This window comes from Erinaceus europaeus, chromosome 8 (assembly GCF_950295315.1).
Source record: "Erinaceus europaeus chromosome 8, mEriEur2.1, whole genome shotgun sequence".
NCBI lineage: Eukaryota > Metazoa > Chordata > Mammalia > Eulipotyphla > Erinaceidae > Erinaceus > Erinaceus europaeus.
The window spans coordinates 74561074-74633162 of NC_080169.1; the positions used below are offsets into that span (position 1 = coordinate 74561074).

The 72089-nt window shown below is 38.7% G+C and overlaps 1 protein-coding gene across 1 annotated transcript; it reads right to left on the bottom strand.

The window, feature by feature from the left end:
* Nucleotides 1-2088: 2088 nt before the first annotated feature.
* Nucleotides 2089-39126, bottom strand: NAMPT (nicotinamide phosphoribosyltransferase). The gene is made up of 11 exons (XM_007526968.3): nt 38758-39126; nt 29412-29568; nt 27907-28010; nt 25689-25817; nt 20063-20221; nt 18616-18752; nt 12602-12827; nt 10878-10997; nt 9573-9713; nt 6929-7063; nt 2089-4987 (listed from the first exon to the last, which is right to left on the bottom strand). Exons 1-11 carry the CDS (start codon nt 38812-38814, stop codon nt 4877-4879), a joined length of 1476 nt encoding a protein of 491 aa, XP_007527030.1. The 5' UTR covers nt 38815-39126; the 3' UTR covers nt 2089-4876.
* Nucleotides 39127-72089: the final 32963 nt, after the last annotated feature.

Consider the following 72089-nt stretch of genomic DNA (forward strand, 5'->3'; position numbering starts at 1 on the left):
ATAAAGATGGGTCACAATAATAGATTCCCCAGCCCCCATATTTTTTAGAAAGGGGAGGAAGAGAAGGAAGACCAAATCACTGTTCCACCCTTCATGGTGTTGTCTGGTGCCAGACTGAACCCAGGGCTGTTTACATTAGAAGGCCTACATTTTATAGCTTCGGTACCTTCTAGGACAGAATAACTGGTTTAAAAAGTCCATTTACAAAATTTCAGGTGTATTGTTTCATTCGTAGTGTGTGTGTGTTATGTATGTATGTATATAACTGACCATAACCACCACCAAAGTTCAAGTTCACAAGTCTCCAGCCTATTCTGATAACTACCATAGTATGCACAAGTATAAAAGAGTTGACTATTTTTTTTTGAAAGTTCATTTTCTTTGTAAGATAACTATTTTCAATTGAATTTTGAGGTCAACCAAAGAAAAGTGCTCCTCTTTTCTGGGATAAATATTAAGCCAATGTTAACCAAAATTGTGCTTATTGCTTGAGAGGCTACTGACCTTTGCAATACATGCAATCATTAGTACATTTGTACTCGTCCATGCATGCTTTGGATTCTTCCAAGAGACTGAAGACCATCTTTTTAGGTGTCCTTGGGTTTAGTGCTGCTGCCTAATCACTTTGAAGTGCACTCTCCTTGTTGACTTTTTTGTTCCTCCCTTAATTCACTGAACACTTTGGCGTCTGATTTAGGGTCTCCTCACTGTTATAACTTGTACTATCTTCCTGGATGACTTTAATGTCTCTTTACTCATTTAGCTAGTACAAGATCATGTCTTGAACCATCCTACATCACAACTTGCTCCTTTCAGAGTGGATCACTAATTCAAGCATTCTGGTTTCAAACTAATGTTTATGCCCTTCTAAACCTGCCCGTCTTCTCAAGTGTTGCCTTCACCTTTACTTACCTAGTTTAGATACTGTGGAACCATTATTTCAACAACTTGCTTATCTTTTAACAACTATTACATTATTTCGTTTCTTTGTAGTATCAACTTTTTCTAACAAACTCCGAAGTTTTCTGTGTCTAGAACTAAGGTACAGGATGTTATGGGGTGTATGTGTATGTGTGGAGGTGGGAATCACAACAGGTAATTTTTCACTTTAAGTTCTCACCAAATAGTTGAGTCCTCTGGACTGCTCTATACCCTCACTACATTCTGGTCACTCCCTACTAAACAATCTTTAAATCTCCATTTTCAAAACTCCAACCACCCTTTCCCTTGAAGGTGAGATCTGGTCTCTGACTTCACAGAGAAAACTACCTATACCTTTTTACTTCTTGAATAGAAAGCCCTCTGCCTCTTTTCAAGCAACAGCACCATTGATCCCTTTTGGCTGTTACTTCAGTGTCTCCATCTTTATTGGATGCTTTTGAGAATGATGCAGCTTTTAAAGAAAGTAATACACACTACTGTCTCATTCCTTTTTACTTCTAAAAATTCAGAGTTGATAAGGTACTTTCTGACATCTTTCTACTACATGTGGAAAGGAATGCTTTTAAACCACTATTTTCAGATTAGAGCTGATGGATGCTTTTTAATTCTGCACTCTATTTTAGCAGCATTCAACACCTGTGCAGAAAAAAAAAAATCCCTTCCTTTGGCTTCCATTACCACTTCTCAGGTCTTTTTGCTTGCCCATTTGTCTTTTGTCATTTTTAAGAGTTTCAATAGTTTTGCTCTAGGTAGGTCTTCTTTTCTCAGTACACAATAGCAGAGACTGACATTTTATTACTACTGCCTTCAACTGACTTTTTAACATAAAGACAGAGATTAACATCTCTGTTAAAATACTCAGCTGTTATAACATAGCAGTCTTAGATAAAAAATTATTTTAGTGGGCATGACTGTTTCAGTAAAAATTCACTTATAGAAATAGATGGTGGGTTGAATTTGGCCTGTGGCTTTCCAATCATATTCTCTACTCTCCCTGGAAAGTATTCTTTCCTTTGTTTTCTCAATGACCAGCTAAGCTAGACACTATCACAGATTGAGAGACCTTTCTGTCTCTAAATCTAAATACTTAAATAAATACCTTAGTTTCTACTAAGTATCGAGATAGCATTACTTGAAGCACACAAATTTAACATTTCACTAACAGAGCTAAACTTTATTTTCATATTTATTACATGTTTATCTTTGATGCTGAATACATGTTAGAACTGATTTAACATACAGCTTTGGAGAAAAGTTGGAATTCTCCACTGAATGGATTAAAAGGGATGTAAAACTACAAAAATACTTGTTTAAATGTTGAATTTTAAGTATGGCAAACAAAATAATAAATACCTTGCCATCTTCCTATTTCTAATTTTTCAAGATGGACTTCATTATGAAAAATGTTTCCATAACAACTTATTTCAAGAAAGGAGATAAGGGATAATCATTAAAACCATTTTACTTTAAGCTGAAGGTACAAATAAATTAAAAACCTTAACATACAACTCCAATCTCTTATTAAAAATACAAATACTTTGTGATATTATGAATTGACAAGGGCTATTGCTGTTATCTACAAATCTATTGATTTAAAACAAACCCATATACACCATTTGCTTTAGTCTAGAAAAGTTAAGCTGATTTAAGGGTGATGACAAGCAGAGTTTATTTGGTAACTTTATGAAACATTACTACTCAGAATAAGGATGGCCAAGTACTAAGTGCTTAGTAGTGGAAAAGTCAGGATTAATTATTTCCAAGTGGCTAAGAGCTAAGAGAACTATCATTCCACCTCACTCCCCCACCAATGGTCTACCTAAAAACTCATCTAGGTCAAACTTATCTAGGTACTCCGAAGTTCCTAAAATTCATGGAGTACTAAAAATATGTTAAATAAATAAAACAAACAAACAAAAACAGTACCTGTAACCTAATTCTTATTTCTAAGCAAAATAAAAATTATGGGGGGGGTTTTACCACTTATTATGGATGATATATACCATAGTCATCTTTATGCCCCTAATGTATTCTGGTTAATATTACTGGTTAGTCTTCATGTGCATATACTGAAAATCCAGCTTAAAAGTATTTTCTATCAGGGATTACAGGACAATATTCTAATTAAATGTGATTAATATTATTTCTCATTAAACAAATGTTTAGAATAATCTACAAACACCTATCTTAAATGGTGCTTTTAAAAGACATTCAATAAAGATAATTCACCCATATACTTTCTCATATAACTATTTAGAATGAATGACTTATGGCTTCTTCATTTTTAAAATTTCATTCATCTGTTATTAAAATTTTTCTAAATTAGTTTTCCAACATAGGCTTCTCCAATGAGAAAAGACAGATTTTGTTTAAATCTACCTAGCCTCTTCCCATCCTTAGAAATCACCTTTGCTCTTAAAATTGAAGGCACACACTTTTTTTTTTTGCAGAACAGAAGTTGACAAACTTTTCCTACTAACATTTTAGACTCTGTGGGCTACATGGTCACTATAGCAACTACTCAATTTTTACTGTTGTCATAAGAAAGCTATCATAAACAGTATGTATTTTACAATAAAAGAGCAGTCTGATTTCAGGCTGACTCTACATCTTAAAAGACTAGACCTAAAGGTAAAAGAATCATAAACATAAATCTGGTCTGTAAATATGATAACTCAGAAGCTAACAGAGACACAACACACTAGAACATTTTGATGTTGATCACTTTTGGTTAAAAGTTATTCTGTTGAAATTCATGTCATCAGGCTTTTAGGGCATACTCCATCTTCATGTAAGAACTTGGTTGAGTATCACTTGGTGAGTTCAATTTAAAATTAATAAATGATGTCCATACAATTTAATATCCAATTTAATTTTTAAAAAACTTAATGAAAAATATAACAGAACCAAAACATTTAAAATAAGTACACTCGCTATCAATTCCAGTAATTCCTTTAAGTCATATCAACTATAGAATAGGAAAAATAAATTCAGAACTGTAATTACTTTAAAATACACTACTTCCACTTTTGTCAATATTTTACATTTACGTATATACTCTGTAGTGGAAGCAGAATTCTCTCTAAAACATTTCCTTAAAATCTTGAGGTGCATAATAGAGCCACAGGCAATATCTGACATATAAAACTGAAGTACAGGCCTTTCAAATTTGGCATTTCACTGGTACATACAATGACCAAAGTATATAATCACTGTACAGTGCCTAGACATTCCAGTAAGAACCATTATTTCTTTAATGTAGAATGATTAATACATATTCTACAAGGGGCAGTGAGGTTAGTAATTCTACTGGGTATATCCTGACATAATTTTCAAATTGTACAATAACACAAACAACTTGGTTAAGGCCATGTTTTATTTGCTGATTAATGGACAAAAGGCAATGTAATTTATTTTCAAGTATTTTCTTGAAAGTCTGTGCTCATAAAAATCATGAAAAGTTGGAAAGATTGTTAAATCACTGAAACTTTAAATATATCTTACACAATCTTGTTTGTACAAAAATACAAGTTAAATATAAACATAAAGAAATCATGATAATTTTATGTAAATCTGTTTTATGTGATCTTCAGTTATAATATAAAATTCTCTTGGTTCTGTTGTTTGTGAAAAGATCCATACCAGATTGAATTACTATCTATTGGCAAAGGGCCCTAAAAAGCTTACTTTAGCAATAATCTTTTACATTGTTAAGTGCATTTCCTAATTTGAGATCACTTAAACACTGGAAAAAAAAAAGGGCAGTATGTCCATAAACCAACAAATAGTTTGGCTGTAATGTGTCATAAGCACAAGAAATCCCATACATCTGTACAACTGACATAATGTATCATACACACACAGGTGTATACGTGTATGCATGCATGCACGTAAACACATACACACACACACAAACCCATTCATAAAACAAAGTTTAATGAGGTGTTGCTTCCAGTTCAATATTCAGCTTTGCATTTTTTCTTACTTCATCAAATGAATAGCTTTTTGTCACCTTTCCATTCTTAAAGACAGTATGGAGAAGATCCTGCACAAATAATGGTAAAAGTTAATGATTATAGTGAGACCAGTACATATAGTATGTATATCATGACTCTGAATTAGACTGGTTCATCAAATATACTGAGGTATTATGTTTAAAATGTGAAATAGTTTTATACATAAAGAAGACTGGTGTGGTAGATAGAGAGTATGTTACTGCATAAAACATTTAACTTTTGAAAAAAACATGATCTAAAACCATGGCCTTAAAGAAATTTTCCTTAAAACTTAGTTGACTTCTTTCTCTTATTTTCTTAACAGGCAGAGAGGGGATGCTTACTGCTTGGTTTCCCAAACTGTCCTAATAGTCCTGACTGACAGCACAACACAAGTGTCTACCAGGTCTGTCCTTGTTTCTGGACAACACAGTCAGCAAATTTAATTTACCAAATCTGAAACTTAATCAATTTGCTAATCACTAAATTTTGGACTTAAACAGCAAAAACCTCTGATAACAAATCTAAAACTGAAACAAAAGTACCAATTTCTTGACTAACAAATAAACAGGGACTGTCAAGCTAAAGACTTTATATTACAAAAGCCACTGATAAATCTAATCCATTCTATTCATTCAGGGTGACAAAGATAAATTAATAGAATTAAAACTAAATTCTACTTTGGGTCTTGTAAACTCACTCTTATCTCACTGAGGAATTATCTATTTCTAATTTCTCTTTGAAAGATCCTGAGTAATTTATTGTGCTTTAGTTTTGCACCTAATCTAAGCACTGAGGTACACATAACATTATTTAATATTTTTGTAATTGTGTTTGTTCAAATCACATTATTCCAGCAATAGTATTTTCTTTTAGACAGTTAAATGTAATCTATTGAGTAATACTTATCCTTTTTTTCTTTGCCAGCAGGGTTATTGCTAACTAAGGCATGGTGCCTATATGACTCCATCTCTCCTGGTGGTCACTTCCCCTCACACCATTTTTTCTCTATTAATGGTAGAGACAAAAAGAAATAGACATGGGGAGAAAAAAGCCTTGCTCCATCAGAGGCTTGAACCTGAGTCTTTGCGTATGGTATGTGTGTTCTACTGGGGCTGCACTATTCCTGGACCTATGATGGCCTGTTCTTAATTCAAAACACCTAGATTGTAAACTGATTGTTTCACATTTCTAAAACACCTCTCACACACACAGCAATAACCCTGGAGGCAAAAAGGAAAAAAATAAATTTTAAAAAAAAGTCATACTTTGTCCTTAACTAAAATGACTGTAATCCTACTATAGTAAACTGATTCAGCACTGACTCTGTCTTGGTAACATGAGTTAAGTAAGTGAAAAAATGTTTTATAGTTATTTTGGATACAGACAGAGAGAAGCTGAGGGAAAGGAGAGGAGGGAAAAGCAAGAGAGAATGGGGAAAAGAGGGAGGGAGGTAGGGAATGTGTGCTAGCTATAGTACTACTTCACCACTTGTGAAGGTTTCCCTTTGCTGGTGGGGACTGGGAGCTTAAACCCCAGGTTCTTATGCACTGTTACGTGTGTGCTCAACCAGGTGTACCATCACCTGGCTGTTTAAGTGAAAGTTTTTCAAGGAAATGTGCATCAGGCTATATAACAGAATCTAAAAGTATCAATTAGAAACATGAATTTCTTACTAGCTAATAAAAGCAAAATTATTTTAAGCAGTAAATTTGATGAGCACAATCAAAATAATTTATGAAAACTTTCTATGAGAATATGAATACTAATTAATAGTATCCCTCTAAAAGAGAGTACCTTTTTATCCAACCCAATAGTTTTAAATCCAAACATTTTACAAGTTTTTTACACTTGTATAATAAACTCACTTTGCTTTTTAAGAAAAAGAATGTTCTGGGAAACAACTTACAAATACAATATAAAGTCTTTTCTCAACCTGGAAAATTAACTTACTACTATTAAAAAAAACAAAAAACAGCATAGTTACATACATGACCATACTCCTCAAGGTCTCCTTTTCCTTCCTCAAGTGTAACAAAATTCCCTGTTGGTGTTCGATGTAAAGATAATCGGCCCTTTTTGGATCTTTTGTTGGGGTCTGCAACTGGGTCCTTGAAGACATTAATCTGGAATCCAAATTTAGAAAGTAAGCAAAACAGTCAGAAATGCTCATTTAAGTTCCATTTAGAAAGCTATTCATATTTATATAGTTTTAAGGTTATATATAGGTATAAATAAATCTAAACCAATATACATCTAGCTTTTAGAAACATTAGCCTATTTTGTAGCCTCTTATAAAAAAAGAACAAAATCCAAATATAGAAAATCTTTTTCGTAACACTTTGTAACACATAATAATCCATCTGAAGGAAGATTTTAAAGTTAACAGGTTAGGAATCTTGTATATCAGAAACTGCCTTTAAATTGAAATTATATATATATATGATTGTCAGATAAGATATATTTATATATGTGTGTGTGTGTGTGTATGGTTGGATGTTAAAATATCATAACATATTTTTCTACATAACAATACATCATGACTTTTCCAACAACCCAATATATAACACATATATACTATTTAAAAAAGTCTATGCGGGAGTCGGGCGGTAGTGCCGTGGGTTAAGCACATGTGGTGCAAAGTGCAAGGACTGGTGGAAGGATCCCAGTTCGAGCCCCCGGCTCCCCACCTGCAGGGGAGTGGCTTCACAGGTGGTGAAGCAGGTCTGCAGGTGTCTGTCTTTCTCTCCCCGTCTTCCCCTCCTCTCTCCATTTCTTTCTGTCCTATCCAACAATGACAACAATAACTACAATAATAATAATAATACAACAACAAGGGCAACAAAAGGGAAAATAAATAAAATATTAACAAAAAAAAGGTCTGTGTTATAACGGCCCCCTTTGTGGGCTCCTATAGGACCTTGCCCTCAGTGTGGATCAACAATGGTAGAGAATGTTCCATTCTCTGAGGGGAGGTTGGACAACATACTCTACCTACTACCTGAGGTCCTGAAATTAGTGCAGCCTGAATGTTCTTAGCCGTGACCACAGAATGTGAGCTCAGACCTACTGGGATGCAGAGGTTGTGTAGGCTTCCGGGCAGAATATGGGCCCTAGATCATATCGATGGGGTTTACAGTCAACAATATTTATACACTTTCCTCACATTTGGAGCTACACTCTTCTGTGATCCAACTTTCTAGTCCTTTTTCCAACTATGAGACCATTTCCCCAGACAATAACCTGGGTCCACCTGCATATTAGATATTAGATATCAGGTGCAGGCAAAAACTAATAAAGTCACAGGCCCTTTGGAATACACCTAAAATAGACCAACTAGCTATCTCTAAAATATACCCCAAGTCTTCATCTGAAATATTCTTGCCTTTAGGTTCATGATTAGTCAACAATTTGTTCTGTTTTGTATCTTAACTCTTTTTCAGCTACCAGGTTCCAGGTGCTACCATGATGCTAACCTGACTTCCCTGGGCAAAGGACCCCACCAATGTGTCCTGGAGCTCCACCTCCCCAGAACCCTGTCCAACTAGGGAAACAGAGAGACAGGCTGGGTTCATGGATCAACCTGCCAACACTCATGTTCAGCAGAAAAGCAATTACAGAAGCCAAACCTTCCACCTTCTGTACCCCCAATGATCCTGGGTCCATACTCCCAGAGGGAAAAAGAATAGGAAAGCTATCAAGGGAGGGGACTGGATATGAAGCTGCATATGAAGGGGACTGGGAATGGGCACTGTGTGGAAATATACCCCTCTTATGCTATAGTTTTGTCAGTATTTCCATTTTATAAATAAATTTTAAAAACATATATATTAACTATTACTTCATCTGTGATAAGGGAACTAGGGACCTTACTAAATGTAAACTAGGGACCTTTACTAAATGTAAAACTTCATTAACTCATTGCTGCATAAGGAAAAAAGAGAGAAAGAGAGAGAGAGAAGCTAACGATAGCAGAGTTTCAGGACCAAACAAAGGACTCTGGGGATGTGGTGGTGATGGATTTTGATGAAATTGAACCCATGTGTTATCATATATACTATAAACCATTAACCTCCCCCAATAAAATGTAAAAACAAGAACATAAAACATAAAAGAAGAAACTAGTGATGGCTAGCAGGTAAAATGGAATCCAACAGTGATGGGCAAAACCTGACTCAGGTATCCTAAGTACACCCCACTCCACCCTTTGTACCAAAGTATCTCAAGAGCTTAAGAAGAGCCATGGATTTTGCTCTTCAGCTGCCTAGCAGCTTAAGTCTACTAAAATGTTTCTGGTAACAGATCAATTCCAACCTCATACTCCACCTTCCTAAAAACACTGTTCATATACTCATCTTTAATGACATTCACATTACAATACAGTCAAGTTTTAACTCAAAGACATGTACAAAGCAAAGACTGAGCTGCATTATTAACTCTCATTTTCCCAAACACCAATTTCTCTGTAGTCATGTTTTTACCTAGCATTTCTTTTTCTTTGTTTCTGAGTCAAGGTGAATGGTACCTGACAACCAGAACCACACTATCCTTTAACAATTGTGAAGAATAACTACATTCTATCTACATACATAAAGAATATACTCAACATCAACAACAAAAGTCTGAAGAACATACCCCAAGGCCATTAGTTACAACATAACTACATTTGAAGGAACAATTCAAGAGATCTCTTGTTAACTTCTGTAGTAAAGCTCCACCAGAACCGAAGGAAATATTTTCAATGCTCCATTTCTTTTGCTTCATGCCTTCTACAATCTAAAAGATGAAAGAACAAAATCAAACAAAAACAAAATAATCAGAAAGAAGACAGGTGATTTTCTATGTGCGATATTGATGAACAAACTAAGTTAGAGTGGTTTGCAACATAATAAATAGCAAGATTATTGTTTTAGACATGTTTAAATGTGAGTTTGTCAAAAGACAAAGGTCCTTAGAGGATATATGTATACATATAGTAATCTTGAGAATAACAGATTAAAATGTCAATTTGAGACTTGTTAATATTTGGGAGAATTTTAACAACTCAAAGAAAACGAATAAGGCCTAGACAAAATTATAGCCTTCATGTTCTCTCTTAAGACACCCAGCCAAAGAAAGTTCAAGGATAAATGTGAATGTAAGGGGATTTTATTCAAAGTTGTGGTTTGGCTAGTAAGTACTTCTGTATTTTAAATTACTATTATACATAAATTTTTATTTATTTTAAAATATTTATCCCCTTTTGTTGCCCCTGTTGTTTATTGTTGTTATAGTTATTATTGTTGTTACTGATGTTGTCATTGTTAGGAGAGAGAGAAATGGAGACAAGAGGGGAAGACAGAGACGGGGAGAGAAAAGTAGACACCTGAAGACCTGCTTCACCACCTGTGAAGCGATTCCCTTGCAAGTGGGGATCCTGGGGCTGGAACCGGGATCCTTACGCTGGCCCTTGAGCTTTGCGCCACATGCGCTTAGCCCACTGCACTACCACCTGACTCCCTATATATAAATTTTAAACATTAGAAAGACCATCATAAACACAGAATCAATGACATTTTGCACTATTAATGTGTTGGTCATCAAAATAAAAAAGGCGACTATAGTAACATTTACAGTAAGAATTACAAGATCTGTCACAGAATTTTAGGAAATGAAGGTGATTATGCTTAGCAAAATAAGTAAAGACATAGAAAGACAACTATTGGATGGTTTCACTCATATGTGGAATCTCGAGAACTAATATATATAAACTTGAAAAACAGAAATAGAAGCAAATTTCTTCTAAGACTTGTGAAAACTATCATGGCTATCTTGGGGAAGTGGCATGATAAAGACATAGACCCTTGGGGTGGGTGTGGTGTGGAACAATATACCCTGTAATTCTACAATTTTGTAGCCTACTATAATCACAAATTTAAAAGTTTTATATAAAATACATACCTCTTGTAAAGTATTAATATCTACTCCATCCCCTTGAATAACTCTAAGATAGGGTGGCAGCAATTTGTATCCCTTTGAGTTCTCTGTAATGGGAAACTTCTTACCTAAAATATCCAAAACCTATATGGAAAAATACATATTCAATATGGTAGAATTAAAATTGAAAGAAATTGTAGACATTTTCAAAAATTAATGTTTTAATAAATCTTTTGCCTTTTACCAAAATTAATGTTTTGGGGGAAAAAAAACTGACCTTGCTTTTGCTAGACAACCTCAAGAATATAAAATTCAAGTAAAATTTTATATTTAAAAATGTTATATCACAATTGCAGAAGCCTAAAATTTACTCTAAGCTCCTTTCAGTCATGTTACAAGTAGGCTATTTTTATCAAATAAAATTATACCATAAAATAATTCTAAACAAATGTTTCTCCCTTATGCTTTTCAAATTGTAAAGATAAAGAAAAAATTAACGAGATTAAAAAAACAGTAACTATATTCTTTAAAATAAAGCATTATTTAAAAAACTCTGATATTACATGTTTTCATTTGATCTGCTTATGCTTAATAGTTCAGTTTAATGTATTCTGATATAAATGTAAATCCATTTGTTTTGAAAATCATATGTAAAAAAAAAACTTGGGGTGAAGGACTTGTAATCAGTTTCTCTAAAGTTCTGATGCTCAATTAAAGATTATACCCTTTTTAAAAAGTTTAATTGTATAATATGTAAATTATTCAACTCATTAGCTATTGAAAGATTTGCAACAGTTGAAATACCTAAACACAGATATGAATTTCTCTAAAAACTTGGTCAGTCATACAAAAAACTCACCAAACATATTTTTCCCCTAACAATGACTTGTTTCCTAAATACACTAATTTTAAAACTCAGCAAATGAGAAAATGCCATACTTATTGATAAGTCAGTTCTTATAACTAGATGTGTACATTTTTCTTAGATAACAGAAAACATAAAACTTAAGTTTGCAAAAACTGCCGCTGCTAATATTTCAGGTTAATATAAGCCCTCCAGATAGGCCAATTATTTATGAGGATAGAAAAAGAGCTCCTTGGTTATACATCCTCCTTTAGTAATATGTAAATAATTTATACTTTAATTATTAGTCAGTAATGTGGAAAGGAACAGAAAGATCTATACTGAATACTGGCTTGTTTTGCAAGCTATGTGACCTTGAACAAGTTGGCTTAACAGTGCTAGATCTCTTGCTTTAACTACAAGTAATTTTCTACAAGTAAATGACATCACTTAATGTGCCTAAGAGTCATGATGTTATTTTTCCATGCATAAATGTGTCATGACTTTTCTGACAAACCAGTATCTTAAAATTATTTCTATTCTAGACCATCAATTTGCATGTTTCTTCTGAATTAAAAACTTCAACAGGTATAACAATGAATTGTGAAAAAGAAAAAAAGAGATCACAAATTAGGAGACCAAATCATAGGACTGATTTAGAAGTTAAGTATCTATACAATAGTACTTTAACTGTTATTTAACAGTATATAAATAATCATGACTCTGGGTATCCTTTTTCACTAATGTGTGACTTTGGGCAAGTCTATTAACCTCATTTAGTTGCATCTCTAAACTAAGAGAACTGGTTCAGATAACTCTTAATGGTGCACACATATGAAGTTAAAAGTAGGGTTGATGTTGGTGTATAGGCATTTTAATAGTCAAGCTACATATTGAAATTTACCTTTAATACAGTGTCAAGAGGATTCCCAGAATCAGGTCTGATTATCAGTGGTGCTTCTTTACTTCTTGATACTATTAAGTGTCTTAGATCTTCACCCCATATTTTCTCACATGCATTATAAATATCATAGCTATCGCTGACCACAGATACAGGCACCGATGAAAACTGTGTTACTATATGTTCAAAAGCATCTTTTTCATGGTCTTTCCCCCAAGCAGTTATGGTACTAGAAAACAAAATGAAAATACAGATTTGCTCAGACACATCACCTGCTCCTGAATTATATCCTACCCCCATTCACATAGTAGAGGAGGAAAGTTAGTTTAATGAATGTACATCACATGGCTAATTAAGGTTTTGGTCAAATCCCCTTTTCTTCCTTCACCCCCAAAATGTGTAAATAAATGTCACCAAAGCACCCCACATGCACAATATTGCAGAACTACTCCCTCATACCAAAAGAGGGAGAGATAATACAGCACTGTTCCTCCATCCATGGAACTCTCTCCCCTGGTGTTGTCTATGATGCTCTCATATGGTGTTGAGGCTTGAACCCAAGGCCTCACACAAGTGCTAACCAGGTAAATGGCCTCTAGTCCCTTAGTCAATTTTTTTTTATAGGCAGGGAGGGGGGGATGAGGGGGAGAGAGGGGCAAAGAGAAAGAGAAGAGAGGAAAAGGAAGGAGAGAGACCATAGCACTGAAGCTTCCTAGGTTATGAACATGGCAAAGCAGTGTACTGTCCAAGTGAGCTATTTTGACAGCCTCCATTAGACAATTAAGATGTTATTCCTCTCTAATACAGCTCAAAAGTCATACTCAACCACTTATAAACTACTTTTTTGTATTCCTGAGCCTCCATACTTAAAATCAGTGAGCTAAAAAGCACTTAATAACATCTTATATGTTATGCCAAGATACTAGAAATAATGAATACATATTATTATTTAGTAGATGAGGCACGCAGCTGGCTTCCTTTTGTGACCTTTCAAAATGATATGCCAATAATAGGGGCATACATTTTACCTTTTTTCCCTTTCAAACCCTGCACTTAGAAGCAATTACTTGGATCATTATTTATACTGTATCAGTCAATTAGTTTTGAACCTGATTGCATCTTAAAATGGCCACTAACAGGTTGTTTTTTATAGATTATCCACTGTTAATATAGGCCCACAGGAATGAAAATTTTAGCATTTAAGCAAAACATAATTAAGGTGATGAAAAAAAATTCATTAGCATTTCTGTTAGATAAGAGTGGATACAGTAATTTTTGCTATCTTCAGTAATGGCTCTTCTTATTGAATAGGCTAATAATACATGCCTTAAGTACTTGTTGGTTAAATAATATAGAAAAAATATACATTTAAAATGCATATGCTATTTTCCATAGTCAAATAAAATGACAACCCATTTCTTCAGTTTTGTTTCATTTTTTAAAACCTTCTCATATTGATTAGTGATTTATAAGACTATAAGTTTATGAGTATATATTAACACCATTCCCGCCACCAAAAGTCCGTATCTCTACCCCCACCTCCCTGTAGTGAAGCTGAAAAAAAAAAAATCTACCCTCACTGCTTCCCCCCCCCCCCTTTTTTTACTTTGGTGCAATACTCCAAACTCAGTCAAATTCTGCTTTGCATTTTGTTTCATTTTAATCCTCAAGAAACTGAGTAAATAGTTTTTCCCATCCCGTCAACGGTAAGCTGGGAAGAACAAAATAATACTTTAAAGTCATAAACACCCAGAAGTCTCTCAAGCTGAGAGACAAGAATACATCTATATACACTGCATAGTAAACACTCAACAACAACATATCAGTAACTATAATTCCAACTTCTATTTCATGCAAGCAGCTGTAGGATAAGGGAAAATTAACAGTTCCTACAGTTACAGATCATCACTAATTCAGTTATATTTTAACTAGTGTAAAAACTCAATTGTCTTTGTCAATAGTCATCTAATCTTTTATTCGTGTGTATCCTGGCTAGGAAACTTAATTGTTAATCTTTATCTTACTTGCTTTCTTTACTACAAACATTCTTGAAGCTTTCTTTACAATAACAGCAATGGCAAAGCTTATGATTCTTTTCTATTTACAGTTCCCTCTTTAATCTTCCCCATATTCTGTATTCCTCTTCAATTTATTCAAAGGCTCTGTACTTCCCTCTATACATTTACAAACACTAGAAACTTTTCAAAAATATTCTTGCAGTAACTGTTTCTAAATATCGACCATACCCCTATACACCTTATCTACCTTGTTAGGTATGAAGATGAGTATCTTCACCTTACCTACCCACTGTCATGTCCTATAGCATTTCCATATATATATATATATATATATATATATTCAATATATGGAGATAAATATTTGTTCAATGAATTCTATTTGTGCTATCACTTCAAATTCCAGCAACAAAGTAAATATAATACCTTTTCAAGTTTGTGGAGAAAGTTATGTAATTTATTATTATTATATTTGGGGGCCAGGTGGTGGTACACTTGGGTGAGTGGACATATTACAATGAGCAAGGATCTGGGTTCAAGCCCCTGGTCCCCACCTGCAGGGGGGAAGCTACACAAATGATGAAACAGTACTGCAGGTGTCGCTCTCCCTCTTTAGCTTCACCTCATCACTCAATTTCTGTTTCTCTAACCAAAATAAATAAATAAATAACACACACACACAGATATATACATATCTGGAACGAACTGTAACATTAATGACATGGCTTTAAATAATAGCTCCTACTTAATTTATTTACAATTATCTTTATTTAATAGAGACAACTAGAAATCAAGAGGGTAGAGGGAGATAGAAAGAGACACCTGCAGCACTGCTTCACAGCTTGCAAAACTTTCCCCCTGCAGGTTGGGGCTAGGGGCTCGAACCCAGGCCCATTTGCACCGTAATATGAGTGGCACCACCACCTGTATAATTCCTCTTTTAAAGTCATTATAGATATGAGCTCATTTATCCTCAATGGCTTCCTGAGGCTAGAAATTTAAAATTTTAGCTCCTCCATTTGTTTGAATGAAGGAACTACAGAACTGAGAGACAAGTTGCCTTAAAGTCACTGATAGCTAGAACCACAGCAGATGCAGCCTAGATTATGGTTTTCTAGTTTAACTTGAGATGTTTCCCCAATTTTCAGTCCAAAGTTCTTTTCAGTATATTATGCTGTTATTTATAGTATCATACTAATGCTGTTACTGCTTTGGAACAAACTTATCAAGGAAGAGTTTAATATATAGATACTATATTAAAATTGTAAAATATATATGGCATATATGTGCAAAATAAAAAAGTACTCTTAACCTTAATAAATTGGGTGTTAATGAGACCCAATTTGTGTGTATAAAGGTATTCAACAAAACTCTAGCACTGCTCACTAACTTGAGTTGAATTCACTTTGCTAAGAGCCAACTCAAATCAATTTCTAGGACTTTCATGTCAAATCACTGCTAATGTTTATCTTTCTTTCTACTCATTTACTCAGTTCTAGACATTATCATCTCCATAAACTATTCAACATTCCCTTAAAAGCCTGCTAACTTCTTCTCATTTTTGAAATTTTAGGTTATTCTGCTATAGAATTTTACCTGTGTCCTGAAAAAAATATACTGATGCCATTCCTTCTTTGTTCAAAAACGACTGTTCACTTTCATTTGAAAATGAACTCTGCATAAATTGTATGACGTGCATAGTTAACCTTCAATATCAAACTGAGCCTGAGGGATTTTACTGGCCTTTGTTTTCAGTTCAAATTCTGTGTTCTCCATAGAATTTATGTTCCTCAAAAAAAAAAAAAAAAAAAAAAGAATTTATGTTCCTCATCACCGAATGATTCCCTTATACATGTAAGCATATTTTCCTTCTTGCTCTCTCTCAGCACAATGCTTGACATGGTAGGTATGGAATAAAATACTTACTCAGGAGTCGGGGAGTAGCGCCATGGTTAAGCGCAAGGACCAATAAGGATCCCGGTTCTAGCCCCCAGCTCCCCACCTGCAGGGGAGTCGCCTCACAGGCAGTGAAGCAGGTTTGCAGGTGTCTATCTTTCTCTCCCCGTCTTCCCCTCCTCTCTCCATTTCTCTCTGTCCTAACAATGGCAACATCAATAATAACTACAACAACAATAAAAAACAAGGGCAACAAAAGGGAAAATATAAAAAAAAGAAAAAAAAACTTACTCAGAAAATGAATGATCCCTGTGTGTATCATTAAATCCTACCAGTTCTTCTAAGAGTCAACATTTTACCATCTCTTTTTAAAACCTGTCTTGATCCTGCCAGTGGAATATAACCTTTCCTGTATTTCCCTTGCAGCATGGTCACACTTTAAGTTGTCTCTCTTTAAAATACATTGTCAATACAGCAGAATTCTGCTAATATATTATTTTAATTCTAAAGATGGGTCAGGTTTTTTTTTTAATCTTTTTATCTCATGTAGATTACCTTGTATAAATGCTCAGCTTTATTTTAAACTCACTTCTGATTTTACAACTCTGCAAAATTCAGAGTAGAACTTAACATTCCCCTAACAAACCTAATTACAATTACAGTGAATACTTTTAATAGACATAAAGTTTGGCATACACTTTGAAACTTCACTGATGTTCAATAAAATTAACTTTAAGAAAGCTGAGGAGAAAGAATCTTGGCTATGGAAAAAGACTTTCACGTCTAAGGCCCTGAAGGATGAAGTTCAATTCCCAGCACCACTGTAAGACAGAGCTTATCAGTGCCCTAGTCTTGTGTGCTATTTCTTTCTGTCTCTCTCATTAAAATAAAACACACAAAAATGCTAAGATCAGAGCAGCTGCAGCCTAGATTACATTTTTCTAGTTTAACTTGAGATGGTTTAGTAAAAACAGATAAGTAAAAAATTTGGACACTTTATTTCATTCAATGAACTTATTTGCTCATCTACAATTGAGTCTAGATGACATTATCTAGGACAAAAGCAGACTTTGTGGAGGAGTGCAGAAGGACAAAAATTATTAGGTCTTACAGGGACTACTTCCAAACTTAACTGTGGCATGGTTACAAAAGGTCCTTACAGGGGGTTGGGCAGTAGCGCAGCGGATTAAGCACACATTTCACAAAGCGCAAGGACCGGTGGAAGGATCCGGGTTCCAGCCCCTTGCTCCCCACCTGCAGGGGAGTCGCTTCACAGCTGGCAAAGCAGGTCTGCAGGTGTCTATCTTTCTCTCCCCCTCTGTCTTGCCCATCTTTTTCCATTTCTCTCTGTCCTATCCACCAACAAACGACATCAACAATAACAGTAACAACCACAAGGCTACAACAATAAGGGCAATAAAAGGGGGGAAATGGCCTCCAGGGGCAGTGGATTCATGGTGCAGGCACTGGCCCCAGCAATAACCCTGGAGGCAAAAAAAAAAAAAAAAAGCCCTTAAAAGCTACATGGTCAGAACTTGAAGGCATCATGTTGAGTGAGACAAGTCAGAAAGAGAAAGATTAATACCAAATAATCTCACTTATAGGTGAAACTTGAGAATAAAGGCCAGTAAGGAAGGATATAACGTGAAACTTGGACTGGATGTGTTGTATTATGCTAAAGCAAATGACCCTGGGGAAGAAGGGAGGGAAAGGATGAAGGGACACTGGGGTCCTGGTGTGTGTGTCTTCTAGACACCAGTCAAGGGGAGATAAGATGCTGTGTCTATGTGTAAAGACCATACTGTAAACCACTAGCCCCCCACAATATTATATATGTGGATAAAAAAAATTATACAGCAATACAAAACTGAAGAAACATTCTCAAATTATTCTTACTAAAAATGCTTAAAATCCTCTATACTTGTAAGACTAGTCCTTATACAAATAAGTACTGAGTTTATATGGCCTACACTTTTGAAGACTTACTATATAGTACTTGGCACTATGGTTAAGCAAAACATCTCTGGATTACAGATGTAAGAGTAAAAACCCTTAGTAGTTTTTAGAATACACTTAATTAATAGAATGAAAATCATAGAATTTTACCTGTGTTCTGCAGCTGGCACAGAATAGCCTGGAACAGGATCTTTTGTTCCATAGTATTTTTTAATTAAAGCAATTCCAGCTACTGTATCTGTTCCTTTGAAGTTAACCAAATGAGCAGAAGCTCCTATGCCAGCAGTCTGAAAAATAAACCATAAACCAAAGTCTAAAAAGAAAAAAAATAAACCCATATTTGAGGCAGAGTACACCTTCCAAAGGAAAGATTATCTTTAGCCAGTCATAGAAAGACCTATTACTAGAAGTAGATGTTCCTTATGGCAAAGATCTAGTCTTCAGGTAAGCCTCGTTAAGGCTTGTGACTGCCTCAGAGAGATCTATTTTAACAGTGACCCATCTCCATTTTCCCCTCTAGTTTCTGCCCTGTGCTTCTCCATAGTGTAAGCTAACATCTGCTATATTTATTATGTCTGTCTGTCCATTTATCTACCTAGTATATGAAGGATGGAGACATTTGCTAAAGGCTATATTCCATGTACTTTTGAGCCAAGACCGACATACTGAAGGTGTTTAATGTATCTGTTGACTGCATCTCCAGAATTTTAAAATGTGGCCTTCTCAGAACCAGTAGTAGAGACCAGGCAATGGCACACCAGTAAGCACGTTACAGTGCACCAGGACCCTGATTCAAGCTCCCAGCCCCCATCTATATATAGTGTGGGAAACTTATATAGCAGTGAAGCAGTACTGCAAGTTATCTGTCTCTCTCTTTCTCTCTCCCTCTTTATCTCCCCATTCCTTATCAACTTATCTATCAAATAAATAAATTATAAAATATTAAGCAAGTCTCTAATGGGTCTTCAGAGGCTACCTATCACCTATTATTTTAATATATTTTAAAAGATTTATTTATTGCATGTGAGGGACAAAGTTTTATTGGGGGGATATGAGAGAGAAAGAGACTGAGAGGGAGAGAAGCCAGGCACTGCTCTGGTACACATAGTGCTGGGGCCTGAACTGAACCTCAGGCATGCAAATATGATGCTCTACCAGTTAAGCTATTTCACCAGCCATAAAAGTTATCATTTTAGAACAGGTTAAGACTGTTCACTTGAAAGTGTACCTGTTTTGTCATCACTTCTTGAGTGTTTTATCTACAATCCAAAACTGACTCTTAGAAGGAAATTCTCAACACCTGGACAATAAGTATTTGCTAATAACTAAATCAGCAAATATATGACTGATAAATTAAGGAACAAATGAATAAAAATATCATATTCTATTAATAATAGATAAATGTAATCCAAAAATAAAAATCAGGGGTAAGATTTTATACTCTAAATAAAATCAAGAAATTTTTTAAAAATGTGTATAAACTTGTAAAGTGAATATGTCTCATCCAAAAAAAATGTTTTTAAGAACCAGTAGCAACCAGTAACATCACAGAAATCTAACAACTACATTTTATTAAATGAAGTTCATTTCAGCTTACCTCTTGTGAAGAGACTCCTCTATAACCGAAATCATGTAACTTGTATTCCAGACCATCTAAGTTACCAGATGTTTCTAACAAATATTTGGCCAATATTTTCTTCTGTTCTCTCGAATTTGTGGCCACTGTGATTGGGTACCATGACTGAACAAGAATAGTCTGTAAGAACAAAATCAACCACAAATATTGATACATAAAATACTGGTTTTTCTGAGGAGGAAAAATGCTAGCTTTCCCTGAAGGCTGTTATCTTGGACTTTCTGCTATACATCAAAATATTAATCATTAAAAAAAGTACCAATTATATATTTGAATTGCAGACAGGATGCCTACCATATGTGTTCCAAGTATAGTATGTAGTTAAGGTCTCAAATGTTAATATCAGGAATAAGCACAGTAAGTCCTTAAATAGTAGATAACCTCAAATTACCTTGTTTATATACAAAACCTCAAAGAAGCAAACAATAACTTGAAAGACTAGTGGTAATAAAGGAACAATTAAATTTTTTGTTTTCAATCTGTCAAAATAATTTTATAAAATTATAAAAACCTACTAGAGACAGCCAGAAATTGAGAGGGGAAGGAGAGGTTGAGAGGGAGACAGACAGACAGACACTTGCAGTACAAATAAGCTTTCAAGGCTAAGGAGCTAGCACACTAGTTACACAATAGACTTTATGTCTAAGTTTCAAAGATCTCACTTAGGTTCAATCCCTGACACCACCGCCATAAATCAAAGCTGGATAATGCTCTGGTATAAGAGGAAAAAAAAAAGTTGAAATAAGCTTTTACTGAATACCAGCTAAGTGATCAATAAGTAAATAAATGAGTAAAAAGATTATTTAACCTTGAACTTCTCAAGTAAGTTATCAAAATAGAATGAAAAAAAATTACCATACACAAGGACCTGGAGTCAAGGTGCCCTCTCCCATCTCTACCTACAGGGAGGAAGCTTCATGAGCAGTACTGCAGGTCCCTCCCTCCCTCTCTACTCTCTCAATTTCTGTTTCTATCAACAAGAGGAGAAAAAAGAAAAAAATGGTTGTAGGGAGAAGTAGATTCATAGTGCAGACACCCACCCCCAGTGATAAACAAAACCAAACCTCTAGCATTATATTACTATTGATTAAGTATAGCTGAATCATTGCTAACTCCTAATTGCTCTTCAGCAAGAGATGGAATCTATTTTTGTTTGTTTCTTGACTCTGGGCTGTTCCTATCATATGTTTTTATTTAACTAATGAAATATGGCAGAAGTCTTAATGCTTGACTTTCAAGCTTCTCTTATAAAAAGTTCTGTGCTTTACCTCTCATTCTCTTAGAATTCTTAGATAACCATGCTGTGAATAAGCCCAAGTTATGAAGAAAGCCCTCACCTACCCTCAGATTTACACAATGGGAATGAGGCCTTGTTATAGACTGCACACACTAAATTTAAGCAAGATCAGGACACTATTCAGTCAACCACAGAATCAAAAGAAGTAGTTTTTTTTTGTTAACAGTTTAACAATAAAAAACTGACTAACTCCTAAGCTCTATATTCAATCATCTTTAATCTGTAACTATTCTGCTTTTTAAATGACTTGATTCTATTGCTTAATACCTATCATTATCCTACTTACTGCTACCAGTTATCATTCTAATACTAGAGTTTTAGTCAAGTCATTTAAGCCCTTCAAACACTACAGTAGGGTTCAACAGGGGAAATCACTATAAAGTGAGGTCTCCAATAACCCTGCCTTGCTAGATCAAAAGGTTTATAGTCTGACTGTACCATCCACTTCCATGTTGCAGTCCCCACACAATCCTGTGCCATCACCTCAGCTCTTTTTTTCCCTTATTAAAAGCTAATTTTCTTGCCATTTCATTTCCTAAGCCTGCTACTGATGCAGAATTAATTCTTATTTATTAGTGGTTAACAATGAACTTTTGCTTCCCCAAAGGTACTTTGGTAAGACACATATTACTCTAAATTTCTGTGTCCAGCATTGGGGGTGGGGTGAGGTAAGGGGAGCTATATAGCTGATAATCAATTTTTACTTAATTAAATAAACTACCATATTTTAATTTAGATTGACGTTATATAGTAACCTGAGAAAGATATAGAACATAGTATGAAGAAATGCGGGGGCCAGGTGGTGGTGCACCTGGTTAAGTGCTTACACAACAGTGCACAAGGACCCAGGTTCAAGTCCCTGGTCTTCACCTGCAGGGGGAAAGGGCCACAAGTGGTGAAGCAGGGCTGCAGGTATCGCCCTGTTTCTCTCTCTCTCTCTCTCTCCCCTTCCCCTTTCAATTTCTCTATCCAATAATAAAGAACATTTAAGAAAAAAATCTTTGATTATTAAAAAAAAGTAAAGAAAAATGCTAGTGAAGTTATAAAGGTTGAAGATTGGCCTTACCCCTCAATAAATAGCAGGGAAGGAAAGAAGTAACTATCAGACACAGTGACCCTTCACATCACCATTTCCTTCCCATTGTCTAACAAAATCAGCTTACATTATACTTTAATAATAAAATCACTCCCTTTAACAAAGATCACTTTATCAACAAGAAAAAAAAGAGAGAAAAGAATTGGTTGCAGGGAACAGTGTGTGGATTCATAGTGCAGACACCAACCCCCAGTGATTAGTCTGGTGGCAAACAAAACCAAACCTCTAGCATTCACTGTCGGTGTATATAAGGAAAACAGGCAGTTGGTTTGGGTTAAACTGAAGTTTAGTAAAATAAGCTTTGTTGGAAATTTCAAGAACCGCCTAGTCACCCAAATAAAAAGACTAAAAAAAATTAGATGAAAACTAAGACTAAAGTAAAGAAATCTACCAATTTTATTTAAGTGTTTATATTTCTGTATAAGATAAGGAATAACAGTAAAGGGTGTGGCACAGTAGGAAGGGGATTGGATCTACTACTCTGTTAAGTAGTTCCCTTGCATCTCAAGGTTTAATTTCTCTAAGGACATTTGATTAATATAATTGCTTTTTAAACCATCCCCCCAAATTGTATATTTTTTGGTGTCTTGTAAAGGCCTGGGTGGTGGAGGTGTGTGGAAGCTTTCAGGCTCTGGTGCATGTTTATGGAGGAAGACCAGGAGAGGGTCAGGGGAAGGGAAGCAGTTTGTTTTACAGAAAACTGAGAAATTTTACACATATAGCAGCAACTGTATTTATTGTTTACTGGGGATAAAACTGACTGCTGGGAAATTGTGCTGATGCAGTCACATCTGCCATGTCCCCTCAGGCTACTACTAGTTCCCGCGAGAGTTGGGACATTTTTGAGTTGGGACATTCTCGGAGTGCCTGTTCAGCCATGTTGTGCCCTCAGGGCATTGTCTATATGTGATATTTGGAGTGCTTTGGTTATTCCTCCCCCTTCCCATTCTTGCGAAAGATAATCCTTCTTCCGCACCTCTGTTCTCTTGCCAGCGCTTCACTCCCGTGTTCAGACGCAGGAAAGGTTACTGCATGAGGCGGCCATTTTTGCTACCTCCACGTGGCCCAACCTGCCTCTCTAGCACCCAACTCTGAGGTACCAGCGCAAATAAAGATTTGTGTTTCCTCTTCGCTCCGGAACCCCTCTCTCTCTTCTCCGCAGCCCACACACAACAACAACTGACTCTGCAAATCCCACCTTCTACCAGTTGAGTCATTTTCCTGGTAACCCAAATTTTTCTTTTATTAGCAGCAAATAATATTTCATTTTTGTTGGCTAAATCTAGCCCAATATACACATTGCTTACGCCCCTTATAAATCTGAGACCCCTTTGCAAAATCCCTGGGCTTTCATGTGTTTTACAGTCTGATCTGAGGGTTAGGGAGACAGCATAATGGTAATGCCAAAGACTTGCATGCCTGAGGTTCCACAATCCCAGGTTCAATCTCCAACACCAAATAAGTCAGAGCTGAGCAGTGCTCTGCTGTATCTTTTCTCACTAAAATAAATATTAAAAAAAATCTAATTTGAGGACTAAGATTCAGTACCACTAATGAAACTGATAAAGTGATTCAATAGTTTTAGTGGGCTTCAAAATTCAGTTTATGGTGAATAACAGTACACAGTAAATAATGGTATTAGTAACTCTGAATATATATTTTCTTAGTATATAATTCCCTAACCACCTGTCTTTTACTTTGAAAAAGTCTTAACAGATCTTTTTGAAGTAAAAGGATAGATAATATGGTTAGGCACTCTTATGATTTTATACTATCCTCTTAAAATAAAGTCTTTGCCAGCTCAATAAAATTTACTGTACAAACATGAGTAATAAGACATACTTTATCATTTTTAGTTGACAGTCAATTTAAAGTTTAAAACATAGCAGTAAACTATTTAAAATTTTAATTTTAGTAAAACTCATCTAGTTTAAAATTCCCTGCCAACTTAGTAATTTTCCCCATAATTATAAATTAATCTCAAATTTATAAATTAGTTTAACCAATAAACTGGCCAGATTCAAACCTGGATCGTAAATATGGCAAAGAAGCACACTATCCAACAGAGCTATTTTGCTGGCCCTTAAAGATAAACTTAAATGAAGCTGTTAGGATATCATTTGTGTCAAAGCTCTGAGTATATAAAATCATGATTAACTGGGCATAGATACAAAGAAAGGGATGGAAAATGTGTGCAAGAGAAACAGCACATATTGGGGGCCAGGTGGTAGCACACTTGCTTAAGTGCATACACACACTACAGTACACAAGGACTTGGTGGGTTCAAGTACCTGGTCTCCATCTGCAGGGAGAAAGCTTCATGAATGGTGAAGCTGGGCTGCAGACGTCTGTCTCTCTGTCTCTCTCCCTCTTCATCTCCCCCTCTCAATTTCTCTGTATTCAATAATAAATAAATGAAAAGATTTAAAAGATAATAAAAAATAAAAAAAGAAACAACACATATTATACTCTCCTTTTGGGTGAGAAATCAAATGATTAATAAATCTTGAATATATGATGAAAAGTGTAAAATCCAAGTTCTAAACTAATAAAAATGAAAAAAAAATCATAAAATATGAAATTCATTGAAACTAACTGGAACAGAATATCCACATAATGAAGTTACTAAAAACGTACTGGTGGGGGGCCGGGTGGTGGTGCACCTAGTTGAGCATACATGTTACAATGTGCAAGGACCAAGGAAGGTTCAAGACCCCATTCCTGGCCTGCATAGGGAAAGCTTCACAAGTGATAAAGCAGTGGTGCACGTGTGTGTCTCTCTCCCTCACTATTTTCCCCTTCATTTCACTTCTCTCTGTCATTATTCAATAAATAGGTAGCATTAAAAAAAAGTATCAATGTTGTTTGTCCAACTTCTTTCCAATGGTAGTAAACATTGGATATTGTATATATTGATACAAAACAAGATGAAAGCCATATTAACTTTAGCAGTAAGAACTGTTAATTTCATTTAGATCATCTCAGAACATTAAAGTTAACTGCAAAGAATCATCAAAGATTATTTAGCTGAACTCTGACTAAATAAGTATGGAGACTGAGTCCTGGAAAGATTAACTTGTAGGAAGTTACACAGCTTAGTAACATCATTTTTTCAAGCTAAAGTCTCAGATGAATGGCTTTTACATCTTCAGTTAATGTTAATGAAGGACTACAAACAAAACAAAACAATTCACCTCAATCCAATTTGTAAGCCAGTAACACTCTGGATCCGTGTTTTCCACTGTGAAGAGAACATTTCCTCTGGGAATGACAGAGCCCTCAGGAACAGCTTTTACTTCTATTGGAAGATGTCCATCATATTTCTAGTATGAGACAATAATGAAGTTACTCACTCAACATATGATTTACAGCTGTCAGTTTTAATAAGATTCTTAATATATTACAAAAGCTAAATTGATCATCATAGAAATTGCAATTGTAGACATTATGTTATGATTTAATCAAAATATCTTATTTTCCCTAAAATAAAATTAGTTAAAATGATTAACAATTGAAGTATAGATACCAATTACAAAACTTTTTATTATCAAATTGCTTCTGCTAAGAACATTTATCAGTAGAAGATATATATAATTTCAAAATGATTCCAACTAAAATGTTTTCCCTTACATATGTAGACATATTCCAAAACAATTCCAAGAATACTATTCTTTTCTATGGAGTAAATTTTTATTTACTAAAAGGTAAATAAAGACTTCTAGTAGGTAAATAGACCTAAAAAGGACACCATAAAGTACTTAATCAAGTATTCTCTATTTAGACCTAAATACCCTGACCTATTTCCTATTTCACTTCTTTCAATCACTCTAAGTCTAACCCTTTCAGATAAAGTAGGACTGCAAAAGCTGGATATGGGCAAGAGACTGGCACACTCTAATGATGACCCTTTTGGTCACCACCCCATCATCTGGGGCCCTAGTCAGTGAAATCCTGGGATTCCCAGATAGATAAGATGGGCCTAGACCTCCAACAGATCCCTTTCTCCACCATCACTGGTCATGTCCAACAGGAACAACACCATAAACCCTCCTGTTACCCGCCCGTGAAGCCAGCCTGGATAAAACAACACCCAGTCTAAATCTTTAATAAAAGAAAAGCATTAAAAAATGGTCAACTCTCATAATTTATTTTGTGCCTCTGGATGCCCAAAACTAAGGAGTAGATTAAAACATGCTAGACATGTATAATAAGGAGTAAAATCAACTTCACATATCTGTATCAAATTATTTTAAATATTTAGCAAAGAAAATTTCCCATAGTTACTATGTAGTGATAGACTCATATTATCTACTTAAATAGACCTAAAATTGAAATTTCAGAAAGTAACTATGCCTTTTTTTTTTAAGATTTATTCATTCATTTACTTAGTTGGGAGGAGTAGGGTTGAGAAAGAGAAAACCAGAGCTTCATTCTGGCATATGTGTGCATAAGAATACAACACTTAATCCACTGCACCACCTCCTAGGCTACAATGTGACAGCTTCCTTTTCTCTCCTGGCAGTAAATTCATCCCAGCTCAGAGGAACCATAGACTCTTAAAAGTTATACTGGCATAGCTGGCTTTAGGCTGCTTTGGCTGAGCAGACTTGGTCCCTACTCCCACACCTGCCCCAGAAAGTTTTGTTTGCTTCCCATTGGTTCAGAAATAAATGTAGGTTTATCATAGGTAACCCCATCCTTTACCTCTTAAATTGGTGCTTTCCTGGAATAGGAATCAAATTTACTTTATTTTTATTTTATTTGTTATTTTTTAACTTTATGATCTGTTTATTGTCTTTATATTTTAAGAAATAGGCAACTATGGTAAACTGATTTTGGATTAACTATACCCTTTCTTAAAAGAGTATATTTTCTCTTGTGTATATGCATGCTTGGAACTCAGGAATGAACCCAGGGCCTTGGGTACATGCAATACTAATGCTACACACTCTCCCTGGCCCAACTCTTTCATTCTTTACTTTAGAGAAGAGGCAGGAGAAACACCACAACACTGTTTCACCATCCATGGAGCTCTCCCAGTGATGTCTGTGGTACCCCCAGGATTTGAAACTAGGTTCTCACTCATGAAAGGAATATTCTCTTTCAGTTATCTCCCAACTCCTGGAGTATATTTTCAAAGGATTAAATCACTTTTCTGTTTTAAAAAAAAAAAAAGCAAGTAACTTAAATTATAATTCACTTAAAGCAAAATTCTTACCTACAGATTCTAGATGCTAATGATGTACCAATGAGGAAAAATTCATTGATAACCTTAATTTTTAACAAGAATGTCTAAAATCACTATATTTTGTCGTAGACATGAAATAATTTAATCTCCTATTCAAATTCCTTTGCAAAACATTTTCAAGAGGAAAACCAATCAATCAAAATATAAACATTTTTTTATTTTACCTCAAGAATGTAGTTCCATCCCTTTTCATTGAAGACATCATCTTGGAAGTGCTCTTTGTACACCTCTTTGGCTTCCTGGATCTTTTCTTTGGTTACTACTTTACCTAAAATGATAATGTCTCCTATTTAGGTTTCTAAAGGCACTCCTTTACTAAACTGACATAAAAGTAAATTAATAAGAATTGAAAGGTGAAGTGCTTTATCCAGAATTACCAATACAAATATGAAAGAATGTGCATTTTAAACCACATATTCTAAGCACAAATACCTTTTAAGTATTTAATTAAATGATTTACTTGTTTTTTTTTTTTTGAGAGAGACAAGAAGATATAGAGACCAGATCCCAGTTCTTGTGGTAATGCTGAGGACTGAGCCTGGGACCTCATGCTAATATGCAGATATGCAGAACCAGAGACACTCACTGGGGACAGTGTGTGTGCACCTTGGTGTGCATGCAGCCCAGGTTCAAGCCCCAGCTCCCAGCACCACACAGGTGATACTATAACACCAGAAGATCCAGTGCTGTGATGTTTGTCCCTCTCTATCTGAATGAAGCATTCCACAGCAGTGAACACACATGAGTGAAGTCTCAGCCCTCCAGGAAAAGAGAAAGAAAAGCGGAGGTATAGTAGGAAAAAATTACAGCCATTGTAAAAATTAATTTCTAAGAAGAATCACATTTCTATAACAGAAGTCCCTTGAATAATTACTTTAGCTGTAGAATTGAAGACACAGCCTTTGGTAATTTTGTCTACATAAAGTCACTAGTAAGTACCTTTGCTCCAAGTATTTATGATACTAAGGTTTTCAATAGGACAAATCCAAACTATCTGATCTTAAAACTGTCAAGATTATAGGGAAAGGTTAGTGTGCAGATAAAATAAATTATGAGATTTTTGAGAAATTTAGAGATAAAAATTTCTGAAGTATATAAAAATCCTATAAACTATAATCCTATAAATTATGGAAAATATTCCATAATTACAAAACAGAATATGAACAGACTTTCATGTAAGAAATCACAGTGATTATTTTGGGGGCTATTTTTCATTTGAGATTAATTTGAGAGGACTGTTGTTACAAGTAGTAGTGAAATATAGGCTTCTAAAGTCAAACAGACTGACTAGTGTAAAAATGATCTAATCATAATTCCTATAATTCAAATTGAACTATCCTATTAGCAGCACATCCTTTATTTTGAATAACTAAAGTCTATTAAACAAATCAGATTAGACTAAAATAACTGACATTTCTAAATTGATGCTAAAAAGTAGTGGTTTCAGAAAATCTTTCTCGTATTTAGAACACCAAGTACTCACACCAAATTTTAAAATCTAATACATTCAAATGAAGACTTTATAAACTCTCAAAAGAAACCTCATAGTAGTTACTTTATCAAAAATTACTTCAAATAGCAGAATTTAATGATGCAGGAGAAAGGTAAGTAAGAATTTTATAAAAGCAGTGTTTTAAATATACTACCAAAAAAAAAAAGAGGTGGGTACCTTTTAAGTATTTATTAAGAATGTACTGCAACCCATAAAATACTGTTTCCTCATATTTCACCTTCCTGATTTTGGAGTTCTCTATCTTCTTTTCCCGGCATTCAAAATAGGAATAAACTTTGCTAGTGTTGGGTGGATACTGTTTGTAGTGAGTAACCTATATGAAAACAACAACAACAAAACTGAGTCAGAAACAACAGAAGAGTAGAATATGAACCCCAACAAGAAGCATTTGAAATACTTTATTTATCTGCAAAGTCAGGATCCTGCCAATGTTCAACTACACCATTTGAGAGTTGATTTCTTTTTCTCGTCTTTTTTATTTCTGATAGGTAAAGACTGGAATACTGGAGCTTCTCAACCTCAACAGGGCCACTGACAAAGCACAAGTTCTACCTGGTGAGCTATCTTTTGGCTCTTGAAATAATTTAAAGCCACAGAAACTAAGCTCCTAATTTACAACTAATCAGCTTTTTCCTGGCTATAAAGAATAAAAAATAAAAAATGATAAAACAAGTATCATATACATCAAAACAATTTTAGTACTGTTGTACCTTAGATTCAAAACCAAAGAACAAGGTTGGAGAAATGGATTAGTAGTTGTGCAAAAGGACTTTTTAGTATCCGAGCCTCCAAAGTCCCAGGTTCAGTCTCCTGCATCATCAAGATAAGCCAGAGCTATGCAGATACTCTAGTAAAATAAGTAATTTTTTAAAAGGACAGTATGTATTTATAAAACATATTTTAATTCTACTTCTTCATCTCTACAATGAAGTGCTGAGAATTATCCATCTTAACTGTCACAGTGATACTATGAAAACCTGGATGAAAAACAAAGGGGTGTGTGGGTGGGGGACCCAGGACCTGGGTTCTTGTTTGGGTCCTTGTGCTTAGTACTTTGTGTGCACCACTACCCAACCCACTAAAAACAACATTCTCTACACAAAGTAATCTAGGAGGTGAATCTTTATATTAGTATGTAATCTGATAGTTTAAATCAGAGTTGTAACTCTAATTTAGGCACAGTTTGTATCTACTACAATAAGTGGGAAGGTCCCATCAAAATCTAGAAGTACATATCAGTTGTTTTTTGTTTGTTTAGGTTAGGTTAGAACTTAGTGACCCACTGTAAGCTCAAGACTTAAGTAGCTTCTAAGTAAAAAAGCTAACAGAGTTCAGCACAATAAAATCTGTTAAGTCAATTCACTAACATGCACAAAGAATATATATATGTGTGTATATACATATATATATATATGAATTATACAAATGATTACTATTTCTTTTCTTTTTAAATTGTCACTAGCGTGGTTGCTGGGGCTCAGTGCTAGCAGTACCAATCCACAACTCCCACTTTTTCTTCTTTTCCTTTCTATTTTATCTGATAGGACAGAGAGAAATTGAGAGAGGGGAAATAGAGAGAAAGACAGACACCTGCATATCTGTTTAACCACTTATTAAGTGTCACCCCCTGCAGGGAGCAGGGGTACTTGCACACGGTAATATATGCACTCGACTGGGCACACCAATGCCCAGCTCCCAGTGACTACTATTTCAACTACTTAAACTACCACTACCTAAAAATATACCCAATATGTATGTAAAACTAAGAATGTCATTTACAAAGAAATGGATTTCAACTCAATTAATTCAGAATATCTAGTTGGGTAGGAAAAGGTTATCCACAATGAAGTAAAATTTGAATAAAGTTTTGGATTATACTGTACAAGTTTATAAAAGTCATATTCATAGCTATGACTCTAACAAGCTAATAGAAACATCTTTAGAGTTCAGATACTTAATGATATATCTTTAAGAATTTACTTAAATCAGATTTAAAAATAACAAAATCAAACTGGTTATTTTTATCTTCTGAGCAGAACAACACCCATAAGTCAAATGGAAATGTGTCTAAAAGACTTACTCCTATCTTGGTCCAAAAGTATGCTAAAGACTTTCTACCATATAAATTAAGTTCTAGTTTTCTATGATAATCAAGTATGTTGGTAGCCTGAAAGCTTTATTTTGACTTTATACAATATAACAGTTGTAAGAATCCAGAATACCTTACTGAACATAAATGCCAATAAAAACATAAAAATTGTCAGGGTTGCTTAATTAGAAACTATGAAGAATGGCTTCTAGGACCTTTGGGAGAGGGCAGATGATGGCACAACTGGTTGAACACATGTTACTATGCTTAAGACCCCAACTCAAATCCCCAGTTCCCACTTACAGGGGGTGGGGAGCTTCGAGTGGTGAAGCAGTGCTGCAGGTGTCATACTCTCTCCCTTTCGATCTTTTCTCAACTTATTTCTATCCAAAAAAACCCAATAATAATAAATAACTACATTAAAAACACATATGTGGGAAAGAACATAGCATATGGGAATATGTAGCTTTATAAAATAAAACTCAATTTCACAGATATGTGACTGACTTAATGTAAAGATAAGTTTGGTACAAAGTTAGCTAAGTACAACAGCTAAGAGGTATGAGAAAGTAAGTTTGGATCACTAAATGAATCTTTAATTTTCATTGTTGCTGTAGGAGAGTGTTCACTGCTCTGGACTGACTTTCACACACACACACACACACACACACACACACACACGCACGCACGCACGCACGCACGCACGCCCCACTGAAGCTTCCCTTCGATGCATTTGGAGGTGGGCATGAACCTGGGCTGTGTTCATTACAGGCAAGTACACCACTTGAGCTATTTAACCGGCTCTATACATTCAATAAATCCTTTATAAGAACAAAATCTATTTTTCTGAGTTTCCCTAATTTTTTCCTAAGGCTGATCTTTTCTCTTGCTATGGAATTACATGACCAAATTGCAACACTACTAGTTTAATTTTCTAGTTATGTTTATGAAATAATAATGGGTCTACTAAGTAGCTCACTAGAGTAGTGTACTGCCTTGCCACATGTGTGACCCAGGTTCAGGTCAGACCCTCACAGCACTGAAGGAAGTTTAGGTGCTGTGGTCTCTTTCTCTCTGCCTTTTAACCTCTGTCTCTAAAGAAAGAAAAGAAATGGGCCAAGAGTAGATAGCATAATGGTTATGCAAACAGACTCTCATGCCTGAGGCTCCAAAGTCCCAGGTTCAATCCCCCACACCAACATAAGCCAGAGCTGAACAGTGCTCTGGTTAAAAAAAAGAAGAAGAAATAAAGTTAAAAAAAAAAAAAAAAAAGAAAAGAAAGAAAGACAAATCCATGTGCATATAAGATGTCATATCCAAGGTCAGGAAAAGTTGTGATTCTACATAACATCTAAATGCAATTAACTGGTACAGCTGCTCCCTTGGAAGACTGTATGGACAATCCTTAAATAACAATGGAATTACCTCATGACCCAGAAACACCACCTTTAGGCATTTATGCAGTAGATGCTCAAGCACTAATTAGAAGGGACACAGGCACTGCTCTCTTCACAGCTGCATTATTTACAACAGCCAAAGAATGAAAGCAGCCTAAATCCCCATCATCAGATGAGTGACATATATTCTATGTGCTACTACTCTGCAATAAAAAAAAAAATAATATTGGGTCCTTTGGGACAAAATGGATGGAACTGAAGGTAATGATGCTTAGTAAAATAAGTAAAGAGATGAAAGACATCTAACAGATAGTTTCACTCATATGTGGATCTAGAAATCTGATATACATGAACTTGCCCCCCCACCACCAAAAAAAAAAAAAATCCAAACAAAATACAAGAAAGCAAACTGTAAGACTTCTGAGAACTATGGTGGTGATCTTTGGAAGGTGAGAGGGTGGGGATACAGAACTTTGTTGCTGCATGTGGTGTGGTATGTAATTTTACAATCTTGTAACCAACTATTATAACAAATATATATATATTTTAAATAATGCAATTAAAAGATCTTCTCAGCTTTCCATTGACTCAGACTCTCTCTTCAAATCAGATGTACTTTGAAACCACAAAAAATTATAACTGATACTCTTTTCAATTTTTTTTTTTAAAGATTCTCAAGCCCTGGAAGTATTTACACTGCCCTAGAAAATACTTTACTGATATCTGCCTTTTGAAGCAACAGCTTTAAACATGCAGCTTCTGGGTATGTTATTTTGGAGAGAGAAGAAATTGTACATTGAGCTACATTCATAATATTGCTCCTTCCTCTAAACTTTATTCCTGACAACTTTTTGAGCCACATCTTCAAAAGTGATTTCAACTCAGAAAAACCAGTTTTTAGTATTTTTATCTTGTAAGATATTATACAATTACTACTGACCTCAACTAATCTTCCTATGAAATATACACGACTTGTATATAAGTTCTTAAAAATGCTGCCCATCTTTCCCGTTATATATAATATTACTGGAAAAAAAAACTGCACCTAAAAACATTGGTAGTTCCTTGTGTATAAAATATAGCAGTACTCTACTACTCACAAGGTTCATTCAGGCTACCATGGAACAATACGTAAGTATCCATTTAGAAGCATTTTTAAAAAGAAGGGAGTCCGGTGGTAGCACAGCGGGTTAAGCGCACGTGGTGCGAAACGCAAGGACTGGAGTAAGGATCCCGGTTGGAACCCCTGGCTCCCCACCTGCAGGGAAGGCGGTGAAGCAGGTCTGCAGGTGTCTATCTCTCCCCCTCTTTCTCCGTTTTTCTCTGTCCTATCTAACAACGATGACATCAATAACAACAATAATAATGACAACAATAGAACAAGTGGAACAAAAAGGAAAATAAATATTTAATAAAAAAAAAGAACAGAGTCTTAAAAACAGATTATGAAAAACAGATCAATTCAGAAAAGACAATGAACAACCAATACCCTAGCAGAACTAACTTATCTGTATGATGGTTCTCATCCATTCCTAAATCTTTTCCTCCAAAAAGGTTCAAAGTTCTAAGAGTTGTTATTCTGACACCAATAAAGCAGTCTTTTTTCTTTTCTTTCTTCTTTTTTAACTGGATAAAGATAGCCAGAAATTGAGAAGAATGGATAGATAGGGAGGGAGACAGGGAGACAGAGATACACCTACAGCCCTGCTTCACCACTCGTGAAACTTTCCCTCTGCAGGTGGGACCAGGGGCTGAAACCTGGGTTCCTGTGCACTGTAACACGTACACTCAACCAGGTGCGCCACCACCCAGTCCCAGCAGTCTTTTTTCATAGATGTCTTAAGTATTGAATCCCTGTATTTCATCTACACAGCTTTTTATAACTTCTCTAAAGTCAACTTTCACCCACCCTTTATAAGAGATTTTTTTGGTCACCTTTAAAATACCTAAGAGAGGGGACCAGGTGGTGGCGCACCTGGTTAAGCACTCACGTTACAGTGCACAAGGACCTGGGTTCAAGTCCCTGGTCCCCACCTGCAGGGGGGAAAGCTTCATAAGTAGTGAAGCAGGGCTGCAGGTGTCTCTCTGTCTTTCTCCCTCTCTATCTCCCCCTTCCCTCTCTATTTCTGTCTCTATCCAATAATAAATATAGAAAATAATAAAAAAATAAAATATCTAATAGGTTTCCAATATTTACTAAATGAATTAATGAAACTGATATGTTCTACGTAACTAGTTTATAAAATGCCTTTTGAAAAGCAACCCACACTGGATAGCCTAGTTCATAGTTAATGTGATGTAATTTAAGGTGTGAATTTATTAGGGATTACTTTGTGTGCTATGCTTTTTTTTTTTTTCCAACAACAACCCAACTGACAACTTAGTTCATTTTCTGCTATAGGTAAAACTCTGTAGTTTGCTCCACATAGAAGGGTGAGAAAGAACATAGCAGGAAGCACCTTTCAGTGATCCAGTTGGAAACTGATCAAAAAAATGTTTGGGTGGGTGAGTAGGTCCGGAAGGGGCCAGCATGATGATGGCTGCACGGCTGAAAACTTGCCCGAGCAGCAGAAGGCCTCGGATTTGATCTCCAGCACCATGTATGATGGATCAGTGCTTGCTTGTCCCTTCATTACTCTCATAAAAGTTAACTTTAAAAAAAAACCTGTCCTTTCCTCTAATAGTTTCTGAATACTTTGTAAGAACTGCAATATCCAAAGCAAGTACAAATGCACCTTTCTTTAGTTTGCCTAACTCAACAGAAATACAGCCCAAGGGCTAGGGAAATAGCCTAATGGTTATACAAAAAGACTTTCTTGTTCAAGAGGCTCTGATGCCCAGGTTCACCACCAGAAGCCACAGCTGAGCAAAGCAGAGATGGGGGTGTGGGAGTGGGAGGAGTGTGTGCATCTAACTTTCTCATTAAAATAAATAAGATGTTAAAAATATATATATAGCCCAGTAGAGTAATCGTAAGTCACTTTGAAAATATAAATGATTAATAATTAAGGTAGGTAAAGTGTTGTTATTATTTATAACAAGAATGCTTCAGTGGGTGAAAACAACCACATGATTTTCTAAGTTCCCTCATAGAAATGAGTATTTATTTCAATGTTCCTCCTTTGGTCCAAATAGTCCTGAGTGCTCTTGAGAGCAAATGTAAAAACAACCCCCCCCTACAATGTCAGGTGCTTGTAGACTGTTTAGAAAACCAATCGTTTTTTTTTCAGCCATAAAAAAATAATAGTAAAAATAAAAAAGCAATACTCTGCCTCTTTCCAGCAATACACCTGAAATCATTAGTTCCCTACTTTAACTGACCAGTAGTTTTTAAGTAAAGAGGACCTGCTGTGTGATGTATATTCTAAATAAAAATTCCATTACTTTTACTCTGTGATCGTTGTTTTTTTTCATTTTCATCATCTAAGAAGATAAAAAGGGGGTGAGGGAGAAAGCATAATAATTATGCAAACACTCTCATGCCTGAGTCTTCAAAGTTCCTGGTTCAATCCCCTTCACCACAATAAGCTAGAGCTGAGCAGTACTCTGGTTAAAAAAAAAAAAATTAAAAGAGACTATAGGTAGTAATGACCACTGTAATTTGGAAGAAACGAAGCTTACAGATTAAAATGTGTATGTGGACTACTAAAACCTCTGGGAATTTGGGGAGTGGAAATGAAAAATCTTACTAAGATGACACCTTTAAAAAGGTTTAATATGGGGGTTGGGCTACAGCTCAGTGGGTTAAACGCACATGGCACAAAGTGCAAGGACAGGCGTTAAGTATCCTGCGGGTTCAAGCCCCTGGCTCCCCCGTAGAGGGGTCGCTTCGCGAGTGGTGAAGCAGGTCTGCAGGTGTCTATCTTTCTCTCCCCCTGTCTTCCCATCCTCTCGATTTCTCTCTGTCCTGTCCAACAACAGCAGCTATAACAACAAGGGGAACAAAAATGGGGAAAAAATGGCCTCCAGGAGCAGTGGATTTGAAGTACAGGCACGGAGCCCCAGCGATAACGCGGGAGGCCCCCCCCAAAAAAAAGCCATATTAGAAGGGTTACAAAATAATTAATAAGTCAGTAAAGAGATGCAAATTCTCAAAGTACAATTAACCAGGGAGATCAGGCAACTTTAGAACAATTCACTTATAATTAACAGTATCACAGAAAACTAACCTTAAAGTAATTTAAACACATTATGTAAAATAGCCAGAGGAACTAAAAACTAAAGGAATTTAAACTCTGCTTTGCTTTTTAAGTTAGACTCACCAACCTGTTTGCATTTCTCATTTGCACGCCCACTATAAGTTATTACCAAAAAAAAAATTATTCTAACCCACTTAGTTAAAAAATTCTACAAAGCTATGTGTGAAACCTTCTAAAATCACTACTGAAGATACTCGAAGCACTGACCGAACTAAAAGAACACAAGGAAAAAGGTTTTAGAGCCAGGTAAACAATTCTTGTAGCACCATGATCTTGTAAAAGTATCGAATTCTACTTCAAAATTCCACTTGAGACCATTTGCTAAAGAAACATGGTTGTACTTGAATAACCCATCTAAATTACCACAGGTAGAATCTTAAGCCGACTGAGAAGAACTGGGCAAAATAAAACTTCAGTAAAACAGGATTCTACAAAAGTTTCTCTAAGTATTTAAAGAAAGGAGGGGCCAGGCGGTGGCGCACCTGGTTAAGTGCACACACTACAGTACACAAGGATGCGGGTTCAAGCCCCCTGGTCCCCACCTGCAAGGGAAAGCTTCAGCAGTGGGGAAGGAGGGCTGCAGGTGTCTCTGTCTCTCTCCTACTCCTCTCAATTTCTGTCTCTATCCAATAATAAACAAATGAAATGAAAAAAGGGAAGCCCCCCTTTAAAAAAAAAAAGGAAAAAGCAATAAATCACAACAAAAGCTGCCAAAAGAGAGAGCACTGTGCATTGTCACTGTATTTTAAACTACCATGCTGCTCAGATTAAAAACAACAACAACACACAAAATTTATTCTGCACAACTGTTGGTGCTGTGACATTTTACCTTTTTGAGTGTCTGGGCTATCAAAGTTTAGCAGGATGTAGTACGGTTTGCTCCGTGTAAGTTAGAAACAAGGGGAAAGAACAGTTGCCACATTCTGCCCTGATCATCCCCCTTACTGACTGTGTGGGTCTCACATAACATCAGCGGGTCAGCTACTCAAGTCAAACGTCCAGGGAGTTCTCTCTGGTTATCCAGAGTTAAATGAACAGTCCATTGAATTCTTGAGTCGTTTCACTTTCCTTTTCGTAGAAATTCTCTAGTGGCCCTTATGGGCTAAGGGCAAATCGCCCTTTGCAACTGGGGAATAAAGAGCACGAGTGATCACCGGGAGCGCACGAGTTTGGGACCGAGCCCAGTGGAGCGAGGGAAGGGGACGGGCAGTCAGCACGGCGACAGCCCAGCAGCCGAGTGTCCCCCGCGCCCCGGCCCCGCCAGGACCCGACCCTCCGCCGTCCTCGCCTGGGAACTACCTGCCCTGCCCGAGGCGCGCACACGCGACTCAGCTCGGCTAGGGAAGTCCCACTTAGCCCTCGCTCCCTGCCTCAATCGCCGAGCCCCAGGGCCCGTTACCTAAGTGGCCCGCTCCTCCGGCCAGCTTTTGCCCAGGCCGACCGCGGGCCAAGAGGCCGCCCGCCCGGCCACCCGCACAGGGCAGGCGGAGCCGCTCCAACCACGCAGCCACCGCGCCGGCCCGCGCGCCCAGTCTCCCCGGCGGGCACCCGGCTGGCGCTCAGGCCGCCTCAGCCCCTCGCCGCGCCCCCCTACCGCGCACCCCTCCAGGCCCCGCCTCCCGCCGTCCATCCCTCCGTCTCTCCACCTCCTCCCACTGCGGTGCCGGCTTCACCTGCCCCATCCCGCCGCCGCGTCCGCGCCTTCCTCGCGCCACGACCCCGGAGCGGCCGCCCGTCGCCCCGCAGCCCCGCGCCGTCCCCGTCGCCTCTCCCTTCCGTCACCTGCCCCCCGGCCCGCGCCTCGAGCAGAATTCTACCTTGTAGGAGTCGGTGGCCAGGAGGATGTTGAACTCGGCTTCTGCCGCAGCGTTCATCTCGGGCCGGAGTGTGGGGGCCGCGCGCCGCGGACTCCCCGGCGCGGCTGCGAGGAAGGAGAAAAATGGGCTTCGCCGCGCTCCGTTGCTTAAGTCACCGCACGGTCGGAGGAGGGGGGGGCAAAAGAGGAGCACGGATGGGGGGGAGGAGGGGCCAGAGGAGGGCGGGCCGGCAGCCGTGACGCGGCGAGGGTGGCGGCGGCGGAGGCTACTGCGCTCGTAGTCTGGATGGATTCTCGGGCGGCCTGCTCACCTCTGCTCGTGTTCCCGCCCCCGCCTCTACTCCTCCTCCTCCTCCAAGGGGGCGCGAGGGGCGGGGCGCGGCCGCGCGTGCGCAGCGCATTTGGGGGCGGGGTTGGGAGGGGAGGACGTGAGGCACGCGCTCTCTGCGGAGACGCCCACCCCGGGCAGCCCCAGCTCGTGACCCGGGCGCCCGCCTCGGTTTCATTTCCCCGCCCGGTGGGGCGGGGCGGGGGCAAGGATGGGACGGAGGGGGCGTGGCCTGAGGGGGCGTTCCCAGTCTCGTTACTCCCGCGAGGAGGCGGTTCGCCCGCCCCGCCGGCACCTTCCAGTCCTACCCAGTCCCAGCTTCCAGAAGTCACGCCACCCTACTGGGGCCGAGCAGCCTTCTTCTCGCTGGGCTCCCTTCAAGCAGTGGCTCACCTTTGTCTGTGGCCTGGCTGGAAGGTCGAACCTTTTGCCTACAATCCTCTTTCCCCTCCTGACCTCTTGCAGCAGGCGCACGGACTTAACTTCTGAGGCTCTCTGCTTGCAGAGCTCGGATCCTTTGAGTCTTTTTAACTTTCCCGGGCTGGGGAGTGGGGTGGGATCCAGACGCGGATATGCGGGCAGAGGTTCTAGTCCACTCCTCACAAATGATGAGAGGACCTGACCTCGATGAACCCCATTTTGCCGGGTCATAAACAAGCAACGGGCCGACTCTTTGTTAGGGCGCCAGGCTGACTCTTTATTATCCTGGTACTCCTGAGACCTTGGGAAATGGCCTGTCACCACCCCCACCCCCCACCCCCCATCATGAACCCTTGGGTGATTTCACCCAAATGCTGACCATTCATTCACTGGAGCAGTTCTAAGTGGCCACGTTTCGGTGTGTGTCGAGCTGTGCGTCCCCTGGCCCACGTGTTCCATTCTGTGTTGTTGAATGTTAAGATTTAGGTATCTTCTTGCCAGATAAAGGTAGCTGAGGAGAGAAGAGATTTAAGGAGCAGGAAGACTAACGCAGTGGATGTCTTGATTTTTTTTTTTTATGGTGGAGCCCTAAAGTAGGGTGCCCTGCGGTGAGATGATCGGAAGAAAACAAGCTTCTTCAATTAAAAAACAAAACAAAAACAACTTCAAATTAGGATTTGGTTTCTTGACAAATCACTTCCACTGTGGTGAGATCCAGTGTTGGTAATGATCACAGAAGTGGTGAGATATCACTAGACACTCACCAAGGTAATAGATAATATTACTATAACTAAAATTATGTTCAGCAAAAGGTTTAAACCTAAGAGGTGTTTTTTTTTTCAGGGGAGGGGGGCTGACTGTTTTCTTGAGATTACTTGTGAATAAACACATTTTAATCATTTTTGTTTTGGCTTGGGAGGGGGGGGCTGTGTTAACATTAGTTCAAGAAGTATAATTCTATGACTCTAGAATCCAAAAGGAAGATACTGTGCCCTTTAGGACAAAATGGATGGAGCTGGAGGTGATTAACGAAATAACTACAGAGATGAAAAACAGCTACCAAATTGTTCCACTTATACGCGGTATCTAAAGAACTGATGCATAGGAACTTGCTAAAAAAAAAAAAAAAAAAAAGCAAAGGGAGTCGGGCGGTAGTGCAGTGGGTTAAGCGCAAGTGGCGCAAAGCGTTAATGGACCAATGGACCGGCATAAGGATCCCGGTTCCAGCCCCTGGCTCCCCACCTGCAGGGGAGTCGTTTCACAAGTGGTAAAGCAGGTCTGCAGGTGTCTATCTTTCTCTCCCCCTCTCTCCATTTCTCTCTGTCCTATCCAACAACGACGACAACAATAATAACTACAACAATAAAACAACAAAGGCAACAAAAGGAAATATTTTTTAAAAATCTAAAAAACAAAACAAAAAACAGCAGAAGCAAACAAACTTTCTAAGACTGGGAGAACTATGGTGATTATCTTAGGGACATGGGAGGGTGTGAACACAGAAGAATGGGTGATATCTGAAACTATACAATTTTGTACAAGATTACAATCTTGTAATATTAATCACAAATTAAAAATTAAGTATAATTCTAAGAAGGAACATTATTTTTTTCTCTTGACTCACAGCTGTTTTCCTTAGTTCATTTAAAATTTTCATAACCTACTTTCATGACAAGTTATTCTTGCCTTAGTTTCCTGGAATCCTTGTGTATCAATAACTGATCATTGTTCTATGCTACTTTATGCAGAAAGAAAAGAGGATTCTGATCACAAAGTAGACTTTGTTTATGACATTTTTTTTAAGTAAAGTAAGATTTTGAAATTTCTAAGTCAAATTTCAACTTCAAAGTGAGACAGTTTAATATTAGTGCAGCTAAAAATGGTTAAGATTGCACTAACATTACTTGTTCAGGGCAGAAACATAATATCTGCACATACATTAGTGTCTTTAATCCACATAGAGAAAAAGATGGCAACAAAGTCATGTTACCAATAGAAAAACCACCACTGGTCTAAGATAACATTCTTTATGTAACTATATGCACAAACAAGACCAATTTTGAATTACTCTGCTTTTAAAACAGAAAAGTATCACCAATACAACATAAAGACTTCATTTTGACATGACTTTCCTTGAAAGATAACAGCTACAATTCAGAATGTTTATTGAGTAGCATGGAAAAGATCTGATTGTTTCCCATCTATTGTCACATTAAAAGCAATGATATGAAAGAAAAAAAAAAGATAGACAGGTACCCTCACTTTATTCAAAGCTCTCCAGCAAGCGACCTCTCCTCTCACTCAGTCAATCATCAAGCAGTCAATCAATGTATTTGGGCATTCAGCTCCTGTTTATATTCCTCAAAGCACTATGGAAGACTTAAAATTTACACCTTTGGTTAGGCAAAGTGGGCATTACTAGGCCACTCCTGTTTCCACACACCCTTTCAGATAGCCTACCTCTGGTACACTTTTGCATTTGAAAGTTGCCTGAGGCATTTTTGTCTGACCTGATTTGACCTCTGTAAAAAAACAATGGAGAAGTAACAAAAGGACTTCGTCTGCCACTCCTGACATCCATCCTATCCATCACTATTCATGACTTCCTCTAGCTTTCCCAATCAGCAACTATTACTACTGAGACAGAGGTAAATGGAAAATTTTTAATTTACCTGAACCCTTGTTCTTCAAATTTTCATGATCTTTTGGAGACCTCAGAGGTCTAATTTTCTAAGGATACAACCTCATCTATAGAGATGCATGGATCATCATGATTCAGATCACCAGTACTACCCACTTGGGAAGCACTCCTTAGTTACTCAGTCTGCTGGGTCCTCTCCAATCATAGAGAGACACAAACAATTGTTCCTCTAAAAGGGTAGAAGCAGTGGAGTAGCTTGCCCACATGTAGAAGTGTTTGTGCATACAAATACGGTATTCACAGACATTTAGATGCAAAATGTTCTGGTATCCTTTTTGTGGTGTCCTCCTACTCTAACTACAATGTTCTCCTTTCTATTATTTGCTTGGGCTATACTGGACTGATCTTCTGTCCAATGCTATACTCTCTTGAGACCTTATATAGTGTAGCAAGTCTCTCAGTCTGTTATATGGCAAGTCTAGGTAGTCCTCTATCTTTATTAGTTGTGTTTTGTGTCTCATTACATCCAACATTTTTCTAGTTTCAACCAAATAAATAAAAGTTGATGACAAAGATTTTAATTCATATTCAAGTTCAATGTGTGGGGGAATTTGGACATTATAATCAATGATAAATATTCCTATTAGTCTCTTTTTTAAGATTCATTGGCCAAAAGTCAATGAATAAAAGACTGAGACTGTTGGTATTGTAAATGAATATCAGCATCTTTTAATGCACTTCATTCCTAAGTGACACTTGTTTATTATTGATGGCATATAAAATGGATACCCAGATGACTATTTTAAAACCTGACTTTTCAGGAGTCAGGCTGTAGCACAGCGGGTTAAGCGCAGGTGGCGCAAAGCACAAGGACCGGCATAAGGATCCTGGTTTGAACCCCGGCTCCCCACCTGCAGGAGAGTCGCTTCACAGGCGGTGAAGCAGGTGTCTATCTTTCTCTCTTCCTCTCTGTCTTCCCCTCCTCTCTCCATTTCTCTCTGTCCTATCCAACAACGACAACAACAATAATAACTACAACAATAAAACAACAAGGGCAACAAAAGGGAATAAATAAATAAATATTTAAAAAAAAACTGACTTTTCCTGGAATTATTACTTAGGATAAAACCAAAGCATGTGTGGTCTGGGAGGTGGCACAGTGTTGAAACTTTGGACTCTCAAACATGAGGTCCTGAGTTTGATCCCCGGCAGCACATGTGCCAGAGTGACATCTGGTTCTTTTTCTCTCCTCGCATCTTTCTCATAAATAAATAAGTAAATAAGTAAATAAAGGAAAAAACTATTTTTTAAAAAAAAGCATGTGAGTTCTAAGCTGGTAAAACTTGTTATTTGCCTTCCTCACCTAATGGCTGATTTCAAATATTTTCTTTTTGTTTATTTTTTATCATCATCAGGGCTTCATAATTGTAGGCCAACTTTTTCATGGTGAGAGAGAGAGGGAGAGAGAGAGAATGAGAATGATGCACTGAGACGTCCTCTAGTAGAGTGGTAACTGGACTCAAACCTGGTTCTCATGCATGACCAAATTTTAAGAACTTCTGTTCCACTTTTGAAACCTTAAATTCTAGCCTTGCTTTTTTTTTTTTTTTTGGTTCTGTGTATCCTGCCTTTCTAGTTCATTCAATCTCCTGACAAACCAAACCTTAGCTACCAAGGCTTTTTTTTTATAGTAGCCTAATAATTATTGCCTATTTGACTTGATTTTCTTATCTAGATGTAGTTGATCATCATTCTTTCACACTGTCAATGTCATCTTTGGTCCCTTTGTTTCTCAGCATGTCCTCAGAGTTGTACATCTTTTGTACTTAGAGTATCCAGGTTAGCTAACACTATTAGGAAGCATAAGACAGTCATGACTTTGTCATTGATAGAAGTTATATGGCCCAGACAATAACTTGGATCCACCTGCATATCAGATTTCAGGCTCAGGCAAAAAAAAAAAAAAAAAAAGAACACTAATATAGCTACAGGCCCTTTGAAATATAACTAAAATATGCCTGCTAGCTATCTACAAAATGAAGGACTTCATCCAACACTTCATCTGCACTATTCCAGCCTTTAGGTTCATGAGTGTTCAACAATTTGTTTGGCTTTGTTATGTTAAGTCTCTTTTCAGCCACCAGGTTCCAGATGCTAGCAGGATGTGACCAGACTTCCCTGGACAGACAACCCCACCAATGTGCCTTGGAGCTCCACTACCCCAGAGCCCTTCCCCACTAAGGAAAGAGAGAGACAGGCTGGTAATATGGATCAACCTGTCAACGCCCATGTTCAGCAGGGAAGCAATTACAGAAGCCAGACCTTCCACCTTCTGCATCCCACAATGACCTTGGGTCCATACTCCCAGAGGGTTAAAGAATAGGAAAGCTATCAGGGGAGGGGTGGGGATACGGAGGTCTGGTGGTGGGAATTGTGCAAAGCTGTACCCCTCTTATCCTATGGTTTTGTCAATGTTTCCTTTTCACAGCCTTCAGGTCCATGATTGTTCAACAATTTGTTTGGCTTTGTATGTTAACTCTCTTTTCAGCCACCAGGTTCCGGATGCCAGCATGACGCCAACCAGACTTCCCTGGACTGACGACCCCACCAGTGTGTCCTGGAGCTCCACTTCCCCAGAGCCCCACCCTACTAGGGAAAGAGAGAGGCAGACAGGGAGTATGGACCGACCATTCAGCGGGGAAGCAATTACAGAAGCCAGACCTTCCACCTTCTGCAACCCACAACGACCCTGGGCCATACTCCCAGAGGAATAGAGAATGGGAAAGCTATTAGGGGATGGGATGGGATATGGAGACTGGGTGGTGGGAATTGTATGGAGTTGTACACCTCCTGTACTGCGGTTTTGTTAATGTCTCCTTTCTTAAATAAAAAAAGTAAAAAATAAAAAATAATAAAAAAATTTTTAAAAATTAAAAAAAAGAAGTTATATGGGACCTGGGAGAAGAGCATAGTAGTTATGGAAAAGAGACTTTCGAGCTTGAAGCACCAAAGATCCCAGGTTCGGTTCCTAGCACCATCACAAACTGGAGTTGAATAGTACTCTGCTTAAAAGTCATAAGAATAAAGAAATAAATAATAACAAATATAAAGAAAGAACTTATATACTGTAATGTTCATTTACACCTCTGCCACCCTCTCCAGCATCCTCAGCATCCTTTCCCATTTTGTTCAGAAGTTATTTGAAATATCTACCTTTATTCCAACAACCTACAAACAACTTTTATTCATAGAACTTGTATATGGCTTGTTATCTCTTTCCTTCCTGTCACAAAGACTGTAGAACTTCAAAGAGGGTTCTGATACACGTGCCTAAATATCTTCTTTACCATTCCCTTATGATATTAGGGGGAGAAAAAGATTTCTCCAGAGAATGGATGAACCTTTTTTTAAAAAAAAATTTTAATACTTATTTATTTTCCCTTTTGTTGTCCTTATTGTTTTTCATTGTTGTTGTAGTTATTATTGTTGTTATTGATATCATTGTTGTTAGATAGGACAGAAATAAATGGAGAGAGGAGGGGAAGACAGAGAGGGAGAGGCATGCTTCACCACCTGTGAAGCGACTCTCCTGCAGGTGGGGAGCCAGGGGCTTGAACCGGGATCCTTACTCAGATCCTTGCTCTTTCGTGCCACCTGCGCTTAACCCGCTGCACTAAAGCCCAACTCCCTGAACCGTTTATTCTACAGTTTTATCTGCCATCAGCTTGAATATTGGTCCATGAGAAACTACCAGTTAACCTACTTCAGGATTTATCCTCACAGATGCATAAGGTAGAGGTCTATGCCTATGTCAAGTACTTCTCTCCTTCCGAGCTAGATTTTCTGTTTACCAATAACTACTACTAACAAGAGGCTAGGGAATATTTTATAGTTCATTTTTGTACAGAGGTGTTAATCACACACCCTGGGACATACAGTCAATCTCATAGGAATATATTTGGATGCACTACACTCTTTTAAATAATGATTCTAAACCAAGTTCCCTATTTTTTAGTGGAGCCCAAGAAGTTATTCATGCAAAGAAGAACCTGTGTGGCCCCCTCTGAAATTCAGAGGTCTGGAATTGCATATGTGAACTGGATTCTCACAGATACTTCACACTGTATACTACTGAAATTCAGTAAGAATGAATTAGGCACTACCTTCAAAACCAAGTATCTTGTCTGCATATACTATCTAATTGAAATAATCCAATTTAATTAAAGCTCTTGACTCTTGCCAAGGCTTTAGAGATGTTCTGTTCTGCTGAGCCACACCTATGATAGAATAGATACTCATGTCACAAACAACTGGTCCAGAGTTGCTTCTTCAGGTTATGCCATCCTTGTGGGATAAAGCACCTGTGAAATGAACAAAATGGCTTAGGATTTAGAATCCTCTCCTCCCCTTGTAAATTATCCCCAGTCCTTCCCTTTCTAAAATCTCTAAAAAAAAAAGAGGAAAAAAAGAAAATAGAAAAATCACTTTAGGGAGTCGGGTCGTAGCGCAGCAGGTTAAGCGCAGGTGGCGCAATGCACAAGGACCAGCGTAAGGATCTGGGTTCAAGCCCCCAGCTCCCCACCTGCAGGGGAGTTGCTTTACAAGCGGTGAAGCAGGTCTGCGGTGTCTATCTTTCTCTCCCCCTCTCTGTCTTCCCCTCCTCTCTCCACTTCTCTCTGTCCTATCCAACAATGACATCAATAACAACAACAATAACAACTACAATAATAAAACAAGGGCAACAAAAGGAAATAAATAAATAATAATAATAAAGAAAAATCACTTTAATGCATTCATTATACTTGGATTTAAGGAGGTCATTTTTTTTCTCTTCTAGCCTACTCATTATCTCTCTGCTACATGTCCTACTGCTGTACTCGTAAGATGAATTTGTACCTCTGTAACTATAGTTCTGGGCAAGGTTTGTGACCATGATTATAGCTTGTATTACACATTAAAAAAGAAGTTTGGGGTTGGGCGGTAGCTTACCCAGTTGAGCACACAAATTACCATATTCAAAGACCTGAGTTCAAGTCCCTGGTCCCACCTGCAGAGGGGAAGCTTCATAAGTGGTAAAGAAGACTGCAAGTGTCTCTTCCCCTTATCTCTCAACTTCTTCAATAAATACATAAATACATAAACAACAAATACAAATAAAATCTAAGCAAATGAATATTAATAAAATAGAAGCCTGGCTTTTATAGTTCTCTCATTTTAGACACCACGCATCTCCAGAGACATACCTAGAAGTTATTTAGATACACCATACTCTTGCTTTTCTTTTTTTAATTTGCAATTAATAGTGGCTTTAAAGATTATAAGAGCATAAGTTAGAGTTCCACATTGCACACACCATCAAAGTTCTGTGTACCCACTCTACCACTCCCCAAAAGTAACCACCACAGTTCTTACAACATCTTAGAAACTGTTTCTGCAGGTTTTTTTTTTTTGCAAGTTCATGTGTGTCAGATCTCCAGATTCTGCATATAAATAAAACCATATGCTCTCTTTTATTCATTTATTTATTTTTACTTATTTTGCTGAGAATAATCATCTATTGTTTCACACATTTTGTCCCAAAGGACACAATATTGTCTTTTCGATTGCAGAGTAATACTTCATGGCTTGTAAATCCCATAACTTCTTTTTTTAAAAAAGATTTTATTTATTTGTTAATGGGAAAGATAGGAGGAGAGAGAGAAATAACCAGACATCACTCTTGTACTGGTACATATGCTGCCAGGGATTATACTCAGGACCTCATGCTTGAGAATCCAGTACTTTATCCACTACACCACCTCCTGGACCACAATCCCATAACTTCTTTACCCAGTTATCTGTCAATGAATACTTAAGCTGTGTCCAGTCTTTGGCTATTGTGAATAGTGCAGCTATGAACACAGAGGTGCATATGTCCCTTTGAATAAGTGTTTGTACATCTTTTGGGTAAATGCCTAGGAGTGGTATTGCTGAATCATATGGTAATTCCATTTTTATTTGTCTAAGGACTTCCACACAGTCTTCCAAAGGGGCTGTACCATTTGTATTCCCGCCAGCAGTGGGGCAGAGTCCCTTTTTCTCTACAACCTCTCCAACACCTGTCATTTCCTGTTTTGTTGATGTAGGCCATTCTCACAGGTGTGAGGTGCAATCTCAGTGTATCTTTAATTTGCATTTCTTTAGTAATAATTGAAGTGGAACATTTTTTTTATTTGTCTGTGGGTTGGGTTATGTGTATCTCTTCCTTAGAAAACTATCTACTTAGTTTTTTGGCCTATTAAAATTTTTTACTGGGGTTATTTATTTATAATTTTTAAAATTTTTACAGTTAACAGTACATATAGTTGTTGGTATCTATAAAATTTCTCAGTTTTCTGCAAAACGCTCTCATCCCCCTACTTAGATCTTCCTCCACCACCATACCAGGACCTGAGAGTCCCTCCCTCCACCAAGAGTCCTTTACTTCAGTGCAATACACCAAATTCAATTTAAGTTCTGCTTTCTACATCCCTTTCTGTTTTTACCTCTCAATTTATGTCTTTGAGATCATCCCATACTCGTATTTCTCTTTTTGGCTAAACTCACTTAACATGATTCCTTCAAGATGAGGTGAAAAGGGCGAATTTATCCTTTTTAATAGGTGAGTAGTATTCCATTGTGTATATATACCACAATTTACTCAGTCATTTATCTGTTCATTACTGTTCCATTAATATAACTGTTGATTTTTATTACAGCACCATTCCATTTTGATTACTATTGCTTTGTAGTATAAACTGAAGTTGGAGAGTATGATACCTTCATATTTTCCTCTTTTTCTAACAAGTGCTTTGGCTATTCATGTTTTTTTTTATTGTTATTTGTTATGTTTTTGTAGTTCCACACAAAATTTGGTCAACTTGTTCAAATTCTTTGAAAAATGCCATTGGGATGTTAATAGGGACTGCATTAAAATTGTAGATTGCTTTTGGTCCATTTTAATGATGTTTATTCCTCTAATCTGGGAACAAGGGAATGTTCTTCCATTCTGTCTGTCCTTCTCTATTTCTTTTAACAATGTTCTATAGTTTTTTGTTGTTTGTTTTGTTTTTTTTTCTTATTGGGGGGTACTAATGGTTTATAGTCAACAGTAAAATATAGTAGTTTGTACATGTTTAACATTTCTCAGTTCTCCACATTACAGTTCAACCCCCTCTAGGTCTTCCTCTGCCATCATGTTCCAGGACTTGAACCCTACTCCGCACCCTGGAATCTTTTACTTTGGTGCAATACACCAAACGTTCTATAGTTTTCCCTGTAAATGTACTTCACCTCCTTTGTGAAATTCACCTCAAGGTATTTCATCTTTTGGGTTCTATAGTAAATAGGATTGAGTCATTTATTTCCCTTTCCTCTGATTCCTTGTTTGTATACAGAAATGCCACAGATTTATGTGAAAAGATTTTGGATCCTACCACTTTTATTTATTGGCTAAAGTCTGACAGAAATGAAGAGGGAAGGAGGGGATAGGGAGGGAGAGAGACAAAGAGTCACCTGTAGCACTACTTCACAGCTCCTGAAGCTTACCCTCTGCAGGTGGGGACTAGGGGCTTACACCCAGGTTCTTATGTATGGTGACGTACACACTTATCCAGGTGTGCCACCGCTGGACTCCATATCCTGCCACTTAACTGAATTTATCATTTTCAGTAGTTTTTTTGGTAGAGTCTTTGGGGGTCTCTAGGTATATTATGTCATCAGCAAGTAGTGATGCTTTGATTTCTTCCTTTCCAATCTATATACCTTTGATATCTCTTTCTTATCTGATTGCAGTGTTGAGGACCTTGAGGACTATATTGAATGATATTGGTGATAGTAGACATTGTCGTCTAGTTCCTGATTTTTTAAATTTAATTAATTTATTTATAAAATAGAAAATACCAACAAAACCATAGGATAAGAGGGGTAAAATTCCACACATTTCCCACCACCAGAGTTCCATATCCCTTCCCCTCCACTGGAAGTTTTTCTATTTTTTATCCTTCTGGGAGCATGGATCCAGGGTCATTATGGGGTAGAGAAAGTGGAAGGTCTGGCTTCTGTGTAATTGCTTCTCTGCTGAACATGGGCATTGGCATGTTGATCTCCAGCCTATTTCTATCTTTCCCTAGTACAGCAGGGCTTCAGAGAGATGGGGTTCCAGTGTGCATTGGTGAGGTCGTCTGCCTGGGGGTATCAGGTTGCCAACATGGTAGCATCTGCAACTTTGTGTCTGAAAAAGAATTAAGATGTAAAGAGAAACAAATTATTAATAATCTGGAACCTAAAGGCAAGAATATAGCAGATGAGACTTGGGATCTCCATTTTGGAAAAACTAGTAGGTCTATTTTAGGTATATTCCAAGGGGCCCATGACTACTAATTTTTGCCTGAGCCTGATAGCTAACATGCAGGTGAGCCAAAGGTATTATCTGGGGAGATGTCAGGTTTGGAAATAGGACTAGAAAGCTGGATCAGGGAAGAGAGTAGCTCCCAAATATGGAAAAAAGTATTGTGCCCAGAAGTTCGATCTCACGCAAAGAAGACCAGAATCACATGCAATAGCAAGAGCCTTTATTATCAAGTTTAAGCTTGGGCCGCCGACACCCTTCCAAGCAAAGGGAGAGTCTGCGACCCCGATCCCTTCTCGTCCCACCTTTTTATAGTTATCACAGGGTGGGCACAGGTGGAAATATTCACACGAAACAAGGAACAATTGGCCTTGGGCCAACAGCTGCTCTCAATATTTGGGGGTCCCCATCCAACCCCACATTCCCCCCTTGTCTTTTTGTAACTTTTAGGGCCCAATCTTGGGCCCTTCTCTGTTTCTGACTACTGTCCCGGTATCAGTGGGGTGTGAGGAGCAGTAGTAGCAGGAACGAAGAGCCTGAGCGGGTGTTTGGGAACAGACTTGAGTTGCCATCTGGTATTGAACTCTTCTGTCTCTGTGCACGGACGTGGGAGTGGTGGATCCATGAACCGATACTATCCGCCTTCAGGGCCGTGGGGGTGGCTAAGATGACAGTATATGGTCCTTTCCACTGGGGCTCAAGTGTCTCTTTTTGGTGGCATCTTACCAGGACTGAATCCCTGGGCTGGATTGCTCAGTCTTGGCCACACATGCTTTTGGACTTGAGCTATTATTTGTAAGGATGTAAGCAGGTTCTGATCATTAATATCAGTGAGCAAATCTGATCTCAAGGCTGAGATTATGGGAGCGGGACGACCGAACACGAACTCAAATGGGGTCAGCTTTGCAGTATAGGGGGTATTTCTTATTCTGTAAAGGGCAAAGGGAAGGAGAGTTACCCAGTCTACGCCAGTCTCCATAGTTAATTTTGTTAAGGTCTCTTTTAGAGTTCTATTCATCCTTTCTACCTATCCTGAGATTTGGGGCCTATAGGTGCAATGTAATTTCCATTTTGCCCCAAGGACACCCACTAAATTCTGGGTTATCTGGGAAGCGAAGGCTGGACCACCATCTGAACTTAACTGAAGGGGAATACCAAACCTGGGAAAAATCCCTTCAAGTAGTTTCTTCACCACTGTCTGGGCCGTCTCCCTTTTGGTCGGGAACGCCTCAGTCCATCCTGAAAAGGTGTCTACGAACACTAACATATTTACACCCATATTTTCCAGGTTTTACCTCAGTGAAGTCTATCTCCCAGTAGGCATCTGGTCTGGTTCCTTTCTCACGCACCCCAGGAGTTCTAGACTGGTTGCTAGCGTTTACAAGTCTGCAGGCTTTGCATTCTGCAACTATTTCCTTAATCATTTGGTTTTTGTTATAAATTCTCAGGTTGGCTTTTTGTAAAAGTTCAGTCATTTTTCTTCGTCCCAGGTGGGTAGTTCTGTGTATATGCTGTAGTAGGTGTTTAGCCACGGCTTGGGGCAAGATGAGTTTACCATCAGCTGTTACCCATCAATTACCATGCTTGTCAGCAAAAGGTAACTTTTTTATCTGGAGCTCTTCATCTGATGTATATTCTGGCTCATCAGGCAGGATGGGTTCTCCAGGGTTTGGCAGACAAACGGCTAATTCATCAGTTCTTTCCAATGCAACTTGTCTGGCTGTGGCATCCACTAGGCAGTTACCCCATCACAGGATCTTCTCCCTTTTGGGATCCAGTACAGTGTATTATAGCCACCTCATCTGGCATCCAGATAGCCTCTAATAAGTCCAGTATTTGTTGGTTTTTGATAGCTTTACCTTCAGCTGTGAGTAGTCCCCTTTCTCGATATATAGTCCCGTGGATATGGGTTGTGGCAAAGGCATAGCGGCTATCGCTGTGATGAAAAGTCTTTTCCCTATTCCTAGGTTGAGGGCTTTTATGAGGGTAATTAATTCAGCTTTTTGGGCTGAAGTCCCTGCGGGCAGGGCAACTGCCCACACAGTCTCTTGTTCAGTAGTTACCGCGGCCCCAGCATACCTTACCCCATCCATGATGAAGCTGTTCCCGTCCGTATACCAGTTCACCCCTGCTCCCTCCAAAGGCTGGTCCCTCAGGTCTTCCCAGAGGATATATGCGCAGCTCAGAATCCCAGAGCAGCCATGCAAGGGAGCGCCCAATTCGGGGTCAGGGAGCAAGGCACCTGGGTTCAAGGAAGCTTCATCAGTCAAATTCAAGGCAAGGATAATAACTGGCATGGAGCTGGTGGTCACAACCACTGGTCCTCGAGGCCGGAAAGCAGTGGTTGCTCCCATCCCAGAAAGCAGGTTTCTCCCAAGAAGGGGGTAGGGGCATTCAGGAACAAGCATAAAAGAATGAGATACCTGTCCCTTCCCCAAGTGCACAGTCCTCTGATTAGTCCAGGAATATTGTTTCATGCCAGTCATTCCTTGTACCCAGGCCTTTTGTTTGGATAGCTTTCCCATGGACTGGGCCAACATCCAATGCTGAGCCACCACATTCACCAAAAAGCCAACAGGTTTCCCCTCTATTAAAGTTACCCTGGGTTCGGGGAGGGGACTCGAACCCTGTTGTCCCTAGTCACCCAGTTCTAGGATTTTTGTCTCAGTGTCTTTTTCTCTCCCTTTTCTTCTTGGACACTCTCTGGCCCACTGTCTCATTTCCCTGCAATATGCACACTGATTTTCAAGGAGCTTCTTTTTTCCCTCCCCATACAGACCTCTGCTTTTTTCAAACCTTTGGGGAGGATGGACCTCTCGGCCTTTCCACCAAGGGCATTCTGCAGCAACTGCCAACAATACCTTAGTGAAGTTGCGAGTCTGTCGCTCATTAGCTATTGTCATTGTCCATAATTGGCATTCCTCAGGTGTTTCTCAGTTGTTAACAACTTTCTCTGCTACTTCCAATAGTTCCTGTAAAGACTTATCTGCTATTATCATGTGGCCCAGAGCAAAATGTTCCAGAGACAGAGAAACTGTCTCATGAAGAAGGAGTAGAGGCTTTGGGAAACCTCTTCATAAGTAGAAAGGCAGCCCATGGCGGATGGGTAGCCAAGTTTACTTATCTGGGGGATAGGCGGGTTAGGTCCCACGTTGGTGCCGGTCCCTGTTCAGGCACCATTATGTTGCGCTAGCTCCGCGGGCGGGAGAGAGAGAGATGACCAGGGACTCATGGCTGAGTGGTACGCAGTTCAGTCTTTATTCATATGGAACGCAGCACAATCTAAGCTATCTGTAATTACAATCTTGTCCTTATATATCCTGAGGCGGAAGAGGATGTAGTAGGCTAGGGGCTGGGGAGAAGGAAAAAGCATGCAAAACAGTGAGGATTAAACCAATGCCCTAAGGCAGGGTGGTGCTTAGTTAACAGTGGTTATGTAAATAGAATACAGTGTTAAGAAGGGGGGATTAAACCAATGAAACAGAAGAGGTCTTAGAAGCAGAATTTAGAAGCATACCAACAATATCTGGGGTAGCTTTGTTTACAAAAGCCATTATTACTGACTTATTCCTTGGAGCTTCTGGATCTAGGGGAGTGAATATTCGATATGTCTCCATAATTCTTTCTAAGAAAGCAGCTGAGGTTTCTATCTTTTTCTTGGCCAAATTACTGGGCCAGCATGCTGCCGCCTGAAGACCACCCATCAGAGTCTGGAGATAGACCCATAGCTTCTCCTTACCTTCAGGTGAGTTAAAATCCCAGTTGGGTCCTATCAAAGGAAAACTGGCATCTATCAGGGCTGGATTTAAGGTAGGGTTCCCATCTGCCCCAGGCACAAATAAAAGCTGCTGGCAGTTGTCCCAGGTTGGCTGATGGGTAAAAACAACAGAATCTAATAAATTAATAAATGCTGCTGGTTTTTCTGAAAACCTAGGGTTCTGCATTTTCCAATTATAAAGGCCACTAGTGGAAAACGGCCAATATAAAGCAAGAACGGTGGGTCTCAAACCTTGTGAAGGAAGAAAAAGCTCTAGCCAAGAGGGGGGGCTCTCCACCAGATCCTGCCAAGCAAGGATACAAGAAACCTGGTCTGGGTGTCCTGGATGTCCCAAGATGATGTCCTTGGTGGCATAGATAGCAGGCAGGTCCCAGGCTCCCTCTGGGGGTCAATCAGCAGAGACGGCTGGCCAACCACCTTGGCAACAAGTGATGATCCAGTCCTGTTTCATCTCTAGACCCAACTCATGAGCTCCGTATCTAAATTTTCCAAAATGACCAAGGACCATAGTCAGAGGAGTCGAAATAGCCTGACTCCTGATTTTGGAATTAAACACAAAACTGACAGAGACAACACCCACACGTTATATGCACAAGTAACACACACAAAAAGACAACATACTCAAAGAAAACTCCAGTGGCCCAGCTGCCAACACTCTGAACCAACAGATGGGAGGACAGCTGTTGGTATGCATGAGACCCCTTCTGTTTCATTTGGTTTAAATCCCCCTGCTTAACACTATTCTATTTACATAACCACTTCATTCTATTTACATAACCACTGTTAACAAGTTCCACCCTCCCTCCAGGGCATTTGTGGTTCAGTGATAGGATTCTCACCTAATCTGCCCCCTCTTTGTCACACTCTGATTTTCAGCAGTTACTTTTCTCTCCACCCTCTCTATGTCACATCCTGTTTCCACCTTACTTGGCAAGTATATATAAAGACAGCATTGTGAGTTTTACGGTACTGTACTTTGAGTTTAGCTTAGCTCGTCTTAGGTTGTGCTGCGTCCTGCATGAATAAAGAGATACTGCCTACAGCTCAACCATGAGTCCCTGGTCGTCTGTTACCCTCCTGTGAAGCTAGCCCGGTGAAAACAACATAACCCATCGAAAACAACATATGGCGCCCAACGTGGGGCCAGACCTGCGCAACTCCCAGATAAGTGAAGACTTTGCCTACCTATGCACTATGGTCTTCTCTTCTACTTACGAAGAGGTTTGCCAAAGCCTCTACTGTTTCATCATGAGACAGTTACTCTGTCTCTGGAACATTTTGCTCTGGGCCAAACTTTGTTTCCCTAACCGGGAACTTTGGTTTCTTATGACCGGGATCATAGAGCTTGGGAGATGCACGGAGATTTCTCCTTGGACTTTCTGGATTCCCTCTCCCATGTTTCCTGAGGAAAAGGACTACATTTTGCTCCGGGCCACAGTTTGGTTCTTTATGACTGTGATCGTAGACCTTGGGATATGCATGGGGATTTCCCCTGGAACTTTCTGGACTTCTTCTCGAATGTTTCCCATGGAGAAGGACTACTCTAATTTGAAGAACATTCTCGAGTACCCTGGCAGTTCCCAAGTTTGGAGACACGTGGTTAGTTCTACTCTCCTGATTGGATTCTTTCTTTGATGGGAAGACACTTTTAAAAATGGGTGCCTGAAGCAATCCAGCAGCAACAGTCAGAAGCACCCTAAATGGAATTTCGAGGAGCTTTTAGGACTAGGACACCCTCCGGGGATTCTTAATCCTACATGGTGAGATCTTGATAATCTGGTTCAAGTTGCGTTTCATAAGAGAATGATTTGAATGACTGAATTTTTGTTTGGCATTGACTTAAAAAAAAATGCTGGATGCAGCCATGATTTCTAGAGACATCCAGAAACAATCCAAAAAATTGTTTTTTTTCCCTCCTTTGATTTCTCTTTTACGTCTTGACATGAATCTGAAACGTTTAATCCTGGAAACCGTATGAGTTATGGGTGGGGCAGATAGTGCAATGATTATGTTAATTATTCTCATGCCTGAGGCTTTTAACCGTGGTTCTTCTGTTTACCTTTCCACATTTTATTGAGTTTAAACTGTTTAAACAACCTTAAAATCATACTAGAAAGGACTTCCAATCATAATGGAGTTATCAATTATAGTAAACTTCTAATCTGCTACAAGTTTTGTTTGACAAGTAAGTGAATTTCAGCTGTCAAAATCTTCACATGAAAAAACATCTACTCAAATGGAATTCCTGGAAACCCATTTGGATCCTGTTCTCTAACATCGCCCCCGGAAACCAATGATGAGACCTGGCACGTCCTGAAGAAACAGATTCACAGACTCCAAAGCTCACTCTCTACAGAAAAGCAGAATTCTGGTGGCCAACATTCCCCATCAAGACAGATGTGCAGCGTTTTATCCCTTGGCATTTTCTTCTGTGGTCAGAAGAAAATTGGACTGACACCTCCATCGGACTTACTGGTACATGCTGCTGTGTTTCTCAAAGACTAACTTCAGCCAATTGCCTTGAGACTTTATAGACCATGTCCCCTTGCCTGCAGGCTCTTCCCCAGAGGCAGAAAACTCCCCCTCCTTATTAGGTTATGCCCACAGAGGCATGAAGCGCCCCAAGAGGCAAGAGATGCCCACAGAGGCAGGAAATGCCCTTTGAGGCAAGAGATGCCCCCAGAGGCATGAAGCATTCCCAGAGGCAAGAAATGTCATTTCGCCTGCTAGGCCTTGCCCTTTGAGGCAAGAAACGTTCCCCTTGACATCACATTGGTTATTGCTGCTCGCCTATTTTGTTTTCCATGTCTTATGCCAGTTCTTTTGAAAACGCCTGTATGATATAGGTTTCTGTTCACCCCACAATGGCCATTAGTTAAAAGAAAGGGGGAATTGTTGGTATGCATGAGACCCTTTCTGTTTCATTTGGTTTAAATCCCCCCTGCTTAACACTATTCTATTTACATAACCACTTCATTCTATTTACATAACCACTGTTAACAAGTTCCACTCTCCCTCCAGGGCATTTGTGGTTCAGTGATAGGATTCTCGCCTAATCTGCCCCCTCTTTGTCACACTCTGATTTTCAGCAGTCACTTTTCTCTCCACCCTCTCTATGTCACATCCTGTTTCCACCTTACTTGGCAAGTATATATAAAGACAGCATTGTGAGTTTTACGGTACTGTACTTTGAGTTTAGCTTAGCTCGTCTTAGATTGTGCTGCGTCCTGCATGAATAAAGAGATACTGCCTACAGCTCAACCATGAGTCCCTGGTCGTCTGTTACCCTCCTGTGAAGCTAGCCCGGTGAAAACAACATAACCCATCGAAAACAACAGACAGCCTCTCACACCGCTTCCTTACAGATGGGAAGACAGCCTTTCGCTGTTTTGTGGGCATGACCCACTCTCCCCTTCCAAACGTGCAAGGGTTCCAATCCCCTACAGCAGGGCCTAAGACATCTCCCAGGACCCTGGACCTGGAGCTGCCCAGAGCGTCCACCTTCAACTCCAAGGGTCTCTCGCTATAGATAGACCTGTCCTGAAGGCTCAGTGAAACTGGCGTTCTTCTAGTGAGATGGGGTTCTCGGACGAGTCCCCATATGTTGTGCCTAGAAGTTCGAGTCCTGATCTCACGCAAAGAAGACCAGAATCACATGCAATAGCAAAAGCCTTTATTATCAAGTTTAAGCTTGGGCCCCTGACCAAGCAAAGGGAGAGTCTGCAGCCCCAATCCCTTCTCATCCCACCTTTTTTTTTTCCTCCAGGGTTATTGCTGGGCTCAGTGCCTGCACCATGAATCAACTGCTCCTGGAGGCCATTTTTCCCCCTTTTGTTGTAGCTTCGTTGTGGTTACTATTATTGCCATTGTTGATGTTGTTCGATGTTGGATAGGACAGAGAGAAATGGAGAACGGAGGGGAATACAGAGAGGGGGAGAGAAAGATAGACACCTGCAGACCTGCTTCACCGCCTATGAAGCGACTTCCCTGCAGGTGGGAAGCCAGGGACTCGAACCAGGATCTTTGCGCCCCATGCGCTTAACCCACTGCGCCACCGCCTGACACCCTCATCCCACTTTTTTATAGTTATCACAGGGTGGGCACAGGTGGAAATATTCACACGAAACAAGGAAAAATTGGCCTTGGGCCAAGAGCTACTCTCAATATTTGGGCCCCCCCCAACCCCACAGTATCTAAAGACCATTAACTGTAAACCCCATCGATTTGATCTGTGGCCTATATTCAGTGCAGGAGCCTGTGTAACCTCTGCATCCCTGTAGGTCTGAGCTCACATTCTGTGGTCATAGCTAGGAACGTTCTAGGCTGCACCCATTGCCAGACCCATCTTCCTCGAGTGTTAAAGGAATGGGGCAGTTCCTACCACTGTTGATCCACATTGAGGCCAAGGTCCTATAAGGGCTCACAAATAGGTACATTATATTGTTCCTAATGGAGATGTTGGGATGCATTGGATCGACCTTCTCGTGGTGCATCCCGTGAGTACCCATTTATTGGGGAAACTGACAATCCTTCCTAGCCGACTGAATCCACATGGATCCCAGTCACTTTCAGAGCCAGCAACAAGCAGACATCAGGCTCAACCTGACACTGTTGACTGGCTACGGAAGAAGGGCAAACGCTAGAAGAAGAATGGAGATGTCCAGTAACAGTGGAGAGAGGGATCCTGATTTTATGAGGGAAGCTTTGAGTTTTTCCGCATTGAGAATCAAGATAGCTGTGGATTTTTTGTAAATGGTCTTTATTATAATCAGGAATTATCTTTCTATTCCAAATTTCTGAAGGGTCTTCGTCATAAATGTTGTTGTACTTTGTTTAATGCCTTTTTCAGTATCAATTGTTATGGCCATATGACTTGTAAATTTATTTTTGTTGATATGGTGGATTACATTGATTTGTGAATTTAGAATGCATCTTTTCTTTTTTTTTTTTCTTTGAGTTTTTTTTTAATATTTATTTTATTTATTTATTCCCTTTTGTTGCCCTTGTTGTTTTATTGTTGTAGTTATTATTGTTGTTGTCGTTGTTGGATAGGACAGAGAGAAATGGAGAGAGGAGGGGAAGACAGAGAGGAGGAGAGAAAGATAGACACCTGCAGACCTGCTTCACCGCCTGTGAAGCGACTCCCCTGCAGGTGGGGAGCCGGGGTTCGAACTGGGATCCTTATGCCGGTCCTTGTGCTTTGCGCCACCTGCGCTTAACCCGCTGCGCTACAGCCCGACTCCCCAGAATGCATCTTTTCACATGTACTGAAACAGTTTATATAACAGAAAGTCCTTTATTAGAAGTCTCCTGTGAAAGGTCTTAACTAGTCTATTTCTTCTACATGTTTCTTTCTTTTCTCTTTTCCCTTCTCTCTTTGGTTTTATTTTTAAAAAACTTTTAGTGTTGTTGTATTTAGGACTTATACATGCATTGTGGTTTCACAGCTTCTTGGCAAACTGTTTTTTTTTTTCTTTTTATTTCACAGAGATAGGGGGAGATAACATAGCTCAGGAACTTCTCCTGGTGCTGTGATCTTCCTATGTGGTACTACGTACATGACCTGGGCTGCTTACATGACAAAGCCCATACACACCCTACTAGGTGAGCTATATTTAAACCCCTGTTAACATCTTTTTAATAACTTTTTTTAATAAGCTGGATCACAAATACATGACACATCTTCTCAAATGAGTTATCTCCTCTGCCCTTTTGTAGTTCCTCTTGTTGTGGAGGAGAAGGAAAGCTGTTCTGCTAGTGCACCATCATCTTGGCTAGCCCCACAGTTTACTTTTGGAGAAAACTGAGTTATATATATTCTATGGTGATGGGATAGCCTGAAGGTGTTTCTTCCTGAGCAAGTGCTCTCTGGGTTGGAGAGAACTCAAGTGGAGCCAACCTAGGATGCTGCATGGGAGAGGGGTCAGGAACTCATGCTGGGCTAGCATTACAGGAGAGAGACTCTGGGACTCTCAGAGCCGGAAGGCAACCCCAAGTGTGTTAAGTCAGAAGTGCAGCTGTATATATACTCGCCAAGTAGGGTGGAAAAAAGGATGTGATGTAGAGAGGGTGGAGCTAAAAGAGAGTGGTGGAAATCAGGGTGTGACTAGGAGAGGGGCCAGAGCAAAAAGTCCGTTTGAACCAGTAGGATTAAACCAATGCCCTATAGGCAGGGTGGTTCCCAGGTAACAGTGGTTATGTAAATAGACCACAGAGTTAAGCAGCGGGAAGCTGGTGTACTGTCCAACATCATGGTCCAAATCAGTGTTATTTAATAGAAACAAAAAGAGTCACACATAATTCAAATGAAAAACAAGAGTCAGATAAAATATATTTAATTGGTATATTTTATTGATAAACTATTGGCATCTAAACATACAATTGATACAGAAGCTATTGTTGAAATACTTAACTTTTTTTTTTGGATACAAAATCAAAGTGCATTTAACATTTGTAGAACAGCTTACTTATAGCTACCCAGTGTTCAGGGGCTTGATGTCTCCATTTGTCTAGTGATTCTAGTATACCACAGTTCTGAATTTTGTAGAATATATGCCCATGGTGTAGTTTTACATCTTTGTCTGTACTCTGTGTTCTCTGTAAATTTGTAGTGTCCATAAATATAGGGGATTTGATCACTAGCTGTTTTGTTTTGCAAGACTGCTTCATAGGTTGTATGGTCTTGAATCAGGAGGTATGTATGTCTAAGTATCACTTTTGTGATGCTGATGGGCATTGATGCTTAATGTTTAGATCTATTAATTCATTTGGAATTTTATGTTGGTGATATTCTGTCAGTCTCTCTTTATTTCATTCATTATGTCATTTTCTTAATTGTTCATTCATTCTTTCTTCATTGTATCGTTGCCAGTACTTCACTGTATTCTGACCCTGCTTATTTTTTTTTTCAGACAAAAACAAAGTGACAGAGACAATAATACAGAGGAAGAGAGAGAGAAAGATACCATAGCATCAGAATGTCCTACAAGTGTGGTAGAGCTGGGTTCAAAACTGGGTCATACACTTGACAAAGCAGGCACATTATCCCAGTGAGCTATATTACCACACCAAAAAATTTATTATTATTAACCAGAACACTGCTATTGTTAATATTATTATCAACCACTGCTTGTGGTGCTGCCAGGGACTGAACTTGTGATCTCTGGTCATTCAGGAATGAATATATATATACATATACTTTGTGTTTCTCATTTTTATTTATTTATTTATTGATTGATTTATAAAAAGGGAACATTGACAAAACAATAGGATAAGAGGGGTACATCTCCACACAATTCCCACCACCAGATCTCCATATCCCATCTCCTCCCCTGATAGCTTTCCTATTCTTTAACCCTCTGGGAGTATGGACCCAAGGTCATTGTGGGATCCGGAAGGTTGAAGGTCTGGCTTCTTTAATTGCTTCCCTGCTCAACATGGGTGTTGACAGTTTGATTATACGCCCAGCCTGTCTCTCTCTTTCCCTAGTAGGGTGGGACTCTGGGGAAGTGGAGCTCCAGAACACATTGATGGGGTTGTCTGTCCAGGGAAGTCTGGTTTGCTGGGCTAGCGTGGAGGTGCCTCTTCCCGGGCATGTACTCTTTGGGTTGGAGAGAACTCTACTGGAGCCAGCTTGGGCTGCTACTCACTCAGCCATGTGAGGGAGATGACTCAGGAACCAAACATGTGGCGACAAGGCAATGCAAATCCTTTATTGGTCAGAGAGCCAAGGCTTTTAAAGGGCAGACCCGGAAGTGGCAAGCCAGAAGTGGAAATGGCTAGGAAAGGGGAGGAGAAAGGCAAAAGGGGACTGGGAAGGTAGAAACTTCCTTAGCAACTGTTGTGAGGGTTTTAACTGGTAGGATTAATACTCTCCTGAAGGTAGGAAGGGTCTTGAGGGTACAAAGAAGATAGATCAAAGGAAAGGAATGGGTGGGGCTCTTTCAGGCAAAACTATGATTATGTAGATAGGCCATAGTATCAGGAATGCAGGGTGCTTTGTGAGCCCTCACAATTTCCTGACACTGGTTGGCATCTGAAACCTGGTGACTGAAAGATAGAATTAACATACAAAGCCAAACAAATTGTTGATCAATCATGAACTTAAAGGCTGGAATAGTGCAGATGAAGAGTTGGGGGGGGGTCCTCTATTTTGTAGGTAGCTAGTAGGCATATTTTAGCTATATTCCAAAGGGCCTGTGGCTATACTAGGTTTTTTTTTTTTCCCCTGAGCCTGAAATCTTATATACAGGTGGATCCAAGTTATTGTCTGGGGAGATGATGTCATGGCTGGAAAAGGACCAGAAAGCTGGACCAGGGAAGAGAGTAGCTCCCTAATATGGGAAAGGGGTATAAATATTGTTGACTGTAAACCCCATCAATTTGATTTAGTCTGAGGTCCATATTCAGTTTAGGAGCCTATGTGGCCTCTGTATCCCTGTAGATCTGAGTTCACATTCTGTGGTCACGAGTAGGAACATTCCAAGCTGCTCTAATATCAACCCATCTTCCTCAGGTGTAGCATAGAGTATGTTGTCCATCTTCCCTTCAGAGAATGGAACATTTTCTACCATTGTTGATCCAAATTGAGGGCAAGGTCCTATGGGGGGACTCACAAAGGGGTCTATTGTGTTGTTCCTGATAGAGATGAACGGTAACAAGGCGAGAGGGATTTATTTGAGGTCTAGGCCCATCTCAGTAGATGCAGAGAAAACCTTTGACAAAATCCAACACCCATTCATGCTTCAAACACTTCAAAAAATGGGACTAGATGGGAAATCCCTCAAGATAGTGGAGTCCATATATATATCAAACCTACAGCCAACATCATACTCAATGGACAGAAGCTGAAAGCATTCCCCCTCAGATCGGAGACTAGAAAGTGCTGTCCATTATCACCATTACTTTTCAACATAGTATTGGAAGTTTTTCATTTTTTTATTGCCACCAAGGTTATCACCAGAACTCACCACTGTTTCATGTTCCTTTCCTCTCTCCTCTCCTCAATCCTCTCCTCTCCTCTCCTCTCCTCTCCTCTCCTCTCCTCTCCTCTCCTCTCCTCTCCTCTCCTCTCCTCTCCTATCCTATCCTCTCCTTTCCTCTCCTTTCTCTCCACTCCTCTTTCTCCTTTGAAATGGTGGGTTAGAAAAGAAATAAATTCTAAATTTCTTTCTTTTATTTGATAGGGCAGAAGAAACTGAGAGGGAAGTGTGGATACAGAGGGAGAGAGAAAGAGACACCTGCAACACTATTTCTCTGCATGTGAAGCTTCTCCCCTGCAAGTGGCTTAAATTGGTCCTCATGAATGGTAACATGTGCACTCTACTGCCAAATCCAGCAAGAAAGTCTAGAAAAATGGTGTCAGAGTACTCTGACACCATTTTCCCAGATAATAGTTTTAGCCCACCTGCATGTTAGCTTTTGGGCTCAGGCAAAAATTAGTAAAGTCAAGGGCCCCTTGGAATATACCTAAAATGGACTTCCTAGTTTCTTTCAGCATGAAGACACCAAATCTCATGTGCTCTATTCTTATCTTTAGGTTCTTGATTATTAAACAATTTGTTCTGCTTTGTATCTTAATGCTTTTTAGCTACCAAGTTACTGATGGTACCATAATGCCAACTTGACTTCTCTGGGAAGACGACCTCACCAGTGTGTCATGGAACCCCAACTCCCCAGAGCCCTGCCCCACTATGGAAAAATAGAAACAAGCTGGTGGCATGGATCAACCTGTCAATGCCCATGTGCAGTGGAGAAGCAATTACAGAAACCAGGCCTCCCACTTTGTGCACCCCATAAAGATCTTTGGTCTAAATTTCCAGAGGGATAAAGAATAGGGAAACATCCAATGGAGGGGAAGGAAGACAGAGCTCTGGTGGTAGGAACTCTATGGAATTGTACCCCTCTTATTCCACAATCTTGTCAATCATTATTAAGTCACTAATAAAAAATAATATAAAAATTGAAGTGAAAAAAAGCTTATTACGCTGCCAGATGATGTTATCATCCAGGTCAACTCAGTCTTTTTTTACCTGCTACCAGAAGTTTGTCCCTAAAGGGAAATGTTCCCTTTCAAGATATCTGGGATCATGATTCAAGAAAAGCAAAAGCTTGATTCTTTTGTTGTTAGTTACTTGTTTTTATATACTGAACTGATCTTATAATACCTGCCAAATTAGATCAATGTTATTTTATTTTTACCATCTATTGTTATATTTACAACACTGGAAAACTTTTTAAAAAATGCTTTTTTTCTCCATTTCTCTGAGTCAGGATTTCAAGGACTTAGCCATGTGCCTTTGCCTCAGGGTCTCTGACTTATTCAAGTGAAGGTTAGAGTTGAATTAATTGAGAGCTGGTAGACTGTGTGCTGGATGGGCATCTCCCATCTTAGGATTTCAGGGTCATTTCACATGGTCACTTTACATGTGCTAGCCTGGACTACTCACAAGGAGTTAACCTCATGACAACTTGACTACATAGTGGATAGAAACTTTCAGAATGAATATGTTGAAGACCAAGGTACAAATCTGCATTGCTTTTTGTAACCCAGATACCAAAGTCAGATGCCACCACTTTCATCATCTTCTCTTTCATGGGAAAGTCCACCAGTACTTTGGTCATGTATTGTTTGTCTATCATTGCCTAATAATAACAATATAAATTCCAGAGCTTAGAATAATACTCATTAATCATTTTTGTTTTCTGTGGGTCAGAAGTCTGGGCATGGTTTACTTCCATCCTCTGTGTTAGAATCTTAAAAATGTCATCATTAAGAAATTGGCCCAGGTTATGGTCTCATGAGAAGAGAAGGATTCATTTTCCATCTTATATGGCTGTTAGCAGCAGTACATGTACTAACTTCAGTAGTTATGTACTGAGTATTGGATTAAGGACGTTTCCTGCCAGCTATTGACTTGAGATTTGCCTTTACTCTTTGTCATATAGCTCTTCCTAAATGGTATCTTCTTCCCACAAAGCCAGCTAGGGAGAGAGAACCTCATAAAAACACAGATTACAATCTTAAAGAGTCTAACTTAGTTTATACAATAAATCAGTGCATATTACCTTTGTCATATTTCTTACTTGGCAGCAAATTCTGTTCCCACCCACACTCAAGTGACTGGCATCATACAAAGGCACTTGGACTTTCTTTTCATTCCTCAAATATACTATGATCAATTCTTTCTCAGGGGTCCTTGAAACAATTCCTCTTCCCCCTCAAGCCCCATACATCTTCCCAAACTTACCTAGTTGATTTCTACCTTTGCAGATTTCAACTTAAGCATCACTCAGCATTACTAGTTTATAGTAGGAATAATTTTAGACTTGATTGTAGCCATTAAAAAAATTTTTTTTCACACTGCTTACCATAATTTGTAACTCAATATCTCATTAGGCTTTATCTCAGTTACTAGACTGCAAATTAATGATTGTAGAAAATAACATTTATTGGGGCCAAGTGGTGGCACACCTGGTTGAGCTCATGTGTTACAATGTGCAGGGACCCAGGTTCAAGCTCCCCTGCAGGGGGAAAGCTTTGTGAGTGGTAAAGCAGTGTTGCAGGACTCTGTCGCTCACCATCTCTATCACCCCCTTCCCTCTAGATTTTTGGCTGTCTCTATTCAATAAATAAATAAAGATTTAAAAAATTTAAAAGAAAATAACATTTATTTTTCTGTCACTTTTGTAGCCCCAGCACTTACCATGGCACTTAGCATGTACTAGATGCTGAATAAACAAGTCAGCAGTGGGCCGTACTATTTAATATGCAAGCTAGGCAATTAAGATGTAAAGAAAGATAATTTCTGTCCTACTTGCACTTTCTGTGTCTTGGGAAAGGATTAAGGAAATTTGAACTACTGTTATCTCTTGGCAGGACATTTTTTTAGCAGCAGATTTCTGGATATCTCCTAATTTTTTTCCCGTGACTTTTCATCTTCCCTGATTCTTTCTCTGTCTCTGTTGTTAGATGTTTTGTTGTGTATATTTTCCAACATGATAATTCACTTCATAAAAATATTATTCATCCAGCAATCTTCAAGAGATAAAGCAAATCTCCTTTATCTTTATAAAGTTGTCTCCATTCCTAATATGGTTTATTATATTTCTCTTTTATCATAACCAGATATGCCATAACCTGCTGACTTCACTGCTGTTTCTAAGAAAATAAGATTACCGAGTAAACCATATTTCTATTTAGTCTTTTTTGTTATTATTATTTCATGAATTACTTTTTTACTTTTTTTACTGTTTTTACTTTTTGAGTTACTTTTCTTTCTTTTTCTGCTTTCTTGAATTTTTCTTTTTTTCAGGTTGAAAGAGCAAGACAGAGAAGCAGGTAGAAAAAGGAGTATATAACAGCATGAAACTTTTATGTGGTAGATAGAAGATAGGTTCAAACAGGGAGTTGGGCAGTAGTGCAGTGGGTTAAGTACAGGTGGTGCAAAGCGCAAGGACTGGCCTACGGATCTTTGTTCGAGCTCCCTGCTCCCCACCTGCAGGGAGGTCACTTCACAGGTGGTGAAGCAGGTCTGCAGGTCTCTATCTTTCTCTCTCCCTCTCTGTCTTCCCCTCCTCTCTCCATTTCTCTCTGTCCTATCCAACAACAACAACATCAGTAACAACAACAATAATAACGACAACAATAAATCAACAAGGGCAACAAAAGGGAATAAATAAATAAATAAATATTTAAAAAATAGATTCAAACCTGGGCTGTGCACATGGTAAACAGTGCATGAACCCAGTGTGCTACTTTGGTGGCCCTTTTCCTTGTTTTTGAATATATATTTTATTTCTCATGTTAGTTTAATACAACAGTACTAGTAATTTCAGTTTTCCCTTTAAGCGTTGACTGAACAGAATTAAAAAGCTTTCTATTCTTTTATTAATTTATGATTTTTACTTAATTGAGGTCAGAGAATTAAAACTAAAACGTGCTTTCAAGCACTTCTTGGAGTTTGAGGTATTTCTCTGACTTATAATCAGCTTTTAAATTTTTATTATTTATTTATTTTTGCCTCCAGGGTTATTGCTGGGGCTCAGTGCTGGCACTACGTAACCACTGCTCCTGGTGGCCATTTTTATTGGATAGGACAGAGAAAAATCACCACTTGAACACATCACTATTGTACAAGAATACTGGGATAAAAAGACTTGATAGGCTATCAGGGGAGGGGATGGGATATGGAGATTGGGTGGTGGGAATTGTGTGGAGTTGTACCCCTCCTATCCTATGGTTTTGTTAATGTCTCCTTTCATATATATATAATATTTAATATATATTAAAATAATATATATTAACATGCAATATATTTCAAGATGGAAAATTATTAATGAAAAATGAAGGATTTAATTTTTAAAATTGTACTGGTGATTTAATAGTGGTTTGAAAGGTTATGAATAGTAGGAGTGTAATTATGTACCACTCTAACCACCAAAGATCTGAGCACCCAACCCCCTCCAACAACAACCACCATAGTTCTCTAAAGTTCAGAGTTAATGGGTTTACTATATATACATATTTCTTTCTCCTTTTCAAGTTCATGTGTTTCAATTCTCTATATTCCACATATAAGTGAAATCATATATATATATATATATATATATATATATATATATCCCCTAAAAAAGAAAAAAAAAGACTTAGTGGGCCTAGAACTCAAATAAATCCCTCTCTCCATTGTTACTAGTCATTTCTATCAGGAACAACAAAATCGACCCCTTTGTGGCCCCCCGTAGGACCTTGCCCTCAACTTGGATCAACAATGGTAGAAAATGTTCCATCCTCTGGAGGGAGGATGGACAATATTCTCTGTGCTACACCTGAGGAAGATGGGTCGATACTGGGGCAGCATGGAATGTTCCTACTCATGACCACAGACTGTGAGCTCAGATCTAGAGGGATGTAGAGGTCACACAAGCTCCTAAGCTAATTATGGGCCCCAGATCACATCAAATCGATGGGGTTTACAGTAATATTTGTAACCCTTTCCCACATTAGGAAGCTACTCTCTTCCCTGATCCAGCTTTTTGGTCCTTTTCCCAGCCATGACACCATCTCCCCAGACAATAATTAGGATCCACCTGCATGTCAGATTCCAGGCTCAGGCAACAACAACAACAACAAAAACCAAAACAAACAAACTAACAAACAAAAACACTAGTATAGCTACAGGCCCTTTGAAATATAACTAAAATATGACTACTAGCTATGTACAAAATGGAGGACCCCCCAACACTTCATCTGCACTATTCCAGCCTTTTGGTTCATGATTGTTCAACAATTTGTTTGGCTTTGTATGTTAACTCTTTTTTCAACCACCAGGTTCCAGATGCTAGCAGGATGTGACCAGACTTCCCTGGACAGACAACCCCACCAATGTGCCTTGGAGCTCCACTTCCCCAGAGCCCTTCCCCACTAGGGAAAGAGAGAGACAGGCTGGGAGTATGGATCGACCAGTCAATGCCCATGTTCAGTGGGGAAGCAATTACAGAAGCCAGACCTTCAACTTTCTGAATGACCTTGGGTCCATACTCCCAGAGGGTTAAAGAATAAGAAAGCTATCAGTGGAGGGGATGGTAAATGGAGGTCTGGTGGTGGGAATTGTGCAAAGCTGTACCCCTCTTATCCTATGGTTTTTTCAGTGTTTCCTTTTTATAAATAAAAATTAAATAAATAATAAAAAAAGAATATTGGGAAATGCTACTTCTGTTCACAGTCAGTGAAGAGTTGGGGAACCATGCTGGTTAGTTGGGGGAGGGGGACACCTCTTCTACTCCAGTTTGTTTTGCCGTTGCCTTTTCTAGTCTTATCCAGTTGTGCTCCTTAATTTTGTGTCCTGAATGTAATCAGCAAGGATGATCCTCAGGCTAAACTTACTCTGTTGCCTATTAATGTTAGTAAAAAGTCTTATTGGAATTTTGTTGTGCTTGTTCATTTATATATGTTTATATATACATAGCTACTGTCTACAATGACAAAGTTGAGTAATTGCTCTAGAGACTACCAAAGTCTCTAAGTTGAGGAGAAAGGTGTTTACAGTATAATAGTAAAGAGGCCATATGTGGCTTGGGAGGCAGCATGGCGAATAAAGTGTTGGATCTCAAACACAAGATTCTGAGTTCACTTCCTGACATCTCGAGTACCAGAATGGTGTTCTGGTTTTCTCTTTCTCCCTCTGTCATAAATAAGTAAAGAACTGTATCTATGTTAAAAAGTACACACACTATTTTAATATATGTTGGTCAAGGAGGTGGCATAGTGAATAAAGTGTCATACTCAAGCATAAAGTTTCAAGTTTGATCCCTGGTATTGCTTGTACCAGAGTGATGTCTGGTTCTCTCTTTCTCTATCATCCTATCTCTTTTGTAAATAAATCTTTGAAAAGCATGTAAGTAGGCTTTTCCTTTTAATATGCCCTTGAGCACTCATACCTTCTTACATTTTTCTCTTTTGTCACATCTTTAGAATCACTCTGGTCTCAGCCTTGCTTAAAACATTTACTTCATGACACTTAATAGCAATTTCCCCCCCAGAATTAGGGTATCTCTGAAGTGCTGCATATGATATGTCTATTTTGCTCTGTTAATCAGTCTTACAATACATAGTTTTTATTTTGTGACTCATTTTTTTCCTCCTTTTTCTCAGTCTCTTTGGTTTTTTTAAAAATTTTTTTGGTCAATTCTGAGGATTCAGCACTTTGGATTGGTTTTTTCAGATAGAAAGAGATAGAGACAGAGAGACAGAGGACAAGACGGACAGAAACCACAATATTCAAGCTCTTCCCAGAGTGGTGTAGGCTGGGCTTGACGCTGGGACTCTTCATTTTTTAAAATATGATTGTATACATATTTTGGGTAAGAGGAAGTAGACATATTTTTTGTCTATTTCAGCCTAAAATATAGTACTTTAATATAAACTATGATTGTTCTTTTCCATTTTTTTTCCCAATTTTCTTATAGAATCTACTGTTGGAAGGTTTTCCTTTTCAGATGAAGGATGAAAGTTTAGGACATGGTATAGAATTATATATTCTTAATTGGGTTAACTTTGAAAAGTCCCTTTGTTATGGTTTGCTGTACAGTACCCAGTATCTTGTATATAGCTGTGCTATTGGAGGCTTCTAATCTACTTGGTCTAGGCTTTTGAGAGAGTCCGCATATCAAATACGTAGCCTATCTATTAAAAAGATTCAGTTTGTCTTTTGAGAACCTTTGAGACATACAATTGATTTCCCCCTCTCATATTAATTAACTACTGATTTATATGTCTACATTTTTCTAGGAGTGTACATAAACACCATTCCCATCACCAAAGGACCGTGACCCATCCCTCCCGCCCACTCCCACCCCCCACTGGCCCAGGAAGCTACATGTCTACCCCTCACCACTGGGTTTTTACTTTGGTGCCCTACTTACAATTTGATCAGGTCCTGCTTTTAGTTTCCCTTTCAGGTCTTCATGCTTCACCTCAGAATGTATCCAGAGACTTCACGTGTGGAATGACAACCCTTCAGCTTCATTACTTGGGTGAGACCTTTCCTTTTATAGTACACTCTAATTTCATCTCAGGTAGTTCACTTTCTAACAAAGTCCCATAACCTAGACACACAACAGTTTCTGTGAGAGAGAGCTTATGTTCACACGTATCCATAAACTACTGCAAAATATATACCTGAAAGCAGGATTACACTAGAGTTTGCAGTGAGTACCTCCCTCTCCACTACACTTCCTCTCCACTATTCCAAACTTGGGATCCATGATTGCTCAACAAATTGTTTGGCTTTGTATGTTAACTCTCTTTTCAATCACCAGGTTCCAGATGCTACCAGGATGCTGGCTAGGCTTCCCTGGATTGAAGACCCCACCAATGTGTCCTGGAGCTCAGATTCCCCAGAGACACACCTTACTAGGGAAAGAGAGAAGCAGACTGGGAGTATGGACCGACCAGTCAACGCCCATGTTCAGCGGGGAAGCAATTACAGAAGCCAGACCCTCTACCTTCTGCAACCCTCAACGACCCTGGGTCCATGCTCCCAGAGGGCTAGAGAATGGGAAGGCTATCATGGGAGAGGGTGGGTTATGGGGATTGGGTGGTGGGAATTGTGTGGAGTTGTACCCCTCCTACCTTATGCCTTTGTTCACTAATCCTTTCTTAAATAAAAAATTAAAAAAAAAAAAAAAGAATTATATATTCTTTCCCAACCAGTTTTGATAAAGATCCCAAAAGGGTCATAAATATGTCACTGGAAATTTTATGTATATTGATTTTCCTCCTCTGAGTCCTTTTATATTTATTAAATAAGGCATAGAATTAATATCTTTCTTTATCTTGTGTGAACTGACTTGCATAGTAAAACACCATTACCGGCCTTTTCATTCAGCATCTTCTTTGTGTCAACTGCTGTGTCAAGTGCTGGGGCTGCAAAGGTGATGAAAGAATGGGTGTTGTTTCCTGCTCTCATGAATTTTGGAGTATAGGAGGACAGACAAATACAGATAGTGAATTACAAGCCATGGTAAGCAGTATGAAAGAAAGATACAAATGATTGTAATAATATCCCCTAAGTGATAATATCTAAAGTAGGCCCGAGAAACAGCTCATTTATGAAAGCAGGCAATTTATCACCCATAAGTCCCCTTGTTTTGAGCCTTAGTACAACAGAGTAGTACCATGGCATGGGTGAAAACTCCATGGATGGGGAGCAATGCTGTGGTGTCTCTTCCCTTTTTCTTGGTTAGATCTGAAATAAAAAGAACAAAAGAGTAGACACAGAGTGGTGAAATCACACATA

What these genes read in the sequence shown, in the direction of transcription:
- NAMPT (XM_007526968.3), bottom strand. Translation starts at nt 38,814, where the DNA reads ATGAACGCTGCGGCAGAAGCCGAGTTCAACATCCTCCTGGCCACCGAC. An exon ending in TGGCCACCGACTCCTACAAG is followed by an intron (nt 29,569 to 38,757) that starts GTAGAATTCTGC and finishes GTTTTCATATAG; the next exon opens with GTTACTCACTACAAACAGTA. An exon ending in GTGCCAGCTGCAGAACACAG is followed by an intron (nt 12,828 to 18,615) that starts GTAAAATTCTAT and finishes TTTGTTTTCTAG; the next exon opens with TACCATAACTGCTTGGGGGA.